This window comes from Medicago sativa, chromosome 6 (genome assembly GCF_051527215.1).
Source record: "Medicago sativa cultivar Bolivia chromosome 6, Bolivia_mono, whole genome shotgun sequence".
Lineage (NCBI taxonomy): Eukaryota > Viridiplantae > Streptophyta > Magnoliopsida > Fabales > Fabaceae > Medicago > Medicago sativa.
The window spans coordinates 65807562-65874483 of NC_140754.1; the positions used below are offsets into that span (position 1 = coordinate 65807562).

General features: G+C 33.8%; 6 protein-coding genes across 7 annotated transcripts; 5 read left to right on the forward strand and 1 right to left on the reverse strand.

Moving 5' to 3' along the window:
* The first annotated feature begins 19640 nt into the window (after nt 1–19640).
* On the forward strand, nt 19641–20675 carry LOC146916403 (uncharacterized). The gene has a single exon (XM_085721618.1). It carries the CDS (start codon nt 19641–19643, stop codon nt 20673–20675), a length of 1035 nt encoding a protein of 344 aa, XP_085577744.1.
* Nucleotides 20676–30807: 10132 nt separating this feature from the next.
* Nucleotides 30808–34009, forward strand: LOC146916404 (BAG family molecular chaperone regulator 3-like). Its single transcript, XM_085718531.1, has 4 exons — nt 30808–31723; nt 32131–32387; nt 32814–32960; nt 33314–34009. Exons 1-4 carry the CDS (start codon nt 31474–31476, stop codon nt 33728–33730), a joined length of 1071 nt encoding a protein of 356 aa, XP_085574657.1. The 5' UTR covers nt 30808–31473; the 3' UTR covers nt 33731–34009.
* Nucleotides 34010–35702: 1693 nt separating this feature from the next.
* Nucleotides 35703–36701, reverse strand: LOC146916405 (uncharacterized). Its single transcript, XM_085721619.1, has 2 exons — nt 36337–36701; nt 35703–36249 (listed from the first exon to the last, which is right to left on the reverse strand). The coding sequence occupies exons 1-2, from the start codon at nt 36510–36512 to the stop codon at nt 35703–35705; spliced, it is 723 nt and encodes a 240-aa protein (XP_085577745.1). The 5' UTR covers nt 36513–36701.
* Nucleotides 36702–41146: 4445 nt separating this feature from the next.
* LOC146916406 (uncharacterized) lies at nt 41147–46402 on the forward strand. Of its 2 annotated transcripts, XM_085718533.1 has the most exons (9): nt 41147–41360; nt 43403–43538; nt 44277–44286; nt 44518–44545; nt 44624–44728; nt 44823–44886; nt 45682–45777; nt 45878–45980; nt 46128–46402. In XM_085718533.1, exons 5-8 carry the CDS (start codon nt 44685–44687, stop codon nt 45968–45970), a joined length of 297 nt encoding a protein of 98 aa, XP_085574659.1. In that variant the 5' UTR covers nt 41147–41360; nt 43403–43538; nt 44277–44286; nt 44518–44545; nt 44624–44684; the 3' UTR covers nt 45971–45980; nt 46128–46402. The 2 variants fall into 2 exon arrangements, with proteins under 2 accessions (XP_085574659.1, XP_085574658.1); XM_085718532.1 differs by lacking the exons at nt 41147–41360; nt 43403–43538; nt 44277–44286 and having other exon boundaries at nt 44387–44545.
* An 819-nt stretch (nt 46403–47221) lies between these two features.
* Nucleotides 47222–48293, forward strand: LOC146916407 (uncharacterized). The gene is made up of 4 exons (XM_085721621.1): nt 47222–47273; nt 47375–47472; nt 47554–47973; nt 48066–48293. Exons 1-4 carry the CDS (start codon nt 47222–47224, stop codon nt 48150–48152), a joined length of 657 nt encoding a protein of 218 aa, XP_085577747.1. The 3' UTR covers nt 48153–48293.
* Nucleotides 48294–50358: 2065 nt separating this feature from the next.
* Nucleotides 50359–52097, forward strand: LOC146916408 (replication protein A 70 kDa DNA-binding subunit A-like). Its single transcript, XM_085721622.1, has 7 exons — nt 50359–50508; nt 50608–50872; nt 50981–51077; nt 51160–51372; nt 51473–51602; nt 51677–51831; nt 51947–52097. Exons 1-7 carry the CDS (start codon nt 50359–50361, stop codon nt 52095–52097), a joined length of 1161 nt encoding a protein of 386 aa, XP_085577748.1.
* The last annotated feature ends 14825 nt before the right edge of the window (nt 52098–66922 follow it).

Sequence of the window (66922 nt, forward strand, 5' to 3'; positions counted from 1 at the left end):
GATTTTTGGATCATTCTGATCTTGATCGGTTGATGATAGAATGGTTGGTGGATTTGTTGTGGTGTGTCGTCGGTGCACCTCCATAGGCCTGTAACCTCTATGATGCGGTGCATTTGTGGAGTCGACTTGAGCCTAGTCCATATGGATTTTTCGGGAGATCAGGCTCATATTATATCTGAAACAATCATTAATCATACTTTAGTTATTTTTCAAACAAACTTCAGACTATTAAAGCCACTTTCATCCGAGAATCAAAAGATTAAGATTAAAAAAAAGGCTTAATTAAGTTTTTAGTCCCTATAAATATTCACAATTTTGTTTTTAGTCCGTACAAAATAAAATAACACTTTTTAGTCCCTGTGACATTTTCCTTAAGCATTTTAGGGATCAAAATGTTGATGGAAATTTTTGACAGGGACTGAAAATTCTGATGGAAACATTTTGTAAGGACTAAAAATGCTGATGGGAAATTTTATAGGGACTAAAAAGTGTGATTTTATTTTATAGGGACTAAAAACAAAATTTTGAATATTTACAGGGACCACTTACTTAATTAATCCTTAAAAAAATATTATATCTTAAATATAAAACCTCATTTGCTAGCAAAATGAGAAGAAAAATAGCTATAATCCCTTTATTTAAGCTCTAAAATACGTGTGCCTAATATTTGAAGAAAATGATATACATATTATACATTAGTTCGATATAAATTAAGAAGCAAGTAGAATTTTTTTTTTAAAAAATTTAAAGAAAAAGTAGGAATTCTTTTTTTTCGAGGAATATTAAATTACAAATTTGTGATCCTAACTTTTTCCTGCTCTGTATATATATAAGACCATTTTAGCCTTATATCATTAGAATTAAGAAAGTTGGTAGTAGTATTAAATTTGTTTGTAATCACTATTGTGTTTACAATTTTATGTTTGAAAATAGTTAGTTATGGTTAATTTCATCAATTTTTTATCCCTTAAAACTTTCTACCACCGCTTATGGTCCCTATTTTTAAATCAAATCATGTGTATACTTCACATTTTTTAATGAACTTTTATAGAGATGTTTATAATACTATAAATATCTCTTCTACAAAAAAAAATAAACTTTTGAGAGAGATATTTCTATAAGTACTAAACACGACTGCAAAAAATAATACAAAATTTCGAAGGATACATATGATTTTACTTAAATGCAGGGACCAAAAGTTGCGACGGAAAATTTTTGAAGGACCAAAAATTGATGAAAATTTTTATAGGGACTAAAATATTTAACCTTAATATTTATTGTTGATTGAAGAAAAATATGTTAAATTAATAGAGGTATGTTGATAAAGAAATAATTAATATATTATTTCCGATATTATATATAAGAGAAAGTTAGATTAATAAAAATTGATGTATTTGATCCAAATTTTGAACTAAATACATTAACATTTCTTTACCACACTTTTTTATATATTTTTTTTGGATAAGCCAAGAGAGAGGACATACATCAAGAGGAAGCACCGACATCCCAGTTAGGTTGGCACCCCGGAGAACCTCAATCTAATGCCGCCAGACTCAATATTATTAAATGGGGGGGGGGGGGGGATATGTACAAGAGGGGGAACTAGGCCAAGACCCTCGGAACAAGAAAGAAAGCAAAAACAGATAAAAATAAAAATAACAGCAGACTAAGGAAATATGTAATTAGGCAGACCAACTCTGTCCCTAAAGAAATCAGCACTCAAAGTTGGGGGTAAAGTAGTTAACCAAACAGAGCCTTGTACAGCATGACCCCTGGCAGCCAATTTGTCAGCACCACAATTGCCTCTAATATTCCAGTAGAAAAAATTCATTGGGGAGTTGGAGAAGGTCCCCTAGAGAGGGTACTATACGACGGCTTTCCATCGAGAAGTTTATTTCTCGTAATTTAATTTGTTTTTACTTCTTCGTCAAAACCGCAGTGAATGGTTCTTCTGCTGCTTTTTTATCATAATCTTTAATTCGTTTCCGAAGATCCAAATCACACTTTTTTATATATAGAACCAAGGAGAGTAATTATAAATACCAAAGAAGTTTTATAATAAAAGTATTTTTTTTAAAGGATCTTATAATAAAAAAAAATGTAATATTTGTTTATAGGTATGGTAGCTGAAAGAGCTTGTCCAATGTGTCAATTTCAAGCCAAAAGTATGTCTATTTAAGCAAAATGGAAGTGAGTATCAAATCCGAATGGATGTTTGACATGGGTATACAAAACGACACCTATTGCCAATTGCGTACTCATAATGGTATTGGCATGCCTATTTTGACCCTTGCCTTTATGTGAAGCATTGTGTCTTCCAATTGCATGCATTCATATGGTGTTATATCATTTTCATAGCAGCTGGGGTTATGGTTTTACATACCAAATATATAACTACCAATTTTAAATCTAAAATGAAATTTTTCCATGCTTCATATAGATCATAGAAACGTCCTAGTAACTCATGGCTGTTGTTGATTTTGAGGTATATGACAAGTACCTACCCATTTAGAGACATTGTTTTTCGATGTTTGCAAATTTTATTTAAATAAGTAATATTGTTCCTTAAATACTCTCTCCTGTCTCGTATATAAGAAAATATTATTTTTTTTAGTTTCATTAAATAATTAATTTACATATTTTACAATGTAGATCAAATACATTAATTCTCCAATAAACTTAGAAATAGGGGTGATCATGGTTCGGTTTGGGATGAAAACTGAACCGAACCGAACTGAATTGTTTGCTAAATTTAAAATAATTGAACTAAACCGAATTGTTTTCATTTCAAACTGAAATGTTTCAAACCGAATTGAACTATACAATTTCTAATTGAACCAGACTGTTTTGAACTAAACCAACATATTTTAGTTCAGTTTCAGAATTGTTGGTAATAGTTCAGTTTATTTTTGTTTGGTTCAGTTCAATTCAGCAATTCAGTTTAGTTTTTTGATTTTATTGCTCACCCTACTTTGAAATAAAATCTTTTCTTATATATGAAACCGGGGAGAGTATGTGAGACATTGTTACAATAATCATCGTATATATTAAAATTATAAAACACACTTAAATGAATTTTTCCTTAGTTAGTTTAATTCTTGATTTTTCAAAATATAATATTCTCGAATATGTCGTTTTTTTTTAGCAAAACAGAATTAAAGCATTTCATTAATAATTATAGAGTACACATCATGTGGTACAATATAAAAGATATGGGGGCTAGGATGAGATAAAGATGCTCTATCTATGCTATGTGCAACCTTATTTGCTTGCCTCCGAATGAACGACACTACAAAGTCGAAAGTAGCCAAGAGACCCCTACACTGAACTAGCAGGTCCCCAAGCTCGTTGTGGAAGGGTGAAGAAGAGTTTATGGCATCTGCAAGTGACTTGCTGTCTGTTTCAAACATAACATTGTGGTAACCAAGTGAAATAGCCGTGTTGATTGCTGCAAGCAATGCAATAGCTTATGCTTCTAGGACTAGCTGGTGGTGTTGTCCAAGAGGTAGGGTACTCCACATTCGGGACATGGGGTTTTATTCTTTGCAGACAACTCCATTTGTGAAGGGTGTTTTTCGCTTGCGAGACGGTGAAGGACGAAGTTGTGTCTGAAGCCTCCCAAAGTTTTGTGTTTCGTCTCTTCCACAAACTCCAACATAACATGGCGGCTGTTTGTTGTTGGTATAGAGATGACCTCTTAAGAAAATCAAACAACATAGAAGTGAAATCATTAGCGTGTTATTCTCGAATATGTCTTTCTTTAAATAGTTTGGTTCTTGAATGTAGTTTTTATTAATCAATTTGGTCCATAATATTGTTTTTCTTAGAATAATTTTTTATTAAATCTCAAAATCCAAAGTATAAGGCATACTTTGGATCAAATTACAACGTCTCATATTTTGTTGGTATATAATATTGTTAATACAAAACACACTTTGGAATGTTTTTCTAATTTCAATATATTCGAAGAATATAGTGACGGTGTCTCATATATAGTGACGGTGTCTCATATATCCTTATTTATTAATTATGTCTGCAGCAATTTAACTTAACTTTTTCCCGCTCATTTGCTTTATTAGGTTTGCAATTATTTAACCTAACAAATTCCATCTAAAAAAATGCATCACACCAATTTCATTCTATCCTCTTGCCTTTTTTTTCTACACTTATCCTTATTTATTAATTTTGTTACGTCTGCAGCAATTTAAACTAATTTTCCTTATTTATTAATTTTGTTAGGTCTGCAGCAATTTAACCTAATTTTTTCCCGCTCATTTGCTTTATTAGGTTTGCAATTGTTTAACCTAACAAATTCCATCTAAAAAAATTCATCGCACAAATTTCATTCATATCCTCTTGCCTTTTTTTTAATTTTATTAGGTCTGCAGCAACTTAACCTAATAATTTCCCTCTAAAATGTTGTATTAGGTTAGCAGCAATTTAACCTGACAAATTCCATCTAAAATGCAGCGGATCAATTTAACCTAACAGATTCCCTCTAAAATGTAGTAATCCCTAATATTTCTGCTCGCTTTTCATTCCTATCATGTTTTGTTATCGTTTGTATATATCTATTGTTTCCGTAGACTTTTTTTTTTTTACAATAATCGATGTTAATATTCCTGAAGTCCAATAATTTTAAACCAAATATTCTCATACTTCTTTGTTTTCATACATCTTTAAAATTTTATTTTATGGCAAAGTATTATACCTTTTAACATATTATTTTATTTATGATGCAGACTATGAATATTATTTTCAACCACTATAAGCCAAGTATTGATAGCTTATTTAGGTGCGAAACTAAAGTCAATATTTGTTGGTTAAAGGATTTTAACCATTAATATGTTATGTTGTTTAATGAATTTTATTTATGAATTTAAATTATTTCAACCTAATATATTTATGTTTGCCCGAACACAAAATTGCTTATAATTCCTTCAAAAAAAAATTTTCTTATAATAATTAACCCGGGCAACGCCGGGTATTTAGACTAGTTTTAAGTAATAAACATAACTGTTCACTCAATTTCTATTTTTTTTGGCTTTCGCACCGGTTTCCGACCCACCAAAGGTGGACGACTAATCCTTTTTTGGCTTTCGCACCGGTTTCCGACCCACCAGTTTTAAGTAATAAACATAACTGTTCACTCAATTTCTTTTTTTTTTTGGCTTTCGCACCGGTTTCCGACCCACCAAAGGTGGACGACTAATCCTTTTTTGGCTTTCGCACCGGTTTCCGACCCACCAAAGGTGAAAGGTGGACGACAAATCCGGCTCGTACGTAGAGGCATGCGTACTGGCCAAGTGTTGTTCCCCCTGGGAATCGAACCCGGTATTCCTCGGATACGTCCTTGGAAGGAGCTCCTTGCCACTGGAGCCCAAGCAACTTGGTTAACTGTTCACTCAATTTCATTTACACATATATTCATCAAGTCAATTTATGTATCACAAAGGAAGGAATTTGTCTACTTGAACGAAACATCTCTCTTTAATTACGAAAGTGAGGATCATATATCTCTCTACCGACAGTTTATTTAGGTACGGCAGAAAGGTTTAAATACATTTTTTCTTTAAAAAATAAAACAATGAAAATAAATATGTTGTTATTAATCTTCATTTTTTTCGTTCTCTATGGCTTTATTTTTATTATTAAAGTTGTTAGATTCTTCTTTTGAACTTTGATAGTACTACTTGCAAGTACAAAGACACCCTACCATATGATTAGCTTTAGAATGCTTTAAATAAACTTTTTAAATTTTTTTGATAATATTGATTTAGTCAAGTTTAATTTTGCACAAATAGTGAGATAAAGAAAGAAAAAAAGAAAAAAAAGTGTTATTTTCTCTCTTAGTTGTGTGCATAATGCATATGCAATGTCAAATGAAAAATGTTTTTCATTTGTTTTTTATTGAAATATTTTCAAATTAAATAATAGCATGTGTTATAGGGTTATTTTCTCACAATTTTTCTAGTGTCCATAAAATATTAGGAACAAGTCTATTGCGTCTATTGATTGATACTCTAGTGTACTCAAGTCTTATATTCCTACAAAGCTTGGAATGAATGTGCTTAATTTTCACTTTCAATGAATCTTAATATTAATGGCCAAAACAACATCACGGACATGTCTGGATTTTACATCAGTTTTGTCCATTCTGCCACCTTAACTATGTGATTAAGGGTGCGAATAATAGTCTATTGGTTGTCTATATTGTTACATATCACATGCAACCATTTGTTTTCTATATTAATATTCCTTTCTTGCAAATTTAAAATAATATGAATTCTATTTTGAGAATTAGTATTGTTAAATAATAACATACTCCCTATAGTAACCAAGCAATTACAAGTGGTTAATAAGTTCAACCAAAGAATAAATTGTTCAGGAAAACTTGAGTTTTATTTTTCGTAAACAATTCTTGATCAAGCTTTTCTTAGCTTTCGGCCGACCTCTGAATTACCAGAGATTCTTCCCTTGAAAACTGGAGGGTCGTCCCTAAGTAACATTCGGTAATTAAAAATTAGGTCAGCTGTTCAAAATTTGCCGCAATCATGCATTCAAGACAATCATGGTCATTAAATCGAGATTGTACAATCTAGATTTCAACTTCAATATTACTTATTTTAAAAAACATAAAAAAAAAATCTTTATCAAAATCTAAACCGTCTTATATTGATCCAACAATCACGGTTGTTCTGAGTGTCTGACTACGTCAAAAATTTGGTTGTAAGTAGTCCAATAAGTGGGGGGGCCCGGGGTTTGAACCTCAACCCCTACGTATATTATGCATTATCTCTTACCAAATGAGCTAGCTCACATGATAATTTAAACTATCATTTAAAACTTAAATTTTTACAACCATGTTGACATCTCATAAACAATTTAAATTTTAAATGATATTTCAATTTTTCTAATAACATAGAAAAACAAATCACCCACACTACATGAACATTTTTATGAAGTCAAAGAAAAACATTACGTGAACACATTCCAAAGGGTATACACTGACCCTAACATCGTGCTGAGTTATTATATTTGTATATTGCCTTTAATTATAAGACTTGTTTGTTGGTTTTCCCTTTGACCACACTCCACAGTCCATATGCATACACATGGCTTGAACACAAACCAATACCAATATACCATATCACACAATAGTTATACAAACATTCTACCTAACTTTGTTATCATTTTTTCTAACATTTCTTCACTGCCCTTTCTGAAGTAGTCCCTCTTTACTCATTAGTTTTCTTTAGTTATCTCTTTTGTTTTGGAGCTTTTGCTTTTGGTCACAAAAGTGTGTGACAACTCTTTTATTATACTAATAATTAAGATATACAGTATATTTTACTTACTAGATATTAATCACCTGCTAGATTAAAAACACGTCCACTCCAAAAAAAAGTGTGTGTCCAAATTGTGAAGCCAACAATTAAAAAAAAGAGCAAATTCTAGACGAAAAAAAAAGAGTAAATTATCAATTTTAATAAAATAATTGCTTTTTCTTTTTTACAGAAGTCAAACAAACCCATCAAAATTAACATCGGTAATAATCAAATTTGCGATCTTAAAAGTACACTCCAAAGTCTCAGTATCAGGTTAACGACAACCAAACCTAAATGGGATAATTGCTTCATCCTTAAAACATGAACACTTTTTGTTTCTATCTAAACATTTTTTTTTTTTGACAAATGTTTCTATCTAAACATGCCTATTAGTATAATATAATACAAATATATTATTTATCATTATTCATTAAACAAAGAAAACTGTCATTTAAACTAATCAAACATTCTTTTTATTTTACTAGATATTTAAACATTCCTTGTGCTCCAAGTGTTTTTTTAATATTATCGATCTCAAGAAAATCAAAAAGCATATATAGACCTATTTGTCTGATTGGTAGTCTCTATACAAAATCAACGAGTATGTTAATATAATATTGTTAAATTACTAACATCAAGGATAGAATTGTTGTTAGGGTAAGTCAATAGAGTTGATCTATCAAACTTTCTGATATCGGAAAACTCAACAGATATTTGGTTCTTTTTTTTAAAATTTTCAAATTGTTATATTTAGATTTCTAATTTCTGTTTTGAAAAAATAATTTCCTTTCATCAAAGTTATTATTGGATTGAGTCATGATCATATCGCTTTCTTTAAGACGTTTCACAATATTATCCAAAATTGTGTAGGATAGACTTTGAATCACGCCGCTTCCCAAGTAAAACAAAATTAGTTACAATTGTGCGATTAACTATCGCACTATAGTTAATCGTTTGAGAATTACACATCCAAATGATACTAAGACCACTCTTAATTTAATATTAAAACCAATCAATTATGATCCATTCATGGTGATTGTTAGAAAGGTGAAAGAGATTGAAATTTTTTGCTCGATTAGATATTAATCACCTCCTACATAAAAAATTAAAACACGTTCACTCCAAAAAAGGAAAAGTGTTTGTTCAAATTATGAAGCCAACAATTAATAATATGAGTAAATTATCCATTTTAATAAAATAATTGTTTTTTTTTTACAGAAGTCAAACAAACTTATCAAAATTAACATCGGTAATAATCAAATTTGAGATCTTAAAATTACGCTTCAAAGTCTCAGAGGTTAACAACAACTAAACCTAAATGGGATAATTGCTTCATCCTTAAAACATAAACACTTTTTGTTTCTATCTAAACATGCCTATTAGTATAATATAATACAAATATATAATTTATCATTATTCATTAAACAAAGAAAACGGTCATTTAAACTAATCAAACATTCTTTTTATTTTACTAGATATTTAAACATTCCTTGTGCTCCAAGTGTTTTTTTTTTAATATTATCGATCTAAAGAAAATCAAAAAGTATATATAGACCTATTTGTCTGATTGGTAGTCTCTACTCTATACAAAATCAACGAGTATGTTAATATTGTTAAGTTACTAGCATCAAGGCTAGAATTGGTTGTTAGGGAAAGTCAGTAGAGTTGATCTAACAAACTTTCTGATATCGGAAAAACTCAATAGATATTCGGTTCGTTTTTTTTTTTTAAATTTTAAAATTGTTATATTTGGATTTCTAATTTCTGTTTTAAAAAAAAATAAAAAATTTCATCGAAGTTATTATTGGGTTGAGTTACAATCAGATCTCGTTTTAAGATGCTTTACAACTTTACTCAAAATTATGCATGACAGCATTGAATCACGCTGCATCCCAAATAAAACAAGATTAACTATAAATGTGAGATTAATTATTGCACTATAACTAATTGTTTAAGAATTACATATCTAAAATAGTACTAAGACAACTCTTAATTTAACGTTAAAACCAATCAATTATGATCCACTCATGGTTATTATTAGAAAGGCAAAAGAGATTTAGATTTTTTAGCATACTCTCTTGATTGGAAAGTGTAGACAAAAGGAGTCCGTTTACATTGGTTGGAAGCATATCAAGCTCAATTGTTATAGAGCTTACAAGGATTTAATGAACATTGTAGGATATGACAATCATTTTTCGGAATTCAGATGGTCGATGGCTTAAAATGGATATACAAAGGATTGAAATTTGTGATACCCTTCAAGCTGAAATATGGAGAATGTATACAAATGATAAGAAGATAAAGATATACGCATTATCTCATAGTAGAAAAGTGACTCTAAATTTTTGGTTGACATGATAACATGAAGTTGTAAGCCTAACGAAAATACTTATATTTTGGTTCGTCATATTCAAGACCTCTCAAAATTATAGTGATATGTTGTTTTTAAGCACACCCGACGTGAGGGAAACAAATGCATTGATCGAGTAGCTAGTTTTAGTGTATTTTGCCACCCTTCTACTAGATCTAACTCATTAGTGTGAAATCAGAGGTAATGCATTGTAGTCTAATACTGATTTATTTATTTTTTAGAGTTAAATATGCTTTTGATCCCTATAAATATACCAACTTTTCGTTTTAGTCCCTCTAAACTTGTCAGTAAACTCTTATAGAAAGTAAAGAGTAAGACCGTGCATGTAAAGTCTTATTTTAATTTCAATTGGTCGGTACCTTGTCTGTAATCAAATATTAAGATTGACAACCGCCAAATCTCGAAAACAATTTTATATTTCAAACAAACTCCTATGGAAGATTAAAAAAAAAGCATGTATCTATCTAATCACCATTGCTTTTTAGAGTCACAATAATATATATACCATATGATATAAAACATTAAACTAAAATACAAAATGCAACAGCCACAGTAGGTAGTTCAGTCTCCATCATAATACGTGTGCACAGGATCATAACTCCTTTAGCAGTCTCTCACGTGCGGTGTGTTTCGTGCGTGCCAAACTGTCGGTGATGATAGTAGTAGTAAGTAAATTGAAACATCCTTTGACTTCGAGACACAGTCACAATAGTTTGAAAAGAAATGCAGTTTGCTTAAAATTTAATACCCTACTACTACTACTACACATGGCTTCGATATCAGCTTGAGAATCTTGGTTTATTTTCTTTGTCTGAAATTCAGCTTGGTTCATTGAATCAATGAATATAGATGTAAATGTAATTCTCTTACTCCGGCTCATTATGTGAATTTTACTCTTCTCCTTTTTAGTTTTCTTAATTTCCAACTCGATTTTTTAAAAATATGTTCAACGTAAGTTAATTTTCACTCGGTACGTGAGTTAACTTGCATTGAAACTCAGCGTGAGTTAACTTGTATTACGATCATTTTCTGTATTTAGGCCAATACTAGCAGCTCGCACTTAAACACACACTTCTTTCTCTCTTCACCCACAAAAAGTGCGAAAATTTGGTGGAAAAGTTTGGTCTCAAATCATTGAAAAATGTTAGGAAGCAAATTTTTACGCTCATCAAACGTCAAAAAAAGGTAATGCATCACCTAACCTATTTACAATTTGCTGGTTTCTCTACTAAGTACGTCAGTTTGTAGCCCTAGACGTAGCGTGAGTTAACTCCTGATGAAGTGTTAGCGTGAGTTAACTTCCGCTGATGGGCAGCGTGACTGAACTTGCGTAGGGGTTGCAACTTTGAATTTTGGCGCCTTTTTTCCTTAGGCTTATAAAACATAAGTTATTATAATCTTTTTTATTTGTTCTTCATAGTGATGGTTGAAAATATGATGAATGATGGTTTTGAGCCCTAACCGTCCATCATTGAAGCTTTCGTTGATGTTAAGCATTCCATTGAAGCTTCTATTGATGTCAAACCTTCCATTGAAACGAAACCTTCCCTTGTTTTCAAGCTTCGTGACAATGAAGTAAACATCGCGTCATTTTTTTTCATCAAAGATAGATGACGAGTGCGAGATGATTTGCTTGATTAGGTTAATCGACAAGCGGCAAAAGCGGAATTTACTATATCTATAGATATATTCGATCTAAAAAATCCAATATTAACATTGTATTGTGAAATGAGTGGTGAATACAAACCACCAAAGACGAAGAAGAAATTGAAGCTTGAAGGAACGGGCTCAAGGAAATGTGGATGTCCGTTTAGGATGCGTAGTTTGTAACAGTCCGTTTTTCGCTAGAATTATTTTAATTATTTATTTTATGTGTGTGTGTGTGTGTGTGTGTGTGTGTGTGTGGGGGGGGGGGGGGGGGGGGGGGGGGGGGGGGGGTTGGGAGTTGTGTGTGATCATTGATCTTTGTGTGCATTTAATTCGGGATTAGTGGATTTTTTTTTTGCCTAGAACGATATGCATTTAATTTGGGATTAGTGGATTTTTTTTTGCCTAGAACGATATTTTAGTCATTTTTAGACTAAGGAGTATTTTTGTCAATTGGCGAGTGAGGGTAAATTAGTCATTTTATTGAAAAGGTTATTTTTGGTATTTTGGTGAGAGTGGTTATTTTTACTAAGTTACTAAGTTGGAGTAAATATTTGGTGTTTTAATGATTTAAGTGAGTAGTAACTTTTGTGAATTAGTTGGTAAGAATGTTAAGCTCATTATAACAATTACAAACCTAGCCCAATTAGAAGGTGATATATAAGCATAACTCTCATGAGAAATTAGGTTAAGTCATTCGTTATTTCATTTCATTTCACAAAAACAAGAGGTAGAGAGAAAAAGTAGATCAAGAGGAAATAAGAGGAAGCTAGAGAAAGAGCTTGGGGTTTGAAGAGCTAGGAGGAGAATTGAAGCTTAAGCTAGTGATTCAAGACCTAGAGGTAAGGGGATGAATTTATTTTCATAATTAAGCTATACTATTCATCTTTTCAATTATGGGCCATAAGTGATTATTGTGAATTGTGACTTTTTGTGATTTTGATGATGAATTTCGTGCTCCTAATTCATGTGAATTTGTAGGTATGATAAACTTCATGAAATTGATATGTTAATGTGCTTAAAATTCCTAGTTGTTGTTGGTGATAAGTTGTTTTGATAATTTTTGGTTATTTGAGTGTAAATCATGAATTGATGAGTGATTATTGTTGAAACATGTATGTTGATGGGCATTGAATTGGTGTGGTTGTTTGTGAAGTTTGAATGAAAAATGAAAAAAAGTGAGTTTTGGTGAAAAATGAACATAATGATAATTTTGAGGTGAATTGATGATAAGATTCCATGTTTATTGTTGTTTTGAATGTCTTTTTATGTATGTTAACTAATAAACAAGTTTGGGGACGAATTTGGGTCAAAGGGGGTCAAAAACGAGATTTTGGGGTGAAAAAATGATGGGTTCCGAGAGGGAAAACCCAAGAATAGGGTTTATGTCCTAGTGTAACTCGTTGGGCGAGTTACAGCTCGCCGTGGTGAGTTGTACAGTGTAGAACCCCATGTATTTAATTGTGGATATGCTTTCTAAACCTTTGGAAACATCAAATGAATTGGATTGGAGTTGGTTTTGTGAATCGAATCAAACTTTTTGAAAAATGTTCAAGAACACGAATTTTTCCGAAAACTCCTTTTTCTCAGAGAAAAATGTTAGGGTTAAGGTTGTTTACTCCAATGATGATTTTCAAAAATGGTTATGGATGGTTTACATGAGCTTTAACTTGGTCTTACTTTGAAATGGAATTCTTTGGAAAAGTGATAAAATGAGACGAACTTAGGTGAATTTTGGAATCAGTCAGAATTGGCCTATGATGCGTATATGCATATGTTATTGTGATCATATGTGAGCATTGTATATGCTTTGTTGAGGTGTTTGAACATGTATGACTTGTCTTTGGTAAATTACTTAGGAAATGTTGAAAGTTGTGAAAATAGACGAACTTTGTTAAAATGTGGTTTCATGATTGGATAAGTTGCAATTAGCTTCATGCTTAAGATGATATGATAGAATAAGAATGAATCAATGTTGGCTTGGTGTTTAATATGATGAATGTCTTGACGTGGATAGTTGTCCGTCTTTTATGTGAAATGTGAATTTGAAACCTTGTTGTTTCTTTGAGGTGATTGTTGTTGATGACAATTCTTTTGTGATTTTAATTTGATGATTTGATGACGACTCTTGTTGAATTATGACTTGTGAATTGTGGAGTGAATGTGTTTCTTTTGGCGATGACTATTTGATGAGTGTTTGGTGATAATTATGATAGGTTTGATGTTGATTATGATGATGATTTTAATGATGGTGAATTCTTACATGCAAAATGACGGTGATTTGATGGTGACCACATTTATTAAAAATGAAGGTGTTTATGTTGGTGATTTGTTGGTGAATGTATGCATTATTGAGTCATATGTTCATGCATCATAAGTATCAAGTAGGATATTTATATCCAACGAAGGTGATTAGGATATTATGTATCAAACGACGGTGATTAGAATACTTTGTATTAATCGACGATGATTATGATACAGTTGTATCTTGAGGTGACGACCTTAACGGTGACTGATACCACATGCATATAGAGTCATGTTTAGGCGCATTGCATACATTTGATAATTGGTGATTCATGTCATATTTGACTATATGCTTGGTGTATATGTGCATTTGTGAAACTTGGTAATTTATGCAATCGGGGAAATATGTGAATTGTGTGAGAATGTGTACATCTTGTTGTTTGTTATCTTTGATGATACTTGTATACTTGGTGACTTAATTGATAATAGATATTTTGATGGTAGTAGTGAAGTGTGAATTATATGTATATGATTTGGTAACAATGAAATGATGAATTGTATTTATTGAATCGATTAAGCTAAATAAGGAATGAGGTGATAAATTCTTATATTGATTGATGTTGTTAATTGATGAACTTTTGATGATGAGTTAATTAAAGAGTGAATATGTTTGATATGATATGATAGGGGAATGATAATATCCATGTGATGTTAGTATTCTAGAAATGTTGAGTATGTATATGTGTCATGCATGAAATCCTTGAATACTTATGTTGGATTATAATTTAATTGTGGAATATTATCTAACCCCAGTGGTCATTTGGTTGACCGCCTACCTTATTCGTATGGTTGTATAGACGGCGTGCATGCATAGTTGTTGCTTTGCTTGGTGAGTATGCTGGAAGCTAGCTTTGGAGCTACCTCGTTTTTGTTTTCTGATTCTTAGTGTGTTGGGCACTGATTATGGGTGTCTATATGTTATTTACATTTTATAACTTTTCGAGATTTTATTTACTCAGTATGTTGAGATTGAAGATTATTTATAGTGATGTATTATGATGATGTGACATGGCCATTTTGGAGATTTTTATTATTTGTTGATGAGTTGTATGATATTATTCCGCTGCGATGTTTTGAGATGCATGGTTTGAACTTATAGAAGAAGTAACATCTAAATCATTTGCATGATTTGTATTATTTGTGTGATTTATCGCTTTAAGGGTTTATGGTGTTACATGGTTACTTTGAGAAGAATACAAATGAATGATGGTTGGCCATTCTTAATGGGGTTCACAACCATGAGTTGGAGCCAAAGTTAGGCAGTCACCTTCTTGCGGGTATGCTAAGAGAGGAGGAGAAGAAAAAGGTTTTTGACATGGTCAAATATGTTTATTTCACCAGGGAAAATTGTGATGACACCACTCTTGAAGACACATGTTTTGCTCATCCTGAATCTATTAATTTGTTTAACACTCTTCCGACCGTTTTGGTCATGGACTCCAATTATAAAACCAACTTGTACAGAATGTCATTGTTTGATATAGTTAGTGTTACCTTTACGAATAAGACATAATCTGTTGCTTTTGTTTTTCTTGCCTATGAAAAAGAGGGTAACTTTACCTGGATTCCAAAGATGTTATTTCGTCTTTGGTCCTCAAAACTCAATATGTCTAAGGTCATTGTCACTGACAAGGACACTGCTTTGATGAATGTTGTTACCAAAGTTCTTCCTGAAAATGCCGCTTTACTTTGTCATTTCCATACTGAGGAAAATGTAAGAACCAAATGCATCACAGACTGTAGAGTCAAACCGAAGCCGGAGAATGTAAAAGTTGATGGGAAATATATAGAAGTGAATGAGGTGAAGGCAAGTGACATAGTTAACAACATCATGAGAGCTTAGAATGATGTGGTTTAATCTCTTATAAAGGATTCATATGAAAAGTGCGGTAATATGATTTTGAGATGTATGCAAAAAAATTCTAAAGTTCCTTAACTATGTTGAAACTACAATATTGAACACTATAAAGGAAAAATTTGTGAGGGCATAGACAAACGGCGTCTTGCATCAGGATTGCAGAACCACCAAGGTTGAATCGACTCATGGAAAGTTGAAAAAATATTTGAGTAACAGTGTGGGAGATTTGGCAACATGTTGAGGTGTAACAGACAAAATGTTGACAATCCAATTGAGTGAGATAAAAGCAACCTTTGGGAAAACTCGTTCCATTTTGGAACACAGATACAAAGGAAAGGGCTTAGGGTTCTTCAATCTCTGAGTTTCAAATGCAAATGGAGAGGAGGTGTGACCGTCTCTTTGATTGACACAGTGGACTTCACTTTTGATGGTGTTTTTCTTACTTGTAGCCATTCTAAAGATTGAAAGTTTTTTGGCAGTTTTGATCTTTAGTAAAGAAAAAGGATTGGGAAAACTAATTTCCCATAGATACTGCCACTAATCTTGAGTGATCATAAGAACAATGTTTGATGATCAAGCATATCGTTGAAACGGAAAGGGAGGGGGGGTACCTGCAAAAGGCACTTTGATGCTTAAGGTAGTATGAGAGCAATAAGATGAGAATTTTTGGGTGAATAAAATCGTACCTTGGAGAATTGTTTGATTGCACATTTATAAGGTTGAAGATTGTGATATGCCATTGATGGTGGATAGCCATTGTCGATGGTTATAGGAGGTGGCATTATGTGCATGTCGACTGATGAAGTGTAAAAAGGGGATGACATGTTACGAATCCAGGGGAATCTTATCCTTTTGTCTATTGCAAGCACACCTCACATGCCGAAGGAGGGTTCTAACAGTATTATCTGGGTCTTAATGGATTGATTCTAATTTTAGTAAGGGTGTTCAAATCCGAACTGACCCAATAAAAAAGCTGCAAATTGGACCAACATATATTGAAACCGTAAAAAAATGCATTTTATTTGGATGTATTCATGCCATTTTTTAAGTTAACAATATGTTTTGATTCAGTTTGCGGTTTTTAATCTACAAACAAACTAAACCACACCAAACCGCAACATAAGAGAAACATCAATTAAATTTATGTCTCCCAACCCAATATAAAAGCCGCAAATCGAACCAACACAAACATGAAACCGCAAAAAAAATCGCATTTGGTTTGGATGTATTCAAGTCATTTTTTATGTCAACAATGCGGTTTGGTTCAGTTTGTGGTTTTTATTTTTCCAACCAAAGTAAACCAACATAAGAGAAACAACAATTAAATTTATGTCTCCTGATCCAATACTCATATTAACTAAATGTATACTTTTATAGAATGACTACATTTTTTTTCTATTATTATGTTTATTATTTGTTTCTTATTTCAAAAATATATTTATTTGCTTTAATCTTCTTTTACTTGACTTTTGTAGATCTCTTTATGTTAGATATATGTTAAATTATAGAAACTCAATTATCACTTAGTCTTTTGCATTTTTTAATTGAGAGTGTTATATCTTGGTTTATGTTTTTAATATAGTCTATATTGATGACAACATTGTTGGATGAAAGTGAAAGTACAATGTCGGATGAAATTTCAAACACTATAGAAAATAAGTTGTTTTTAACTTGATTTGAATGTTGGAAACAAAAATTTGTGTTGTCTCGAAAAAAAACTGTAATAACTACATCAATCCAAACCGCATTGTGTTGATTTAATTTAGTTTTTATTCTAAAAGTCAATAAAACAAAATTAAACTGTATACTTTTTTATCTTATAGTTCGGATGCCTTTTAATGTCAAAACATAACCAATTCACTGCAAACACTACTACATTTTAGACTCTGGACGGATGAACAAGATCTTTTAGACATTACATAACAAAGTCATATACATGTATAAAAGCATCCATGATGGTAGTACACTAATAGAGACTCTTTAAATGGACCCCACACATACACATCATTTATTTATAATTTTTTAATAAAAGTATCTGTTAAGAACTCAATGACTCCAACGACAATATACTAATAGAGACTCCAATGAAAAATACTTAAATATGTCTCACTAACTTGACATAATTATACAAATGTAATTTATTTATTAAATTATCAATTACCTCATAAAATATTAATTCTTTTGAAAGTGAGACCAACTTATACATATTTTACTACTTCTTTTAAACGTGAGACTATTAGTTGCACAGAAAAGAAAAAGTCTTTTTTTTTTCTAAATATAGAAAGAGTCTGAACCGTCAATATATTCCTGAAGACCTCGAAGACCTCCAAAAGGGCTTTTAGACCCTCCCAGAGGCCTCAGCGTCCTCCAGACGGGCTTTAAGGCTCATAGCGCGTCTCTCCCAGGACACGGCCTCTATCCGCTTCTAGAAGCCTATATAACGCGCTTAAATACTCGAAACACCTCTATTACTTGCTGCCTAAGTAACCACAAAACATGCACATAGAAGGCTATAAATACCACCCTTGGGAGCAATCTCAAGGCATCCAATTAATAGTATAAACCCTAGATTCTACCAGCGTACTTTTGCAATTACAATTGACGCCGTCTGTGGGAAAAGGTAAAACTAACCTAGACCACTCCTCTTAATCACAAATTGCGATTTAGAAACCTTAAAACCAGAAAAACCATGAATCGTACCCGCTACAGCTGCGATCCAGAAAACCCTTTCACTTCCAAACCCTAAATCGCCCTGATTTAGGAACCCACTCTTACCATCCTCATGGCAACCGCTGAAGAAGTCGAGACGTTGAGAACCCAAATCACTCAACTTGTGGAGCAGAACGAAGCTCTGCACGCCTCCATGGAAACTATCCAACAGAAGCAACAAGAAGAGAAAGACAAGTCTCATCATGGTGAGATGGGCGATCCCGAGCCTCAACCTCTCTCAGCTGAAGTTTGGAACAAACCCATTCCGGAGAACTTCAAACCGCCTCATATGTCACCTTTCGATGGAAAGAGCGATCCCGTAGAGCACATCATAACTTTCAACACTCGTATGGCCGTTGTAGGAGCCATTGACATCCTCAAATGAAAACTTTTAGCAGGAACCTTCACTGATGCTGCTCTACACTGGTACATGAACCTCCCTCATTTTTCAATCATGGGCTATCAAGACATGACCAGGAAACTCATCCAGCAAATGATCAATCCAAATCAAGAGATATTCGTACGAGTTTTCTAGAACGGCCTAAGGGCCGGAATATTCAACGAATCTTTAGCTCACAAGTCCGCTGACTACATGGACGAAATTATAGCCAGAGCCGAATGTTACATCAAAGGAGAAGAAAGCAATGCAGAGAAAAATTCCAGAGACGTGAAGGAGCGCAACACCAATAACTCAGAGCGAAAGACCTACCACCCGCCAGCAAGCAGAGATTGGGCATCGTACAGAAAGCAGGAAAGGCGACCTTATGCACCTTATAGAACAAGGCCACGCCTAGATGACTTCACTCCCCTGAATACTCGCCCAGAATGCACCCTCAGAGAAGTTTATCATACAAAGATGATTCCAGACGCCCCAACATCGTGAGGTCCCACCATGGGAACAAATAGAGATGGATGGTGCAAGTATCACAGGATCCGAGGCCACGACACTGATTCCTGTATCCACCTCAGGCAAAAAATTGAGAAACTCATACAAAGTGGCAAGCTTCGGGGATACACTAAGGAAGACAAGGGCGAGGATAAGAGAAAGTCAGAAAGAGAACATGAAGCGAAGAAGGAAAGCCAAAATGAAGAGTAAAGACATATTCTTCACACTATCTCAAGAGGATTCGCCGAAGGACGAGAATCAAGTTCTTCCCGCAAAAGATATGCACAAAACGTAATGCTATGCTAAGAGGATAACAGTCGAGCATCGGAACGCGAGCCTGACATCACTTTTTTACCCAAGGTTTATCAAGATATTATTCCACACGACGACGACCACATGGTCATCACTTTTCAAATTTTCAAATGGGATGTTAAAAGGGTATTGATCGATCCAGGAAGTTCAGCTGATATCCTTTATTATGATACGTTCGAACGAATGGGCCTAGATTCTGAACAGTTATAGCCTTTCAAAGAAACGATGGCTGGATTCACGGCAGAGCAAGTAGATATGCGCGAATACATCACCCTGAAGACAACCTTTGGTGTCGGCTCTCAAGCAAAAACAATTCGAGTCTGGTATCTCGTAGTGAACTCGCCCAACTCATATAATATAATTATTGGGCGTCCTGCTTTTAATCTTTTGGGAGCATTCCTTTCTACCAAGGTTTTAGGAATGAAATATCCTCTAGACAACGGAAAAGTAGGAACCATAAGAGGCGACCAGAAAGTCGCCAGGGAATGTTACGACAACAGTTTACGCCTCCAGAAGGGAAAAAAGAAAGCAAGCAGTGGGGAAGGTCTTGTGGTGAGTATGATTGATTTAGATCCCAGGGAAGATTTCCAACATGAACGCCTTGAACCTACTGAAGATCTGAAGGAAATCTCCATAGGTCCTGAAATCTACCAAAATACGAAGATTGGGACATCCTTAGATCCAATAGAAGAAGCAACCCTTATAGCCTTGTTAAGAAAAAACCTTAATTTATTTGCCTGGCAACCTTCTGGTATGCCTGGGATTGATCCAGACGTTGTATGCCATCATCTATCTGTCAACCTGGGTGTCAAACTGGTTGTGCAGCGTAAAAGAAAGTTAGGCGAGGAAAGAAGCAAAGTTGTTGACGAAGAAGTGAAGAAGTTAGTTGACGGTCGTTTCATCAATGAAATCAAATATTCAACCTGGCTAGCCAATATTGTCTTGGTCAAAAAAGCATCAGGAAAATGGTGTATGTGCATAGATTACACATATCTGAACATGGTGTGCCCCAAAGACCCATACCTTTTGCCTAACATTGATCATCTCATCGACAACGCATTAAGATTCAAAGCCCTCAGCTTCATGGACGCTTACTCTAGTTACAATCAAATAAGGATGGACCCTTTAGATGCACCAAAAACAACATTCATGACTAACAACAAGAACTACCACTATGAAGTCATACCTTTTGGTCTCAGAAATGCATGCGCTACTTTCCAAAGATGCATGGACACAACTTTTTCTCAACAAATAGGGTGAAACCTTGAAGTATATATATATTACTTAGTGGCGAAAACTAAAGAAGGATCCAGCCACACAGAAGATTTGGAAGAAATATTGGGACAGGTGAGGAAATACAACATGCGTTTGAACCCAGCAAAGTGCTCATTTGGCGTGCAAGTAGGAAATTTCTTAGGTTTCCTCTTAACCAGGCGAGGCATTGAAGCAAACCCAGATAAATTCCAGGAGATCATTAACATGAGAAGCCTGTCAAACTTCAAAGAAGTCCAACAGCTGACTGAAAGATTAACAGCTTTGTCACGATTCCTATCCTGCGCAGGCGACAAAGCCTTCTCCTTTTTTGCCTTCATTAAGAAGAAAGAGAGCTTTGAATGGACAACAGAATGTGAAGACGGCTTTCCAAAAATAAAAACCTTATTGTCTAGCCCGTCTATCCTGCATCGTCCTAGTAAGAACACCATCCTCTTTCTTTATTTAGCAATTTCTGATAATGCCATGAGTTGAGTATTGGTAGAAGACTCGGATATGGGAGAAAACCAGTTTATTTCGTGATTAGAGTCTTTAAAGGAGTAGAATTAAGGTGTCATAAAATAGAGCACCTAGCACTAGCTGTAGTTATTAGCAGACTTCATCGTAGAGTTCACTTCGCAAGTCCAGGAAGAAATACCACACATTTGGCTCCTATCAGTGGATGGATCTTCAAACCTAAAGGGAAGCGTAGCAGGTGTCGTACTCGAAGGACCAAATGATCTTCTAATCAAACAATCCCTCAAATTCGAGTTCAAGGTGAGTAACAACCAGGCTGAGTACAAAGCTCTCATCGCCAAAATGATTTTAGCACGAGAAATGGGCGCGGAGAACTTAAGAGCAAAGAGTGATTCTCAATTGGTAACAAGTCAGATCACAGGAGAATACCAGACTAAAAATACTCAACTAAGTCCAAGATTTAGCGAAAGGATTCAGCTTCTTCGAAGCCATCTATGTTCCACGAGAACAAAACTCAAGGGCGGACTTACTAGCCAAGCTCGCCACCACAAACAGGCCGGGTAACAACAAAATTGTGATTCAGGAGGTAATAGCATCGCCTAGCACGGAGATCGTTGAGGTAAATTCTATTACCGAAGAAAAGGAAGGATGGATGACCCGCAATTTGAAATACCTAACGGGGTCTTTCTCTTCAAAAAACGACGAAGAGGAGCAGCTGATTCGAAGAAGAACATTCAAATTCACTATTGTGTCAGGTAAACTATACAAGATGGGAAGAGCCACTCCAATGCTGAGATGTTTAGGTGAAGATGAAACAAGTTTGGTTTTATTAGAGGTACACGAAGGCGTATACGTAAGCCACATTGGAAGGTGAGCTTTAGCAGCAAAACTTCTCCGAGCGGGATATTACTGGCCCACAATGCTCCAAGAAAGCGTCGAGTTTGTGAAGAAATGTGATAACTGCCAGAAGTTCTCAGATAAAAAGCACGCCCCAACACATGAATTGACTTCAATTTACTCTCCATGGCCTTTCCACAAATGGGCAGTAGACATCGTCGGTCCTTTTCCTTTGGCTCCAAGACAATTAAAGTTTCTTATAGTAGGCGTGGATTACATCACCAAATGGGTTGAAGCTGAAGCAGTCGCCAAAATCACAGCTGAAAGGGTCAAGAAATTCTATTGTAAGAAAATAATATGCCGTTTTGGTCTACCACCATGCATCGTATCTGACAACAGAACCGGATTCGTTAGCTCTACTGTTTTTGACTTCTGCAAACTTCTAGGAATCCAGACTAAATTTATATCAGTCATACATCCATAAGAAAACGGGCTAGCAGAAGCAGCTAACAAGGTAATCCTAAATGGTACCAAGAAGAAATTAGAAGCCGCCAAAGGACTTTGGGCAGAGCAACTCCACGAGGTAAACGCCAAAAAAGCTTTCTTTATTTTTTGAATTTCAAGTTCTCGCCACAACCTGTTATAAATATTGATGTCCAAATTATGAAAACAACAAAATAAGTATCGGTGTTATGGTCTTACCACACAACTCCTCACTCTACAACTAAAGAGACTCCATTTACTATGGTTTATGGCACCGACGCCATGCTTCCGGTCGAAATCGACAGCCCTACTTGGCGAAGAGATAACTTATCTGAAGAAGGTAGTTTGTTTATTTTTACGATCGCAAACAAAATTTTAGCAGGGTACTCGCCTTACGAATTTAACTACACAGAATTACTAACAAACATGACTTTTTCATTGAAAAACTAATGAAATGGGAGTCAGGTGCAGCATGGACATGATCGACGAAATAAGGGAACAAGCTCATATAAAAGAGTTCGCAACCAAACAACGCGCAACTCGCCACTACAATTCCAAAGTAATTCCTAGAGAGATGAAAGAGGGCGATCTCGTATTGAGACAAGTGGTCGCCCCAACCAGAATTGGAAAACTACTTCCAAATTGAGAGGGTCCATATAGAATCAGGGAAAAATTTCCCCACAAAGCATATAAGCTAGAGGAGCTGAATGGAGATACAGTACCACATACATGGAATGTGGTTAATTTACGTCATTATTACAGTTAGGAATATTTTATCTTGAATAAGGCGAACCTTTAGCCTCCAGAAGACTAATCTTTGTATTTCATTTATTTCATTCATCAATAAAAGGGGTTGGGTAGCACTCTTTTCCGTTGCAAGGGCGGGGATTTTTAACGAGGCACCCAACTTTCTTAATATTGTCTTGAATTATCCTCTTTATAATTTTGCATTTCAACATACTAAAATCCTACTGCAGAATAGCTTCAGGAAAAATAAAACAAGAGAATGAACAAAGGAAATTTCTGAAATCAAGGAACAAATGAAGATCAACCGAGCCAACAAAAGTCGTCGGGAAATTCGAGCCGACAAAAGTTGCCGAACTAATTTTGCAATATTCCGAGCCGACAAAAGTCGCCGGGGCGTTTTCACAATATTTTGAGCCGACAAAAGTCGTCGGGGAGTTTCCTAATCCTCTCGCATACATCCGAACCGACAAAAGTCGCCGGAGCGTTTGAAATTTTGTCACAATATTCCGAGCCGACAAAAGTCGCCGGGGCATTTCCTAATCCTCTCGCATACATCCGAGCCGACAAAAGCCGCTGGAGCGTTTGGAATTTTTTCGCAATATTCCGAGCCGACAAAAGTCGCCGAGGAGTTTTCTAATCCTCTCGGATACATCCGAGTCGACAAAAGTTGCCGGAGTGTTTGGACTTAACAAAAGAAAGAAAACGAAAGAGAGAAACGAGTAGACCATCAGAATAACTTCACAAAGACTTAGACATTCTCAAAAAGGATCACAAGAAACCTCGTATAAAACACCTATCTAAAACCGAGCAGACAAAAGTCGCCGGTACATTACACCAAAAATGGATAACACAGGCTCGCAAATTAACGAAAATCGCCAAAACAGAAAATCTCTGCAACATCATAATGGCAAAAAAAACGCTTATGTGATCAAAACCGAAACAAATATCCGAAAAATAATCAACAAACACAGTCCTCAAAGAAAATCAATTAAATCGCCAAAGAAAAAGAAAAATCTCTCATGAAGCGACTTTAACAAAATTGAGATTCTTCAAAAAAAACGCCACAAGCAACAGTTCCCAACAAAGAGTACAAGTATAAAAACAAAAAAGGCACTACAAGCTTAAAATCAACTACCAAGGAAAATTACGTTTTAAGGCATAAATAAAATGCAGTCATAAGATAGCCAGAGTATTTTTAAAATGACCTTAAAATCACCTTAAAGATGTCAGAGAAAGCGCCACATATGGTCGCCATATTAAATTAAAGTTACAACAACAAAGAAAAAGCAGGAAATCATTCCTCATCCACCAACTTGCCATCCACAACAATCTTAAAGGAGTCCAAGCTACTCAAATATGCTTCAGGATAGAAATGCAGAGCCTGTTCACGGGCACGCTCAAATCCGTCTTCAAAATACTCCGCAAGTGCGCCTTTACATTTCTCAACCTCTCCTTCCAACTCAACTTTCCTCTCCTTCAAAGAATCTCTTCCAGCTACACAACATCTTTTTCGGCAGTGACACTTGTCAGATTCCTCTCTAGATCTTTGGCAGACGTCTCGGCCACCTTCTTAGACTCTAACGCCTCGGTTAATCTAACCTCCAAGTCAGTAGCTTTGTGCTTCCATTTCTCAACATCCTCAGCCGATCTCTATACTTCTTCTTCAAGTCAACATGCTTTCTCTCCATCACATGGTTCACCAAAAGAATGTGGAGAGCTGACATCCCAACATCCATAACCAGGTCGCCGTATTTACTCTTCATGCCTACAACAACATCCACATCCACCAAAGGAACTTTTTCATCCATATATCTGCAATACGATAACAATCTATAAAATATAGACCACGAACAAAAGGTTTGTTTAAACAAAAAAGCAACTACTTATACCTCCGAAAGTCGAAGTCCTTATGCCAAAAAGACTCTGCCACTTTCTCATTCAAAGAAGATGTCGCCACAGCTTTGGCGGCCTTGTCAGCAGTATCCCCGTCCGCAAGATGGGTATGTCTCGAATCCGCCTTGCCAGTCTTCCCTTTCGTTTTCTTTGGAATCTCTGCAATTTCAATCACGGTTCCTTCTCCAGCCATATCCACTTGGTCAGTGTCCATTTCTACCTGACCAGAAACATCCTCCGCCTTCGAAGCAAGATCTTTCCTCTTCGTCTTGCGGTGCAGCACACCTGCTGGGTCACTGGATGCATACCCATCAACAATTTTATTCGCCTTCAGCTCAGCCAGATATTTCTTCCTCTCTGAAGGAGTAAGGGGAATCATCGGTTCTGCAAAATAACAAATTCGACATGTAAAGAAAAACTAAATTTATAATAAAAATATAGAAACAAACTAATGAAACACGACACTCACGCAAGTAGGCATCCAGATCCTTTGGATCCCTTTCTTTATCCAAGAGCTTATGGATATCAGAAAGTAACATCTTTTCAAGAAAACATACCACACCCTACTCATATGGCGTCATCTTATCAAATTCATAACCCATTACAGCAGCAGAAGCATAAGTCCAACTTAGGGGGAATTTTGGCTCTCTCTCGACCAACACAGAAGCAATCACACAGTTAGGCGGCCCCTTTATCTTGACAAATGTGTTTTTCCAATCCTTCATAAAATTGGAAGCATAGGGTGGAAAAAGTTTCTTGCCAGGGTGGGCACTAATGGATACCCACGTCCCCTTATTCACATCCTTAGTCCCATAAAAATAAAAAAAAAGGACCACCGAAAGGCTCCAATTCCAACGCCTTACAAAGAATATCGAAGCCACAAACGAATTCCCGACTGTTAGGGCGAATCTGCGAAGGCGCCACGTTCAAGAACTTTAAAACGTCCATTTCTAAGGCGTTGAAAGGGATTTGTACCCCAAATTCTTCTAAAACCGCGGCATACATATAATACACCTCCTCATCCACGGGGTGTTGAATGCACACATTCACGCCTTCACCACAAGGCGCCACCTCACGTCCTTCTCATGACCAGTCGACGAAATATCTCTCTCACTCCTAAAGAAATTTACGAGACTAGGCTCCACGTACAAGGAAGTGATGTTAACAACTTCTTTTGAAAATGATTCCATTTCTGACTCAACAGCAAAACATAAAAATAAAGTTTCCGTTTTTCGTTTCAGTGGTGGAGGCGTAAACGGACAGGTCTCCTTCCCCTAAATCGACCCTGAAGTGGCATAGAGGAAAACAAAATCACTATCAGAACCATCACTACTATCGCTATCCCTATCAGTTGAAAGCTCACCAAAAAGCCTATCACCATTAAGATCTAGTTCGTAAACTTCCCAATAAATCACTCCATTAGGATGTGTTGCATGTCTCAAACAATCTCTACTTATATGATTCCTCTCTTCAGAGTTTGTGGGGGAAAGCACCCTACCCGTATCGTCACACTCTCGAATAAGAACCATCCCTAAATCGAAAGCCAAATATTTTCGAAAAAGAGAAAAGAGTGAAATGAGTAAATACCTGATTAGTTTGAAGAGTTGGAAGCTGAAAAATCCAGAAAGCAACAAGCTGAAAGGAGTATAAAGCTGTAAGGTCAAAAAGAAGGAAATGAAACAGAAGAAATGAAGGAATGACACTCTTTTATGGGAAAAGCAATTAAAGCCGCCCCGAGAAAAGCGTCACCTTCACAATGAGTGGAAACACGTGGACGAAATTCTTCATGATTCAAACACGTCGACACCAGCGAAAGGTCACGAAATCTGAACCGTCAAGATCCCCGACTAGTTAAACAGAGCTCGCCCTCAAGGAAGTCGCCCTGATATGTTGTTCACGCCACGACAAACCACTTCGCCTTCTCCCAAGACTCGTGCTTCGGGTACTATGAGCAGTCAACCTATAAAAACAAGTCATATATACACTCCCTTGGGAGCTCTAAGGAAAAGGTAACACCTCCCTAGAGGGGCTCTCCAAAACCGGACGATAAACACCCAAGGAAACATACGAACCATAAACGAAGCATAAGCTAAAATTTTCAATAGATCAATCACTTCGCCTTGTCCCAAGAGTCATGCTTGGGGGGCTGCGAACCTTCAATATATTCCCGAAGACCTCGAAGACCTCCAAAAGGGCTTTTAGACCTCCCAGAGGCCTCAGCGCCCTCCAGATGGGCTTTAAGGCTCAAAGGCGCGTCTCTGCCAGGACACCGCCTCTATCCGCTTCTAGAAGCCTCTAGAACACGCCTAAATACCTGAAACACCTCTATTACTTGCTGCCTAAGTAACCACAAAACAAGCCCATAGAAGGCTATAAATACCACCCTTGGGAGCAATCTCAAGACATCCAATTAACCGTCTAAACCTTATATTCTATCACCGTACTTTTGCAAGTACAGAGTTCTTATATAGTTGCATGTTATTTCTATTATTTCTTCCTCTAAAAGAACCCTCGTTCAAGATGCTCTAACACTCAATAACGAGAGTCCTAATTTTTTCACCAAAAAGTGGGGGATAGTGGTTATAAAATCTATTTCCCATAACTTTGTTGATCTCACACGTGTATGCTTGTTTTCTCCAATTTGGATAAAGTTTCATTGTTCACGAAAAAATTGACCATTAATTAGGATCAAGTATTGTCTTTAACGACAAATCCAGTTAGTCCAAAACTCAATTATACATCAATGGACGGTAAATACAAACAGTTACGATTTGCAGATTAGTTAACTGAAAATCTTATTACACGACTAAATTGTAAAAAAGGACTTGTATCGTAAATTTACAACTGCTTGTTATAAAGAAGAATAGACAAGCTAACAAAATGATTTCATTAAATGAAGTTATTGGAATGTAATGTCATAAAAATGAAATTTTACCTCAATTGAAAGGGACCAAAATACCATCATTTATTTATTTTTAATTATTCATTTTTTAGGGGTTTAATTATTCCTTTTTGTTCAGTTTATTATTACAATTAAAATTAACACATGGGAAAAAAAACATGAGTAATCACATGGTATTTAAAAATAGGATCAAAAATATAATCTCTAATACAAATCTCAAATTGGTCTCCATGTTGCTTCAAATTATGCATATTGGTTCATATTATATGTTTAAAAAATTTACACATTAATCCATATTTATTTTTTAGTTTTGCAAATTGGTTCCTAAATTTTTCAAATTTTACAAATTGGTTTCATTTTTTTATATTTGAAATCGATCCCTATGTCTACATATATTTCAAAAAATTTAAAAAGTAAAGAGAGTGATTTTTTTATTTGTTATCCAAAACAAATTAAAAATTGAAAATAATTCAATAGAACTAAAACAGTAGCAAGGGTTTCTATTTGATTGGATCAAAAGCAAAGTTTTGATTCTTAAATTACACATACTTATTACTAAAAGGCACAAAAGAGGAGAAACATCACGTGTAAACAAATTAACTAATAAGAAAAGATTAGAAAAATAAGTAATCAGATTCTCTAGGTTTTATTATTTGATTGTTGCTTTCACCTAAAGAAAATTACCAGACTTGGTTCTTTTACAATTAGAGGAAGTACACGTGTGACCAATCATAAGTTATGGCTTGTAAAACTTTCACTGTTTTGAATTACTGCGTCACCAAAATTGACTGCCAAAGACAGCCAATAGTTGTATGACTCCCACTAACGAGAGACAATGATTTGAATGTGTGAATTACCTTATTTGCCCTCAAATTGACACGTGGCTTCTAGAAAAGCAACTTTTTTTGTACATCATAATGCACAGGAACACTTTTTTTGTATAAAGAAAAGCAACTTAACAGTACTATAACCACATTGTTCTCTCTGTCGGTTTGTGTTCAACAAAGTCTTAGATAATATAATGTGTAGTTTTAAAGTAATTAATTGAGAAGCACTTTTAATTGACAAGTTCTCTTATATGTGTGATTGCGTCTAAATGCATTTAGTTGTGACTGTGATCATATAAATATTTCTCAATTAACAAGGGTGTATCTTGAAATGATTTCTCAAACATGTGTAATATTGTATGTTAAAACAACTAAAAGTATTAAGTTTTTATTGAAAAACGAAATTATTTATTAAAAAGTCGTATGTTAAATATAAAATGTACAAGTTTCAATATAAAGTTACTATTTTAAACTTTTGAACATGTGGACATTTAAACATGATAGAAAAACCCAATTTAAAATACTTTTGAACATGTGGACATTTAAACATGATAGAAAAACCCAATTTAAAATAGACAATACAACTTTTTTTTTTTGTCAAGTAGCCTAACGGCTAGAGAAATTCACCTTAAAGTGAATAAGTGGGGTGTCCGGGGTTCGAACCTCGACCCCTGCATAAATTATGCATTATCCCTTACCAAGTGAGCTAAGCTCATGTGGACACAACTTATTTTTTCTTTTCTGAATAGTAATCGAACTCAATACTCTCAAATTTATGATATTCATACGCATTATGCATTATCTACTTGCGCTAGATCTATGACAAATAAAAATATTTCTTATAAAAATTTGAAATGATACATATACTTAGAATAATAAATATCTTTTTTGTTCCTTCAAAAAAAATATCTTTTTTGTCAAATTTTTTCTCTCAACCCTTTAATTCTCATGAAAATCAAACCCTCATAATTTAGAGAGTTCAATCAAGAGGTAAAAATTATATTTGATCAAAGATTGTTTCAGTTAGAATTCAAATTCAAGTCTGGAACAATTTATACTTAACTAAAGCTTGTTAATCACATGTGCCCATGAAAATGTTGATAGCAATAAAAATTATATTTGATCAAAGATTGTTTCAGTTAGAATTCAAACTCATGTCTGGAACAATTTATACTTAACTAAAGCTTTTTAATCGCATGTGCCCATGAAAATTTTGTAGCAATATGAATGTTATGCGGGACACTTTCATTGAGTTTAAACTTGATACTTCACAATTGTATATATGAATTTTAGGTGATGCTTGTCACTAGATTAATTATCAACTATTTTTTTTATTAACTTTCTAACAAAAAAAAAACTATTTCAATACCTAAATGTAAATAGCAAAGAGAGCTTTATTTTTACCACTCATATAATTTTACCTTATTGATGAATTAATTGATACAATTACAGTGAGATATCCAAAATTATAACATAAGAGAAATATTTTTATAATTTTACTATTTAAATTGTTTTGAATGTTTTATTTTTTTCCTAAATTTTTTTATACTTTTTCTTGATTTGTATTTGAAGGAGACCGGTCAATATTTTTTTAATATTCTAAAATAAAACAAAACGCAACATATTTGTTCAATTTTCTATGGAAAATTAATTACTAAACTTGTTTAAGAAAAAGTTTCAATTCTATGTAAATTTATTCAAGCTATTGTTTTATTTGAGAGATTATTCAAGCTTTTACCATGATAAAATTTTGACTTTTATACTAAGCCAAAACTATCAAAATTTATTGAAAATTAATGGAAAAGAAATTCCGATCCTACTTATTGCTTATGTAATGCTTCCTTTAATTAACTACATGATCAGAAAAAACAAAATAATAATTGATCCCCTCATGACAACTACTAAAAAAAAGTTAATTCTTAAATTAATTAATATAATGTAGTATATATGAATATCACAGGGTGTCACCTAAGTTAGCTGGCCACTCATTTTTATATTCATTCATATATATTATTTTATTTTCTCTTCTCATTTTCATCCCCCTTCCATTTTCTCAAGAACTTCAAGAGAGAATCAATTCCTCATCATTGGAATTGTTTACTCTCTCAATTCCTAGCTTCTCATTGATCATCAAACACAAATTTTTTCTCTTTATTTTTTTTCTTACTTATTGGTTAAGGTTATGCTGAAAAATTGTTATAGACCCATCAATATTTTCAGCCACATTTTGCTGTAAAGATCTTTGCTTTGAGGTTTTGCAAATTAAATTTTTGTTGGGTTGGATTTGTTTTTCCTACTAAAGTTATTGATTCTTCTGATAAAAAAAAAAAGTGTTCAGTTTTTTCTCTCTCTCTCTCTCTCTCTCTCTCTTTGAACCTCAAATCTTTTGTTTTTTTTCTCTCTCTCGTAATTGTGGACTTGTGGAATGCTGGGGTCAGAGGTTTCTGTAACATGTTCTAGCAGCCTTTTGGTGAATTGGGTCGGTGAATTTTCTGTCAAGTTTTGTATAGAATCAGTTTCCTCAGAGATCTAACCCTCTCTCTCTCTCTCTCTCTCTCTCTCTCTCTCTCTGACTCTTTCTCTCTCTAAATAGTTCATAGTTCATACCACTTTTGTTGCATAGTTGTGAAAGTGAAAGAAGATGTTGAGGATGAGGAATAATCATAATCATGGTAATAATAAGACAAATGGTGTTTCTTCACCTATAAGCTCAGGTGGTTGCAGAGCTGAACCGGGTTCAATGGAATGGGAGATGAGGCCAGGTGGAATGTTGGTTCAAACAAGAACCACTGATTCAAATCGTAACCCTGCTTTGGTTCCTACAATTAGAGTTAGGGTCAAGTTTGGTTCAATTTATCATGAAGTCAATATTAGTTCACAAGCCACATTTGGTAAATCTTTTCACATTTCTTTTTATCTATTTTCTGTTTGTTTTAATCTTCCGCTATAAAGCACGGACACTCTTCGGATTAGGCGTGTTCCGGTGTCGAACACGTGTCAAATTATTAGCTGTGTCGGCGTGTCAGTGTCCGTGTCCGTATCCATGCTTCATTATGATTTTTGAGAAAAAGACTCATGTAATTCGAAGTTCGGTTGAAAGTTGAAAGTTGAGTAAACCTGAGTTAAGATTTAAACTCGAATTCTTATGATTTAGCTCAATTATTTGAGTTTTGTTTCTATTTATAGTTAATTTGTTTACCAAGTAATTTCTCTTCTTTTGATGTTGTTTTTAATTTTCTTTTCTTTATTCTTTGTATTTTTTAAAGTTGTGATTTGGTGACATTGGTTGGTGTTGCAGGGGATTTGAAGAAAATGTTGTCAGGACCAACTGGTTTACATCATCAAGATCAAAAGTTGTTTTACAAAGACAAAGAGAGGGATTCTAAGGCTTTTCTTGATGTAGTTGGTGTAAAGGACAAATCTAAACTAGTTCTTGTGGAAGATCCTATTAGTCAAGAGAAAAGGATTTTGGAATTGAGGAAGAATGCTAAGATGGAGAAAGCTGCAAAATCTATCTCACAGATTAGCTTGGAAGTAGATAGGCTTGCCGGACGGGTACGTGTTTACGTCTGAGTGAATCATCAATTTAGTCCTGAGATTGTATGAGTCATACGATTTGTTCTTTTGCATTAGTTTCTTACGAAATTTATGTGTTTTCGTCTGAGTGAATCATCAATTTAGTCTTTAAACTTTATGAGTCATACAATTTGGTCTATTGCATTACTCCCTAATGGACAAATAATTAGATAGGTGATTTTTTTTAATTTTAGAATTTTTGAAAATTTAAATATTTTTGAGCTAAATTATATGACTTCTACAATTTGATGAATAAATTAAATTGGTGATTGACTTGTTTTGGAGTTCTAGTACTTTTTTTTTTCATTTACATTTTCAAACAATTATATGAGTGAGGTTGGTTTGTATTAAATGCTTGAGTAGTAGTTGAGAATTGAGTACTAATTAGTTACTGGAATTGATTAGGTATCTGCTTTTGAATCAATAATTAGCAAAGGTGGGAAAGTTGTAGAATCAGATGTGCTTGGTCTTATTGAGCTATTGATGAATCAATTGCTTAAATTGGATGGTATAATTACTGATGGCGATGTCAAATTGCAAAGAAAAATGCAGGTAACATTTTATGCATTTTGTACTTGCCTTGTTTTTATTTTGATATTTTAGTAAATATTCACTTTTATCATTGAATGTATATGATGCTTGTATTATAGTCTATGAATGTATCAAAATTATTTTTATATTTTTCCATGCGGTCCTTTGACGTGTATTCCGTTAGTCAAATTGGTCAATGAAATTACTAACAAAACACACACTTGAGTATATTTTTGTAATTCCGACATATTTAGAGACCAAGTGGTATTACCTCATATTTAGCGACCAAAATAACTGTTTATTTTGTTTTTTGCTATTTTGTTGTTTACTTGTTCATTAATTTTATGGGTTTTCCAATTTGAAACATTTTGAAGGTAAGGAGAGTTCAAAAGTATGTTGAAACATTGGATATGCTAAAAGCTAAGAATTCTATACAAAATGGCAATGATGTTCATGCTCAAGTGCAACCTCAACAAAAGCATTCAAATGGGAAACGATTGGAAACAATTCAAGAGCAACCACAACAAATTCATTCAAATGGTTATCATGGGTCAATAGTACCAATTCAAGAACAACAAGAAGAACAACCTAGAAAAAACTCAAATGAGCTTTCACTTGTTTTTCAGGAACAACAACACCAACCCTCAGGAGTTGTTGTTACTACAAAATGGGAGACATTTGATTCTACCCCACCATTAATCACATTTCCATCTACATCTACATCCACAACTACTCCTTCAATGACCAATAATTCAGGTCCTCCTAAGTTCAGTTGGGAATTCTTTGAGTGATAAATTACCATGCCACATGTTTGAACTTGTGTGGATATGATTTGGATTTGTATTCCACTTGGAGTGTTATATGTTTTACATTCTTTTGTGTATTTAGATTTGTTTAGTAAACCCTATAATATGTCATTTACATGAAAAATAAATGGGGTTGCTATGATAGTGAGTATCATAAAAAAGTTACTTTTATGTGATTATTATGGTGTCTTCCGAATTCATTTACCAAATGTTTGGGCCTATTTTTGATAGATATATAAAATTGTGTGTATTTGTAGCTTTGAATTTTGAGTTCTATGTACACCCCAACCAACCGAAATCGATCAAGAATGGGATGGTGAGTTGTTGGATACAATATAGGCTTAATTACACTTTTGGTCCTCGTGTTTTGGCCTACTCGCGAAATTGGTCCTGCCCTTTTAAAACAGGACAAAACTGTCCTTCAGTTATCATTTTTGTTGCACTTTTGGTCCTACCCCCCATTTTTTCCTCCAAAAACGCAGATGTGGTAGATTTTGGCCTATGTGGCATTGCCAATTTGGAAAATACTATTTACATGTCATTAAAACAAGGATTTTTAATTTCACAAAAAAAAAAAGAAAGAGGATTTTTAATTTCAAAAAACAATTTTATCATTTCAAATATTAAAAAAAAACAAAAATTAAAAGAAAGATGAAATCGATTTCACCTCCTTCATAAAATTCAAAAACTCTAATTCCCAATTTGGGTTTCAATCTTTTCAGAAATCATCTCCTTCATCCTCATCGTTTTCTCCTTCCTCTTTTTCACAACTTTCTCTCATCTTCCTCCTCGTTTTCTTCTTCAAATTTTCGCAAGTTTCTGACCTGTTTTAGAAATTCGAAAATGTCACAATATACTGTGTCCAGTAACAGTTGTGCTTCACGTAGGAGAGATGTGCGTTGCTGGTGTGATCTTGATTCACCTCTTACTACTGCTTGGACAACTGAGAATCCTGGGCGCAAGTTTAATGGATGTGGGTTATACAAGGTAAATCTCAGATTATGTCAAATGATTTTGTGAGCATAAGTTGAAACCCAGAATTAACAATTTGTTTTGTCTGGGCAATCAGTTGCAGTGACGAAAGGGATGCAGTTTCTTCAATTGGTAGGATGAAGAAATGTCTGGGCGTGCAAAGGAGGTGATTTTGTCATTAATGAAGAGAGTTGATGAACTTAAGAAGAAGGATAACATGAAGCTGAAAGAAGATGAGGATTTGAAAAAGAAGCTAAAATTTTGTCAAGGGTTGCTTATTCTAGCTGTTGTGGTCATTATGGGATTGGTCTGTGTTGTTATGTTGAAGGCTTGAAGAGGAAGGAAATTAGGAACTAGTGGTCTGTGTTGTTATGTTAAGCCATTAAGTTTTGTTGTTTATGTTGTCTTGTTCAAGTTAAATCTTGAGTTGTTTGTTGTAATTTGAGTTGTTTGTTGTAATTTGAGTTGTTTGAACTGGTTATGAATGAAATGAAGTGATTGGCCTATCATTTGATGTTAAACTTGATTTTGATTCACTGAAAAACAGCATAACAGAGCACTAATAAGGCATTGCATAAGTCTGCTATGCAAAAAATGCATAACAGGACATATAAGGTTGTGTTTGCGCCTTTAGTCCTTATATTTTAGCGAGGATGCAAAAATATTCCTCTTATTTTTATAAACAACTTTTCAGTATTTGCTTACAGAAATGGAATCATCATACACAATTAAGTAAAATTTGAATTTGATTTTCATCACGCAAATAAGTAGATAATTTTGCAACAATTAGAAATTAGATAAATATCAAACCATAATTGTCATTACATCATGAAATTAGTACCATACTGCTAGCAAAAAAAAACCATCTGTTTGTGGAGCATACATTGACATGATAGCACAATAAGCCAAAAAATTACATCCACCTTAACCAAAAAACTAACATAAGCTTAATCTAATCTTGGGATGGTTGTGTTTGTGGAGCTTGTTATCCCTGAGACACAACAACCTCAACATCCTTAGCCTTTGTCTTCTGTTTCTTCGTTTTCTGCCTAACGCCAGCAACCTTCACAGATGGGCCTGCATCATTCACTTGTGGTCCAGTTGGGCCTGCAGGATGCACAGATGGTCCAGTTGGGCCTGCAGCTTGCACAGATGGTCCGGTTAGGCCTGCAGCTTGCACAGTTGGTCCACTTGATCTACCCTTCCCTTTTGTCTTTTTCTGCATGTTTGCACCTTTTGGAAGTTGCCTGTCAGCAGCACTCTTGCCGTTACATGCCCTACTGTTGTGACCATACTTGTTGCATTTCATGCATTTGACTGTTTTAAGCTGTCTTGGAAGCACACCACCATTGCCTGCAGCATCTCCACTGCGTACAGATTCATCATTGGCCTTCTTCCTTAGCTTTTTGGGCCTTCCTGCTGACCTTCTCATGCCTGGTGGATTGATGTGTTCAGTGTTTGTGACTGGCCAAAGTTTAGGTCTATTTGAAGGTAGCACAATGTGAGAGTAAGTAGCTAAACATTGTGATTTCCTGCAACAAGATATTAACACCATATTAACATGTGATTAAAGGAATAAATATTAGAGACATATAAATATAGTAGAGACAGAACAATACCTATAGTAAGATGACACAAAATTTTCAACAACCAAACCATTGTGCCAAATGCAGGGAATAGGATGTGCACATGGTATACCAGTTAGGTCCCACTTACGACAAGCACAAGTCTTTTGAGCCAGATTCACAATATATGTATCAGCCTCATTTGATACACTAAAGTGAATCATTTCCATATCACCATGCCAAGTTGCCTTCCACCCCCTACAACTCTTTTGTTTTTTTCAACCAGAACTTGAATCTTTGGACATATCTCACCATTGCACCTTTCAAGCATCTGCCTTTGCTTGACAATCCTCACAGTTATATAATGCTTGATACCCTCAAGTAAGGTGATGACTGGTTTCTCCCTTAGACCAATAATAGATCTATTAAAAGCTTCACACATGTTGTTTACCTGCAAATCAATCTGAGTTCTTGTGCTAAATGCAGATCTTGACCATTGTGCAGGTGGAATCTTAGCCATCTCATTGTAAGCCTCTGGATTTATTTCCTTAATTTTCTACATTACTTGGTTAAATTCTGGAACAGTTGTAGCTCTAACAGCTTTCCACAATAACTCTTTCATATGTGCTCCTGGGAATCTCTTCTTCCAATTCCCATAAAGATGCTTAACACAGAACTTGTGTTCCACATTCTGACCTAGTCCCTTAATAACCTCCACAAGTCCCTGTATTATCACATACATACCAGCATTTAAATATAGGCAGTTATGAGTATATGTAGATATGATTATAGCATATGCAGTAAATAATAGAAATAGTGAGTAAGATACCTTTTGCTGGTCAGAAATAAAAGCATATTGTTTAGGCAGTATTTGATTCAGATCCTCCAACAATAAGTCAACAAACCACTTCCAAGAATCTTTTGTTTCAGATTCAACCACAGCGTATGCAATAGGTATCATCTGGTTGTTTCCATCCCTGCCTACAGCTGCTATTAGCTGTCCACCATGCTCACCTTTCAAGAAACATGCATCCAAACCAATTAATGGTCTACATGTGGTAGCAAATACAGCCTTACAAGCTTCCAAGCAAATATAAATCCTCTCAAAAACAGGTCCTCTATCTGATTCACTACATTTGATTATCACTGTGCTATTAGGATTTAACCTTATAATCTCTTCAGCATAATTCCTTAAATGTGCATATTGTTCACTTCCAGCACCATCAAGTAACTCCATTGCTCTCCTCTTTACCCTATATGCTTGCAAATGGCTGAGGGTAACTCCCCACTTGATAAATGCCTCATCAGCCACACCACTTGGTTTGATATTAGGAGTGTGCCTTATCAATGGAATCAACTTCTTTGCCAGCCATTCAGTTTTTGCTTACGTATTCCCAGGAGTCAAAACACAGTTATGAACTAGTTTCAAGCTTGTTACTTGCCAATACTGACTTCCATCCCTCTTAACAATTAACATGTGATATGGGCATGTAGGAAAACACTTGACAACCAACTGAGTGAGATCATTTCTTTTGAACTTAATATTTGTCCTTGTTTCCATAACATGTTCCTTCACAGCCTCCTTAGCAAGCTCCTTTGAAGCAAACTGCATCCCCAACTCAAACCTAACAGGATCACCCCTATCAGAAAATTTGAATGTAGGGAATTTTCTTTGGTGAACCAGTTCATCATCACTTTCAACTGGAATGTGTAAATCACTATCATCTTGGGAAGACTCTTCATATCCAGGTTGTGTCTCATTCCCTTCATTGTTCACACCTCCTTGATTGCTGCCAGCAAATGTCTCCTCAGGTAACTCATGTGTCCAATCCCATTGTTCTTCTCCATCATCAACAATGTCAAAGTCAGTGTCAAATTCACTTTCACCCCCACTTGCAACATAGTCTTCATCTTCTTCACTAACATAACCATCTTCTTCAGCATCAGGTTCCTCCATAACTTCTTCATTGTTCATACCTTCATTGTTCACACCTTCATTGTTCACTTCATTGAAGGTCTCACCATCTTTAAGGCCTTCACCAATACCTCCTCCTTTCCCAGCACTTTCATCTCTGACCTCAGTAGTCCCTGCATTTCTAACCTCCTCCACAAGAACTTCTTCAACATCAGAACAACCTCCATCTTCAGCACATTCACTAATACCTCCTCCTTTCCCATCACTTTCATCTCTGACCTCAGTAGTAGTCCCTGCATTTCTAACCTCCTCCATAACAACTTCTTCAACATCAGAAGAACCATCATCTTCATCCCTAAGCTCTTCAACCAAAGGACCTTCATCACAAAAATCCACAACTTCAGGAATATCCACTTCATGTTCAACAAATACATCAACCACATTAAACCCTCTAGCATCAGCAACAAGCTCCAACAAGTCACCATCATTGTTTAAAGGCTTAAGGCCACGCTGAAATGAGAATTTTGGATGTTGGTACCACAAATACTTGAACTTCAAATATCCAAAACTGAGGACCAGCTTTTTAATGTCTTCAAAGCACAACTTATCAGTATCAAAAGTGCCTTCCACCTCATCTACACAACCATCCACATAAAGCCTTACAAGGAAAGTTACAAATCTACCCCTATGGTTAAACCGTAACTTCAAGAGTTGGTCCTCAATTGGCCTATGCAAACAGCAGCAACCACATATAATCAGCAATAAAATAACATCCAGCACATGTGGACCACTTTGAATAAACAACTCTAAACATGGACAGCAACACAACACAACAAAACAAAACACAGCATTTCACACATGGTGCAAGTGGGTCAAGGAATCTCATAAAGAACCTCATAAATATTGTCAACCATGACACAAGCAAACATTAAAGTATGTGGGTACATCATTAATATGGTCAAACAAGAAATAAACAATGGCTAAAGCATGTATGTACAAGGAATATTCTTTATTGAACACAACAACCGAAAATGAACATAATTTCTGAGATTTCTTTCATACCTGAAACAATACTTTGGGTCGATTTCTGGGTCCCACCATGATGGTCCATCTTCAACTTTTGCTTTACCCTTATCTGCCATGGTCGAATCGAGCTGAAGGAAGCAAGGAAGAAGAAGACGAAATTTTTGTTTCTAGGAAGCAAGGAGAAGAGAAATCGATTTGGGGATTTTGAGAAACTAGGGTCGCTATTTTCGTTTCCCCCCTTATATATCTTTATTTTTTAATTTGTTTTTATTTATGAAAGTGTTAAAAAAAATTCATAATAATATAATTACTTTCTTCAATTTTAAAAATGATATTATCCACACCAGCAGTGCCACATAGGTGTTTTATTTGCCACATCAGTTAAAAATCTGCCACATCTGCGGTTTTGGAGGAAAAAATGGGGGGTAGGACCAAAAGTGCAACAAAAATGATAACTAAAGGACAATTTTGTCCTGTTTTAAAAGGGCAGGACCAATTTCGCGAGTAGGCCAAAACACGAGGACCAAAAGTGTAATTAAGCCTACAATATATTTTAGCAAAGCTGTTTTTTTTACAAGAACAAGAATATAGTTTACTAAGTTAGTTCTTCATATTGAATTTCTTAGTTTGTTAGTTGGAAGTAAGTTCCTAGCTTTTTAAGTAAAACTTCAATTCGAAAAAATGATATTTGTATAATTATTGTTGCATAACTATTAGGACAATTTTTCTTTCATATTTACATTGTGTACTTATTCTCTCTCTTTCTCCATCTCTCTCTCTCTTATTGTTATGTCCCAAAAGAAGAGGAAAAAAGTTGCCTAAAAGATGGTTGAACAAATGTAATTTCTCAATTCATTTGATAGCTCCGCAACATCAAACAAAATTCTCTTATGGAATCCAACTATGTTATGCCACAACTAAAAATTAATTAATATAAAATAAAATAGTAAATACAACCATGGAGTGATGACTCCTCATCATAACATGTATTTAAGTGTTTTATAGTTGTTTTGTCTTTTATTTTAGGATTTTCTAGAGGATTAGAGTGAGTTACTGATAGTTTGGATAAATAGTATAATGTTTTGAATTGAGTCCTTGTGAGTCATGTAATTCTCTAACGAGACAACATTATTGGGTGTTGTTAAGTATTTGTATTGGCCGCATTGTTGCTAAAACAAATATCCATTTAGTGTGTTGTTGGATACTATGTTCCAACATGCAACATGGTTTAGGCATCCATATGAGATGTTGGACAGAATGTTCCAACATCCTGGCACGGTTCAGTGTGCATGAGTTCATGCCTATCTGTACGCGCGCCTTATCTTTAAAAGGAAACAACTTTCCCTTAACTTGATGACCAAGCAACGTACATATCTGTACAAAATCAGTTTTGGTTTATTCCCAAAAGAGCAAGAATATTTTAGGGAATATTTGAAGATGTTTTGGACGTTCCTAAAGATGTTCCTACATTTTAGGACTTTCCATAATTGTCTCTGATTCTGTTGTGTAGATCAGACCGATCTGCAATTTGTTCTGAAGCCCAACAAGGTTTGTTAGCCCATCACTACTACAAAATATATATTTTACATCATGGGGGTTTTAGTTTTCACATCAGTCGCAAAATAACTGAAGGGAAACATACACACTGTGAGTTTTTACATCAGTTGATATATGCACATGAGGGGAATTCTTAGTAGCATGTACCATTTACATCAGTGGATATTTGGAATGAAGGGAAAAAAACGCGGTGGCATTTTCTCAATTTGAGCGAAAGCTTTGTATATTTTTTTTCACATCAGTGGTTTGAACGGACTGAAGGAAAAAAACAAACTTTTACTTTGACCAATCCATTCATCTATCTAATTCACTTTCCCTTCCTCATTTTTCACTATCGTAATCTCGTTTCAATCTCACCGTCCAAGCTCACCAATATCGTTTCAATCTCAGTTCCAATTGGAATCCCAGTTCCCAATCTATCGTCCAAGCTCACCATCTATCGTTTCAATCTCAATTCCAATCATCAGCGCCACAACTTCAGATTCAGACTCAGCAACCAACACCTTCTCCTCAAGATGAAGCCTTGAAAAGGAACACCGATTGTGTCTACTTTCTTGCTTCTCCCCTCACATGCAAAAATGTTCTTTTCTTCTTCTACCTTTTTCTAAAAAGCCCTTTTTTATCTTTATCAATTATATCTTTTAGGGTTTCAGTTTCGTGTTTTCTCGAATTTGTTTTGGTTATTTTATCTTTTAATTATTGATTTGAAATAAAAATTCAATTTTGATTAATGGGGTTTGGTTTTCTTTGATTAAAGTTTGTGTTTTTAATTCCCTAAAATTTTTGAATTGTAGATATCCATCAATGAAGATTTTTTTGTTAGACTGTGAATTTTTTTATGGATTGCGTTTGTTGGTATCTTGATTAATTGATCATCTTGTTATTGATTGGATCTCTCTGACTGTTTTTTTGCCTCTCTTTTTGATCCCTACTTTTGTATTTAACTGATATTTGTACATGGCTGATCTAAGTAATTTGTATGCGAAATCAATTTAGTGATTTTCAAACCATAGACATATTCACTCTTAATTAGGTTATGTGTGCTCGGATTGGGAATAACACCATGATATGAGTTCCTGCTTGTACTTACGTGTATCACGGCTATGCATTTTAGTTTAGTTGTAAGGTTATAGATCAAAGATAGGGATTTTAATGAAGTTTCATGAATAGAGCATCTGACTATTAATATGATTTGGCTCCTTGTTCTAATCCAATTTCTCCATATTATATAATTATATTAATTAATTCTGGAATTACAGAATACAGTTATTACTCTTGTGGTATTATAATTGGCTATGCAGATAGTTACATATATAACTTATGTTTGGTTTGAATCATCATATATGTGTACATATACGATAGCTATATATATATATGAACTATGAGTTGGGTTTTCAACCATTATAGCCTACTGCCATGTATATTACTACTTATAAAACTATCAAAGGATGCTAGTTCCTAGTTTATGTAACTAAGTAAATTAAGGGTGATAATTAAAAGACACAAACTGTGAGGCAGAAGGGTATTCCCAAAACACATGGGGTACCCTAAGTAAGTTCGGTAAGGACATGTAAATGGGGCGCCATTTACGACTTATTAGTCTACCTTACCGGTTGGCAACCACCTAAGTATACTCACGCTCGGGTGGACTTTTGCAATACGCACAAATAAGTAAATGATGAGAATACCTTAACATAAAGGGTTGTGTTGATGATCAAGTTCTCTAGTAGAGATAAACCTTGTTATTCATACTCTTATGGATACATATGTATGATGATGAGATTATAATATCTAGATATAATCAAATAGTTGGTAAGAATTTTATATGCAAAAGCTTAATAATTATTGCCGATGAGGCGTGGCAGCCTTTCTCTTAGTTTCGTTTACTTTTATTCGTTAATAATTTGAAGTACGTGACTTGGTACTCCTTTGGATACTTCATGTAATAAGTACTATGTTTATTTGAGTTATAAACCTTAAGTTTCAACCAATTGCTAGTACCTTAGCGAACATTTCTATATTATATTCTTGTGTGTTAATCAATCACACTCATTATCATTATTTTTTATTATATTATTAAATATACTATATATTATTATTATATTATATGCTACAAAAAGCTTAGGAATTCAATGTGTATGTATGTAAATCCATGTGCTTACATACATTCTTCTCCACTACTACCATTCACACCACTGATTTCACTCCCAATCTTAGCCGTTAAGTTTATTTACACACTCCACATACCTTTTTCTTAACTACTTTCCTTTTTCAAGCTGAAAGTTTTTTTTTTATGACTCTAGTTTTCTTAAAGTTATTATTTTCAGCATTATCTCTCAAACAACTTATTCACTTTCTAAAGTAAGTTCACTGTACAAGATTAAAGAGTAAAAGGTTTTGCCGGTGATTGTGATAATTGTATCTGATAATTGGTTTATAGTCTCACTGTTGTCAATCACACTCTCCAATTAAGCATTCTGACATTTGTGCTCTTTAATTCACCATGATGTGCATATACTGTGAAGATCATGATGTTTAAGTTTCATTATTTGACCACTGCCAATTATCATTATTATGGCTTAAAACACTTTCCCTTCCTCACTTTTGATTTCATTTTTGTAGATTTCGTTTAATTTGACCGTCCTTCTCAATTTACAAAAAATTCTTCTCGATCGAGCACTACCTGTACGAGAAAGGAGTATCAGTGATCTTCATCGTCCTTATATTCTCACATCAAGCAAGTATCAACTCAGATAAGGTTTGTGTTTTTTCTTCTTCTCACTTCACCATGTATGTTGGAGCAGTTACCCATGTTCAAGGAAATCGACTACCTTGTGTGTTTCAAGTATTGCTTACAAACTGTTCGACGTAATGTCTCTGTTACTAATTTAATTACTAAGAACAATCAATGCTCCATTTCTTTGAGTCCCACCACTGTTGTGCTTACAAAGTGTTCGACGTAATGTCATTGTAAACTTTGAATGTGAGCTATAACTGTTCTGTGCTTTCACGGGTAATTAAAATTCTTAGCACAACAGACAATGAACTTATGTGCTTGCTATGTTAAAATGTGGGAGATGATGTCAAAGTTTAGTTGAAATTAGCAAATATGCCATGTCAAAGTTTATTTTGCATATTTTCAGTTTGGACAACATTCACTCATTCAAGATACGTATCCACCAGTCAAGGTTCACGACTTCGATGAAAGAGAATTTTTTTTTATTGGATTAGTTTGAAATTTGAAAAGAAAACTAGTAAAGATGTATCAATTTAGATTAGGAGCTCCATTGTGGTAGAAATTTGTTTCTTTACTTATTGGATTTTTGTACTGTGATCCTTACTCTTTGTTTTTGATTGTCACATTGTGAATCTCGGATGCTCCTTGACTGCTGATATTGTTTATTATTACGTGATTTGTCCAGCTCAATTCTCTCTTTTGGTTGATGCTGATGTTAGGGGATTTACTTCCCGACGTTTAGTTTGTCTTCTTTTTCAGGCTTCGACCCTATGTAATTAAAAAAAAACTTAGCCACCATACTCAGTGACAGTTTTTGCGTGTCATCTAAGAGATTTCTAGCTAGTAGTAATCTCGTACCTCCGTCTCTGTATCTCGACAAATAGATCGAAAGTGTTTGGGATTTTGGACCCAGTATGCTTGGATTTTAGTCCAAAAGATCATAATACTAAAACTAAAGTTCAGGGACACATACAAACTAGGTTGCGTGATTTGAACAAAGTGTGTTACTTAGCACCATATCTATATAAGTAAGTATATATTTAAATTATTTTTCTTATTTATCTTTGATAGCTTAAACCTTAATAATTGTTCTTCTACGTGTGCAGAAGACACTGGCAGTTAATAATTATTTGTCCCAAGGACAATAGTTTAGTTGTCCTTTGTTCAATGCACCAAGATCTTAATGAAGCAATGATTAAGATTGTTTCAAAGTAAATGTATATGTTACGTTGCATTTGATATATTACTTCCTACAACACTAAAATGTATAACTTTGATGATTTTTTTAATTTGGTTAACATATAGAGCTTTAGAGGTTCATCAACTTGCTCAGGGCAATAGAAAGAAGGTTAAATGGTTTCGTCCCAAAGTAAGTATGGTTCTTGTTTATCCTTAATTGTTCCCTGTATATTTTCCGTATGATTGTTTCTTGTATTAAAAGTGGAATGTGTTTGTCTGTTGAACTCTGTTGAACATGATTAAGATATGAATTCTTGTTTATCCTTTTACTGTACATTCACATGGTAGTGAAACAATATAATCTTGGAACTCTGTTGAACATGATTAAGATATGAATTCTTGTTTATCCTTTTATTCTTGTTTATCCTCCATAAAAAATTTACAATCTTCTCTCTCACTCAGTAGCTTAACATAGTTAGAAATAGTAGCCAATTGAAAACATATAGGTTTAGGGAAAAGCAAATTGTTGTCACCAAGGGTGTGTTCGTTTCTTAGCTGCTCCACTACTAAATCAATTAAGCTAGCATGTCTAATGCTAATTATAATGTGATGATATTATATGCTTATATAACAACATCTAAACTTTGAAAACAAGACTAAACTCAAATTATTTAGAAAGGGTAGTCTGGTAAAGTAAAAAAATTCACTGAGGTACGGTAGCTAGACTTAGCTTGATTACATTGGAACAGTTGTCCCATACAGAACAGAGTTAGATCTAGGATTCCATTACATGGACTCACATGCTTCTGCTTATAAAAAGCTGGAGAATATGTGCCTTTTTTACACTACTTAACCAATAATTCTTTTGTATAATACCTTCATGAATAGATACTGTTGTAAACTCAAGTCATTATAGAATGATAGATAATAAACTATTTTTTTTATATGAACTAATCACTTTATAAAAATGGCCATTCATTTGTAGCCAAGAAAGCAACCTAATGGCAATGATTGTGGATACTATGTGATGAAGAATATGCTAGATATCGTCTCTGCTAATATTACTAAGTCTTGGATGGAGGTATTTTAATTTTATGATAACATGTTTATACTATATGTATTGTCAAATATAAACATATCCTTATTAATATTAATTACTTATATTAACCTACACATTGTAGGTCTTCAATGATCCAACGCCATTAACTGATGATGACTTATATGATTTGCGAAACCAATGGGCAACTTGTTTTCTTGACTTGTATAAGGCTTAGGATTTACATGGTATGTTTTAAAGCCAATCTCATAATTTGACATTTGTAGAGAGTAGAATTTTGAACGGACTTGTATCTGTCTTAATGTGTGGTGGTTTTGGTGTGTCAAGTGCGTCTGCAGTTGAGATAACTTTTTCAATTGATTTTTTTTTTGTAGCTGAAAATTGATTATGATGTGGCTGAGATGAGACATTGCCGATGCTTACGACTTAGATGAGATGAGATGCTTTTTGTAGCTGAAGTTTAGCGTATTTACGATGATGATTCTGCTGTGGATTATTTTTTGTTTGAAATTTCTACTTAAGTTGTTGGATTATTTCTACCTATATTGTATTCAAATGCCTCTTTTCTAGCTTGGAATATTGACGTGGAAAATTGAGGATTGATTATGTAATATCCAATTAGATAATATAACTCTTTTTTGCATTAAAATTATCCATAATTTGTTTTCATTTTATTACTAAAAAAAAAAGCAGGGTCAAGCTTATTTGATAAGCCATTTAAAAAAAATTAAAAAAAATTATTTCACTACAGTGGATTTGAAAAAACCGATGTGAAATATACGTATTTAACATCAGTGTCGAACGTACAACTGATGTGAAAACTGTTGGGTTAATTTTCAAAGTGCGTCTATTACATCAGTGCAAGCGGAACTGATGTAGAAATTCAATATTTCACATCAGTTGCAACCTGATTTGAAAGGATACTGACTTACCACATCATATCAGTTTACATCGGTTACAAACTGATGTAAAAAGTCAATTCCAACTGATGTAAAAACTAATTTCTGTAGTAGTGCATATCTTAATATATAATACTAAGGTTCACAATGCATGCTCATTGTGAAGCCCTAAACCTAAACCTAATCCTGCCATTTTTGAGTTAAAAAAAATTTCTGAAAATAATCTCTGCAGGGAGTTGAACTCGCAACCCATAGCTTCCATCCAATCACTTTAACCACTTGACCAATAGCTGTTTTAGTGTTATAATTTTGCTTCCACTACTACATATGTCCTGTTGCCCTAACCCTAATTTAATTTCGGTTCCACTTTAATCCATTTAATTTAATTCTAATTTTTGAACTTCATTCTGCAGTTGCGGTTACAAAGGCTATGATTGAAATGTACACAGCCACAGTCTTTTGGTTTTCTCCATTCTGCAATGAATGCCTTGCGGTTACAATCATTTGAGGAGTTTTGCTCTCCTTTATAAACAGCATATCAGGATTTGTCTTTCCACCATTGCACAGGCATGACTTTCCACCATAACGACGTGGCGATGCTCTCTTACAACATGTTGATTGGTATGTATGCGCAAACTTTTCTTAAAAATATGATGCTTTCCCTATACAGTTTCCTTATTTTTGCGGTTTGAAGATGATGTTTGGTGTGTCGTTTTTTGCAGCACCGCTTGATCCCAACCCAGTGACCGAAATCGATATGATGATCAACGAGCTACGCCTTAAGTATAGGACATACATGGTTGAAGTTGACGTTGAATATGTGTGTGGTTTTGTTGTGGTCTGTTCTCCTTCCATCTGTTATTCTTTTTTAAAACACTGACAATGTTATTTGTTTCAACAGGGTACTGTTCTGTTGCCGATGATGTTTTCCCATGATTTTGGAGACCAGATCCAACAATATGCTACTCTGGTGGATCCAAAACACAATCAGTTTGAAGTGCTGGTTGAAAGGAATAACCAGGGGATTTATTTAACAAAGGGCTGGCACGCTATCCGTGATTTCTACAAAGTGCAGTTTGGTGCTTGGGTTACAATTGTGTTTATGGGAAATGGAAGGTTTGGTATTAGAATCAAGAACATGTTTGGTAAGAGAATTCGTTGCCCAACCTTTAACCCACCGATGAATTTTAGGGTTCATCGCAATGCTGTTCCGGTCACCCTTGATTGGTTTGTTCCAAGGCCATTCATGCATGACGAGGTGAACTTTCAACTCACGTATGAGAAGAAGCTTGCTGTTGCTGATGTTGAAAGTGGATTTTTGGTACATGTTAGCTGTCATCGTGTTAAAACAATTACAAGTATTTGTTGTGTGTTTTGTGAATAAGGCTGAGACATTTTTTTATGTTTTTTCAGGAACTTGCTGATATTGGTTTTGCTCAAATGGCTTTGGATAGAGAAACTTCGATAATAGATGTGGTGGACGAAAATGGCAACATATGAAACTGCACCCTTAGTTTTTCGATGGATCCTGCTCCAAACTTCAAGATTGGAGGTGGTTGGGAGCTTATGGTCAAGGCTAGAAGGTTCACAGAGGGTGCACGTGTGGTGATTGGTGCTCCTGCAATTGGCCTGAATTTAACCCTCTACTTCTGTGTGATTTGTCGTTGAGTCTAAGACATTTTGTACTAAACTTTGATGTAATTTTCCATTGTGATGTTTCTGTTCTTTCCATTTTCTGTTTTCATGAATAAGATAATGCAATCCTTATATGGATGAGTTTTTTGCATTGCAGCAAGAGTTTTTATTATATTTTTTTTCTGTTTTCTTTGTGCCAATGAAGCTATGTATTAATATACCTATTATGACAATTGTGAGAACAATTTATTGACGGAGCTGCATTGCTGCATAACTCTATTTGATTTGTCAAATTGTTGCTCAACCAGTATGTATATACACATAAACAAAATATGCTCCTATAGTGTCCATTAGGTTAAACACGGTTCGTAATGGTCCAGAACTCTATCATTTTATTGTATACATAACATAATTGTATTTGATCATCATTCCATTGTAAGCTTGAAAGTATTTGATCATCATATACCGATGCATGTTCTGCACGTAATGTAAGAGCTATTTGTAAAGATAAAGTACAAGAAATTGAAAGATATATAGTAAATCCTACTATCATTATACAAAAATCATGCCTTCTCCAAAAAAAAAAAAAATTAAAGAAGGGTAACATTGCAATCTAACACTAATAATATAAATCCTGTTACGTGTGGTCTGTATAACCCTTAAATGAATTGGCTTTAACTTTTTTTTTTCTTTTGGTTCAATAATTGGCTTAAACTTACCATGAAATACATGGTATGATGATTGTGACCGTTTCCTTTCTATTGCAGATGCTATATAAGATAATGCAATCCTTATATGGATGAGTTTTTTGCATTTCTCCAAGAGTTTTTGTTATATTCTTTTCTGTTTTCTTTGTGCCAATGAAGCTATGAATTAATATGCCTCTTATGAGAATTGTGAGAACAATTTAGTGATCTATTGTCTGCTTAATTTATTTGTTAACAGAGCTGCATTCTTGCATTACAGAATAAAGGTTGTGTTACTAAAATTAACCCATAGCATAGGCGCTTTTGTTTATAGTGGCATGCATATAATAAAAGCTGGTATTTTTAACCTTATGGATTCTTGAATTCATGGAACATAGACTATTACTACCAGGGCCTATGAATTTTAATTATAGTCGATATCTAGGAAATATTTGACACATTATTGCTATAGAGTGTACACCAAAAAAATTATTGCTACTTTAAAGCATATAGTTATTTAAGCACTAGACAGATTTTTCAGCATTGCATTGACACACAAATTTTAATAAAATCAAGCAGAAGAGTCTTCTTCCCCTTAAAAAATGATTGTTTTTAGTTAAAAAAATTATTTCTTCTATGTGATGTAAAAGTGGATTTTGAAAGTTTGATAAAAGTGGATTTTAGTTGATGAAAGTTTGTTTTTGGTGTTTAACAAAAAAATTAGTATAGACAAAATGATAGTGCATGGATGATGGATAGGGCTGGAAAAATTTGCCCTAGCATTATATATTGTCTTCCGTTAAAAAAATGTTGGTTTTTAATTAAAAAAATTATTTCTTCCATTTGATATAAAAGTGGATTTTGAAAGTTTAGTAAAAGTGGATTTTTGTTGATGAAAGTTTATTTTTGGTGTTTAACAAGTTTTTTTTTTAATATTGTTTATAAAATTTGGGTGATCATTCATATATTGGTTTCAAGAAAGAAAAAAAACTCCTTATTGTATGTATTGATTGAAGACCGTTATTTTGTGTGAGTTGGAATATGATTGATTGAGACTTTGGCAGTTATTTTGATGGAATATCAATTGCTATAACTATTGTTAATTCTAATTATTGGGACTTTTCACTCTCAATTTTCATGGAATATCTAATTATGGAGACTTTTATGCTTGATTGAGGAAAACTGTTTTTCATTCATGCCAAAGCTGCGCCCAACAGTTAAAAAAAACTGATATTGCAAGTGACTCTTAGGTTGAGTAGTGAGATTTTAATGAGATACCACAAATTCTGGTGTATATATAGATCATGGATCATCACTCTATTATTCACTAAACATTGAAATCAAAGTTCTAGGTGAAACTCTTCCTTCGTGTGCTTGCTACTACCATGGCTCCACTCATCACTCCTGTTGCCGCCATTGTTGCTGGAAAGATCAACATCAAACTTCGAGTTCGTGTTGTTCATGTTTGGACCGTGTCTGAGTTCAACAATCCAAATGAGGATAACTCTATTCACATGCTATTGCTTGATGACAAGGTTGGTTTTTTGAAATTATATAATGTGGTCTTATATTTTGAAAATTATATTTGGCTCAGGTTGTTTTATATTTCACCTTTGTTTAACTTATAAAAACAGCTTGGAAAGATACAAGTATCTGCTAAAAAACATTTGGTGCCAAAGATAAGGTCAAATGTGGAAGAGGGATTTGCATATGACATTGAGAATGTTTTGGTGACTAAAAACGATCCTAAGTATCAGGTTACCCAACATAGGTTCAAGCTAACCCTTATAGACAGGACAAAGTTCTTTAAAATTGATGCAAGTACCATTCCTTTAAATCATTTTGATTTTATGCCTTTCAATGAAATATTGGAAGCAGAGAGGGAGGAAAAAACTGTCGGTGAGTGTCTAGATTTGGAGTAATATATTGAGCATAATGTTATTTTCGTTTGTGTTTGCGTATGTTTTTTATATCGTAAGCATTTTACTGTAAATCCATTATGCGTAGATGTGATTGGACAAGTCATTGAGAGAGATGAATTGAAAGAGAAGGATGTTAATGGCCGTAGGAGTAAGCTATTGGATCTTACCTTGCAGGATTCTGAGTATGTGGTTTAAAAAATTCTCCAAGTTTTATGTTTTCAAATTTTGTTCAGTTATATTAACCAAGTGATATGTGTGTTTCAGAAGTAGGAGAGTTCATTGCACTCTATGGGCTGACTATGCTGAGAGGATGAATTCATTCCTGGCAGCTCATGATCCATCATCGCCTGTTGTGGTTTTGATCCAACAAGGCAAGCTAAAAAAATACCAAGGGGTCATGGGCGTTTCCAATGCTTTTTTTGGAACTAAACTACTGCTGGATGGTGACTTGCATGAAGCTATTGAATTCAAATCTAAGTAATATAATTTTAATTTGTCGAATTTTGTTTTTTCAGTTTTTGAAGTTATTACTGGGCTTTTGACTTCTAACTGATTTCTGCCCTTGGTTGCTAATCAGAATTGATGGTGGAGATGTGCAAGTGTCCCAATGCATAAGTCAGAATACAGCTTCAACAGTTGTCTCTTTGGTTGATGATATGCTTCAGACTAAGCGAATGACAATTGAGGACTTAATAGAGGCAACTGAGGTGTGCTATGTGACATTGTATGAATTGAAGTTAGATTTGTTAAATGCACCATTTCATCTTTTTTATTGTTTCAGCAATGCCAAGGGATTGTTCTCGCTACAATTTGTGAGATCGAATCAGAATACAGTTGGTATTACCAGGCATGTACAAAGTGCGCAGGGAGGGTGAGGACTGTTGCAGGTCGTTTATATTGTGGAAAGTGTAACACTGGAAGGAACGCAGTGCCAAGGTAATTGAAATCACGAAAGAACCAATTGTCTATAAATATGATTATCAGTTCGTGCTCAATTGTTTGTGATGTGGTTTGTCAATTAATTTGTCAAATGTTGCATATTCTGAAATAGGTTCAAATTGCATGTTCAAGTCATGGATAACACTGGATCAACAAGCTTTATACTGTTTGATTTTCATATTTTATCCATAACAACAGAGAGAGGTGTGATCACTAAGATGTACTTTCAAGGTTTGATACTTACTATTAAAATTTGCTTTTAGGATTGACACATATGCAATTTGTATGACCCGTGCGGCAGCACGGGTGCAAGGACTAGTTGCTTCAGTATAAAAGGAAGACTTCAAGACCTAATTAGGTATTCAAGCCGTCATATACTAAAAATTTAGCTTTTAGGGTTTTGAGTCTATGTGTTCTACTCTTGTATCGTTTGATGCAAGTTTAGTCATGTTTTATTTGTGAGCCTTTCTTGTATCATCTTGGTACATGCTAAGAACTGTGTGTTGAGTTGTAAACTCAGCTTTGAAGCAAGGTTATAGTTGTTTGTGTTTGAAGGTAACTTCACCGTTTGTTTGTTTTTAGTCTGATAGGTCACAGGGGCTGTGACTGACTATAGGATAGTGAGATGAGATCTCAGATCTAGGAGTTCCTAGGTTGAAGTCTAGACGGGTGGGTCCTAGGTCATAAAGTGTAATTTGCTGAGAGCTTTTGAATAAGGACTACACTAGTGGATTTCCTTCCTGGCTTGGTAGCCCCCAGAGTAGGTGTGTTTGTCACCGAACTTGGTCAACAAACTCACTGCGTCTTTTACTTTCCTGTCATTTATTTTCTTGTTTTTATTTCTGTTTACTTCGTGATGTTGAAACATTGAACGGAACATTATAAACGTTGAAACATCGCACAAAACATATTAAAACAAGTACGCTAGAATTTCAAGTGTCATAATATTTTCAGTATAAATAGTTGGTTGATTAGAAGAGGACACCTAATGGATGCTACGGAAGCATGAAGATCGCTCACAATGAAGATATGAAGCACAACCTGAGAGAATTCTGTCACAAGTCCCACACACATGTTGAAGGTAAAATCTACATGAAAACTAGAGAAAACATGTGACAAGTGCTTTAGGCGCACGTGCTCTGCGCGTGGGAATAGTGCGTCAAATGGATGTGTATAGCATGATGCGGGGTGCATGCCCAGAAGATAAGAAGTTTCCGTGTAGATTAAAAACAACATACGCAACGTGCATAAGGTCATACAAGGTGCACATGCACAATTGGGTTTTTTTTCTTCCTATATATATATATATATATATATATATATATATATATATATATATATATATATATATATATATATATATGATTTTCCAACCAGAAACAAGGGTTTCGAATTTTAATGCTCGAAGAATAGAAGGGAAATCCCATTAACTAGATGTTGTGTTTTTTAAGCCATGACAAGAAGATTGATATTGTTATCATCACTTTTTGAATGTAAGGTTTCTATGCAATTTAAACTATGTTTATTCATTATATCTCATTGCTTAATGTTTCTCACTTTCTAATCAACTTTGAATCAATTCTAGATTATAGCTTATTAACCCTAGGTTTTATAACTTGCTCTAGGTAGTGTTCTCTAGTTAATTCATTTAGTCATAGGAAATTAATTAGTGTGGCTATAGTTAAACAATCTTGAAAGCGTTTAATAATGTGAGTTTGATTTTAGACATTAGGGTTCTATATTATATAAACGGGACCTAGAGCCCAAAAATAGGTCCTGGTCTATTCTGTTAATTGCCATAGACCGGAAAACGTTGTTGATTTAGGAACTAGTATTACCAAACAAGAACATATAGGGGATTCAGTAAATCCTAGTTACTTTTAACTTCATTTGCAACCAACGATCTTGAAGCCCATCGCCCCCAATTTAAGTAGAACGAAAAACCCATGTGAATACAATTTTACTTTAATAATTGTGTGATTTGATACACTCGTCAAAATTGTCGATTTATTTTAACATGACGATTACACTTGAGTCACGTGCAGACACACACACAAACAAAAAAAGATTATTTCTACTTGTTTATTCTATTTTTCGTATTGTGCTATTTGATGTATTTTTGTTTGTCGTTTATGCCAGGTCAATTATATTTTTATGTTTTGCAACGCGAAAACATAATCTTTATTTTAACACCTACAATCCAGGGTGGATGGATCATCCTAACTCATACTAAGGGAAGATTGAGGTGTAAATTTGTAATACCTAATCATGACATTTTTTTAAAGAGAAATGATAACTCTCTATGATACTCTCATTGTACCTTTACTCTCTCTCTCTCTCTCTCTCTCTCCCCCTCTCCCTCTCTCTCTCTCTCTCTCTCTCTCTCTCTCTCTCTCTCTCGTATTGTCCAATAAAAAGAGAGAAAAAAGGTTGTCAAGTGAAAGTTGTTTAAAACTGGTTGTCAAAATAACATTCCTCTTTTTCAAAATCAACAAGTGGAGTCCAACTTGAAAGAATTTCTCGCGCAGATCATAAAGGTGTGTCAAGAAAACATCGAGGCCTTGTCAAAATTCAAGATGACAGGAAAAATAAAGAGGAGTGATATTTGAACAACCAAAATCAACAAGTGGAGTCCAACTTGAAAGAATTTCTCGCGCAGATCATAAAGGTGTCTCAAGAAAACATCGAGGCCTTGTCAAAATTCAAGATGACAGGAAAAATAAAGAGGAGTGATATTTGAACAACCAAAATCAAACAACTTTAGTGACAACTTTTTTTTCCTCTCTTCTTATTGGACAATAACAATAGAGAGAAAAAGAAAGAGAGAGAATAAAAGTATAATGAGTGTATGAGAAATAAAGTTGTCACAAAAGTTGTTTAAAAATGGTTGTTCAAATATCATTTCTCAAAAATAAATAAGCATATATGAAAAACTTGGTGATGCAGATTGCATATCTCGCAACATAAATGGCTACTCTGACCACCAGAGGTGTATTTTTAGGTAATACTCATGTCACTATATACTTTAATTAGCTTATGGTGGGTGGGCTACATGTTAACAAAAAGGATTCACATCCATAGAGTGCTTTATTATAGGTTGATGGAGGTAGGAACCGTCCAATGATAGAAAGCCAAGTCAAAAAAGTGTTTCAAAGTAAACAACATGATGAAATGATAATAATAAATTAGAAACTACTATTTATAAGCAAGTAAGTTTTGTAATGATAATGTAACCGTACATGATTTTCCATATTTAGAAAAGTAGACAAAACTTCCCTTCTTTGGTCTCAAGCAAAGGCTATGAGAATAGATGAGTGAAGAATAAGCCTTGTTTATCTTCAATGCAAACCAGCAGTAATGATTCATGCCATAATTATGTTGTAGCATATGGTTTCTTAGCTCTACCGAATCATCAAACTATATGGTTTCTAGGTGATGATTGTAATGTTGAAATGCTGAAGAAAGCAATGGTCCAGGGGATTGACATATGCACAAATAAGAACGCAAAGAGTTGTAATAAATAGTCTCATAATGCTCGTAATAACTTCTTTAAAGCATCAATTTGCTTTACCAATGGGTTGTTATTTTATTCTCACATTTTCATTAGATGCAAATATTAGAGAAAATAAAAATCAATAAAATATGGATTCTTCTAAGTGATTGAAGATTTGAGTCTTTTAAGTAAGTGATAAGAAGTTCATTGTCTGAATTTTGTGTATAGAGAAAATTTGATTGAAAGAGGAGAATGCACTTTATGTGTGCAACAAAATTCATATAAATATTAATCATCGCTCAACAACGATAATAACTCTGTGTCTATAACATGAGAAAAAAATCAGGCTAATTAAGAATTGTAATTGCTTTCTTGAAAAAAGTAATTAATTTTTTTAGGCGAAGTAATTAATTTTGATTATTGAATGTAATATAAAATAAATTATAATACATGAGAGAGAGAGAGAGAGAGAGAGAGAGAGAGAGAGAGAGAGAGAGAGAGAGAGAGAGAGAGAGAGGCGGCCATGGGTCTAACCTAGGGCAACCACGTCGGTAATCATCGTTGAGAGTGAGGAATCACAGGAGGGGCAGGGTTCCAGTCAGGGAGACAAATGAGGTGATATGATAGAATGGTCTAGGTTGAGTTCAAGACGTTGAAAAGCGATCCGATTGAGTGATCGATGACATAATAGACCAACAAGTTCTTCTCGGCAAGGAGGTTTAGGTTTTGATAGGATTTTTAGATGCGTCCTTGTTTCAAGCCCTTTTCTCGTAAAAACTATTATATCGTAGGTTCTTGTCAGAATAATCATTGTAATTAAATTTTACATACTATTTAATATAAAAAGAAACACAACCCTTAGTTTGATAGATTTTCAGATCCATCCATGCTTCAAGCCCCCCATTTCTTAGGATAATAAGGACCTTCACTTGTGAAAACTATTATACTGTATGTTCTTGTGAAAACAATTATTGTAATTTAATTTTATATATTATTTATTATTAAAAAATTTAACGCTCAATTTGATAGAAATTTAGATGCGTCTGTTTCGAGCCCTCCATTTGTCAGGGTAATAAGGCCCCTCAAAAGTGAAACAGTAGAATACATGAGAGGGATTTGACCACTTTGAAAAATATTTACAAATACATAGAACATTACTTATTCCACCCTATGCCCTTCTCACGCGTCTGCAAAAATTACAAAATAGCCCTTCGGAATACAAAATCCGTAAATTCAAAATCGTTTCCGGATTACATAATCCGGACAGCTTCGTAGATCTCCCGAGACATAATCAGACCATCCCGAGACATCCCACTGAGAGTGCACCTCCTGTGATTAATTTGGCGGAGATCACAAACCACTTTCAGCATTCTCTTGATCATGCGCTGACACCTGAGCAGTTGGGGCATCATGCAGTTCATGGTGTGGAGGCAGTAGAGGGATACATCGAGTGGTTTTATCACCAGTCTCATCCACGCATGATTCTTCCTGACATGTCGTACCGGTGCCGAGGCCACCGGAGCGTGAGGTCATTGATGTCCGTGCTGCTGAAGAGGATCGATAGCATGGGTACTTACAGCTTAGCGGAAGGTTGAGCCGCATCAAAGACCATGTGTATGTTGTGATGTCCCGTTGTGTCGTGCCACGAGGGTCTGAGGAATGACAACATTTGGAGGAGGTATTGAAAGATGTGCATGATGGGAAGATTTACCGTTGTCGGGGAGCAACTGAGGATGGCAGGGGTGCCAAAGGTGGCAGGGGTGGTACCGGTGTAGTTGTAAGGGGTTGATTGTATTTTATTTAATGTTAATGTTTGAATATTTTTGAAAATTATGTTATGTAACATTTGGATAATTATGATTGATTAATGTTCAATGTTTGAATAATTATGTTGTGTTGTTGTTTGATTAATGTGATAAATTGATTTTTTTTTGTTTGAAAAACTGGTCAAAATCATAAACAGTTGAGTGTTGTTGCTCTAAAATAGAGGCTCAACTAAAACAGATGGATTTTGCCTCTGTGTTGATGCAGTTCAGATTCCATAATCCGGACAGTTTTAACACTTTTTGGATTCCATAATCCGGAAACATCATTTCCCACCGCATTTGTTGACTTTCAACGGGTCAATTTACACATTTCAGATTACATAATCTGGAAAGTGTTAAAACTGTCCGGATTATGGAATCCGAATCCATCCATTGATCATTGGCATCAACATCCATCAGGGTGGTTTAAGTGCAAAATCCATGAATTTGTCTGGAACTTATTTTCCGAAGGGCGTCCAGATTATATAATAAGGACTAGGAGTATTTTTGGAAAAAAATAGGGCGCGCGAGAATTCTACAGGGTGGGAAAAGTAATACTCAAATACATATACAAATGGGCCTCGACAAAAGCTTTATTCATCATAAAGTGGAGATTTCGTTTTAGGACTCCACAATTTCTTTTAGGACCCCAAAAATTCTATTTTTACCTCTATTATATACTTCCGGTGGATACATCTCGTAGAGTTTGGAAGTTATCTCCTGAAATATTGTTTTACCCGAGAGTTATCTTCGAAAGGACCAACATATTTAAACATCCTAACACTAAGTTATTCAAGTTTACTTCCTATAAATCATATTTATTACTAACATGTGGTGTGCCTGCCTGTAATGCAGAAACAGTAGTTCCACTAATTACATATGATCATTCCACACAAAAACATCCATTAGTAACCATCTCTCTTGAATACTTCAATTTTGTGATAAAATAAGACCAACCGATAGATCAGAATACAAATCTATGCTTACAATTACCATTGGTTGTATTTGATTCACTTGGATCTACTGGGTCAGGTTTTATGTTCCATAGTTTCATGTTTCCTTTTTTGAATGATATATCTGAGCAGTTGACATTAGATTAGAGTAGCGTTCCAATTCAGTTGGGACGTCCTTTAGTCTTGTCATTTTGCTCTTGATTTAGCAAAAAGAAAAGTAAAGGTCTGTATGTTTCTTACTTTCAAAATGTAGAAAACTATGTATATCTTTTTACCAATAATATAAAAATTACGATGTAAGTTTTTATCTTTTTCAACAATACCAAACAATCTACGTTATTATATGCAAATTTGTTTAAAAGTATAATTGAAATATTGAAAAGTCTTGCTCAAAATTCCTTATTTCATTTATATATTGTATAAATAATATTGTTTTTTTTTACAAGAATATTGTTTTTATTATAATAGAGTAGTTCCTATTTTAATGAGATTTAACTGTTTTTATTTAACAATTTAAAAGTGAATATATAATATAGAATAATATATTAATGTGATAAATTTTTAATTACAACAATTCACAAGTGAAACTCTCATTAACTCTCATTATTTAGAAAAAAAGAAAGTGGAACTCATTTTTTAATAACAAATAATGCATAAGTGATAGTCTCTTATGCATCCAACATTCTTCTAATTGTTTGTTTCTTTATTATTTTATAATTATTCCGTTTTATAGTTTCAACATATCTATTTTAGTCTATATATACTAACGTATAGACGGACATTTCGTGCCCATTTGTCCGCTATTTTTATTGTGCTAATGCGTATAAATTTTGAACGGTATTTGTTATGAAATTTTGATTAAAATTATAGGTATAGATAATAGATATTTTGTACTTTCATATTGTAACAAACTATAATTATCTTTTTCAATGACATCAAAAATATATCGAATATAATACAAATTCTTATCTTTTTGAATTACATCAATAAAAAATAACATTCTTATAGTCAAATAAGCTCAAGGCTATATAATTGGGAGGAGTAAAAGTTGTCCAAAACGGTATACTTTCTTTATATATATACAAGGCTGACCCTAGATATAGGACAAGGGTGCGATGGCCTATCCCTGTAGGGGGACCATAAATTTTTTTGTAGAGAGGGGATGTTCATAAAATTTTTTTGTAGAGAGGGGATGTTTATAGTAAAGCTTCATTTTATGGGGATGTATTTAGTAAAATGTATAAAAAGGCTCGAACACACTTAAGCCCAACAACTCTTCTCTATTTTTTTTTTTACAAAATTACTTCAAAAGGTCCCAAACTCGAACAGACTTAAGCCCACTTAGCCTTCAATTTTTTTTTTTTTGGAATTTCTTTTCTAACACTACTCACTTCTCAAGCGCCTTCAAATTGATTATTTTTTCTGTTCGGATTTTATAATTCGAAACTTATTTGTTGTATATCAGATTTTAAAATCTGAATGGTGATTAACTAGTTTGTTCAAAATGGTGACATAAACTATTAAAATGACGTTAATGAAAATGACAATTTAAAGAGACATAATACATATCGACAAGAATTGAACACTTTTTTATTATTAGATCAAGAATTCATAATAAATTTAAATTAACATAATATTTATTATAGCAAATTATTTGATCAAGAATTCATAAGAATCAACTATTTTTTTATGGTTGTTTATATGACAATTACTCTTGTGAAAACTATATTTGAGGAATCGAAAACATTTGAAATGATTTTGCATCTCAAAATGGTCAAAGAAATTACCGCAATCTTATGACTTCCTGATAAAAGTGTTGCTTTTTTTTTTGTTGATATTTTGTAAAACAATTGTAGATTCTCAATGATGATCTATATATCCTAGTTTTATTAGGGCCGTTTTTTTAGATACGTTTGATATGCCTATATATCGTTTTACTTAGCTTTATTGGGTTTGGCTTGGCCCCCCAATATTTTTTGTTCTGTTATTCTTTTTATTAATAATAATACATATGATGAGGTGCATTTGTCACACAATGTTTTGGGATATCAGCATAGTTGAAATTTCAAAACATCGTATTATTGTAACTTGAGGTGCCAACATAGTGGAGAAGTAAACCACCAATATTAATGCGTGTCGCATTAATCGTTCATTAAAAAAATTATTAAATATTATTTAAGGGTCTTTTTCTCAAACTACACACACTACCTAATATTTATATCTACTTATTCTTATCACAAAAATTGACAAGTGGGATCCTCTTACGCCCCCAATTTCCCTCCAATCTAAAAAAAACTTTTTTCATAAAAAATATTTTTTTTGAACAAGTTTTTCATAAAAAATATTAACTATTAAATATTAATTAATGATTCATATAAGGTTTTTTTTCCTCTCAATAGCCACAATCATTCCTAACAAGATTCACTTTTATTTAGTGGTATAATGTGATTCAAAATAATAACAAGATTCACTTTTATCTAGTGGTATAATGTGATTCAAAATAATTCTCTCCATTATATCTTCTTATATATAAAACTTAACCCGGGTGATTATTTTAGCCCTAATTTTAACCTAAACCCTAATGCTTGGATTTACTGTTTTAACCCTGATCCTTATTTTCAAATATAACCTTATCTGCTTCTTACTCTTTCTCCTTGATCTTAAACAACTTCTCTTCTTATCTTCTTATATATAAAAGTTATCTTCTTATATATTAAAGTTAAAACGGGTGATTATTTTAGCCCTAATTTTAACCTAAACCCTAATGTTTGGATTTACTGTTTTAACCCTAATGCTTATTTTCAAATATAACCTTATCTGCTTCTTACTCTTTCTCCTTGATCTTAAACAACTTCTCTTCTTATATATCTTCTTATATATAAAAGTTAACCTGGGTGATTATTTTAGCCCTAATTTTAACCTAAACCCTAATGCTTGGATTTACTATTTTAACCCTAATGCTTATTTTCTTATATAACCTTATCTGCTTCTTACTCTTTCTCCTTGATCTTAAACAACTTCTTTTCTTATATATCTTCTTATATATAAAAGTTAACCTAGGTGATTATTTTAGCCCTAATTTTAACCTAAACCCTAATGCTTGGATTTACTGTTTTAACCCTAATGCTTATTTTCAAATATAACCTTATCTGTTTCTTACTCTTTCTCCTTGATCTTAAACAACTTCTCTTCTTATATATCTTCTTATATATAAAAGTTAACCCGGATGATTATTTTAGCCCTAATTTTAACCTAAACCCTAATGCCTGGATTTACTGTTTTAACCTTAATGCTTATTTTCAAATATAACCTTATCTGCTTCTTACTCTTTCTCTTTGATTTTAAACAACTTCTCTTCTTATCTTCTTATATATAAAAGTTATCTTCTTATATATAAAAGTTAACACGGGTGATTATTTTAGCCCTAATTTTAACCTAAACCCAAATGCTTGGATTTACTGTTTTAACCTTAATGCTTATTTTCAAATATAACCTTATCTGCTTCTTACTCTTTCTCCTTGATCTTAAACAACTTCTCTTCTTATATATCTTCTTATGTATAAAAGTTAACCCAGGTGATTATTTTAGCCCTAATTTTAACCTAAACCCTAATGTTTGGATTTACTGTTTTAACCCTAATGCTTATTTTCTTATATAACCTTATCTGCTTCTTACTCTTTCTCCTTGATCTTAAACAAATTCTCTGTTGGAACAAAATGTGTTTAACAATGAACCTTAAAGAGTTTTGATGATAACAAGGTATTAAAAATTGTAAATTGGACTAGCTAATATTTGTTCAAGTGTACATGACCATAATTAAAAAGTTACATCATTGGTTGGTTCTGAATGAGCAAATAAAGAGCAAAAGAAAATGAAGCTTAGATGATTCTGAAGGCAAAGCGCTCCTGAAGTCAAGCTGCTCCTGAAGAAATACCGCTCCTGAAGTAAAGCTGCTCCTGAAGAATAATGCTTCTGAAGACAAGAGGTCCAGAAGCCACATCATCAGAAGCTGCGTCATCAGAAGCTGCAGAAGTCATATCATCAGAAGCTGCATCATCAGAAGCTGCCTCATCAGAAGCTATTTCACCAGAAGCTGAATCTCAACTGGATTTGCAAAAGATTCAAGAATTGAAGAATTATCAATGCAAAAGCTGTCCATTGGATTCGAAAACACAAACAAAGGATTAGTGGAATTTTGCAACGGTCATTTCAAAGGTGTTTGAAGGCTTGTGCTTGCATTTTGGACGAAAGCGTTGACATTGTACTTTGTACGAATTGTACAACCACGTTCTCCACTACTCTGTTTTGTGTCCACGCTTCAAGACAAGAAAACAGCTCCAGAATACGGTCTCGCCTGCATATATGTTCCTTTGGATAAGGAATGGATTTCAAATTGGTTCTTTATAGGACAACAACCAAATCAGGCAAAAGATCATTGGTGAAAGATCAAGCTTCAACTAACGACTCTTTGGTGCGCTGGCAATTTCACAACGTCTCTTTCACACCTCTATATAAAGGAGTGAAGACCTAGAGAATTGGTAATGCAAGAACGCTGAACGAAAGACTCATAAGATTTTCACAAGTACCAAACCTCTGCTGAAATTGTTCTGCATTCACTTAGAATTTCTGTGTCTCAAAGTCATATCTTAGAAATTCTTAAGTCCATTGAGTCTGTATCTGATTTGTATTGTGAGCACCTCTGATTGTATATCAAGTGTTCAACCTTAAACAATTTTCTGTGTAATTTTGTTTAGTTAGGAAGTCTCTTGCAGTTGTGCTTGAGCAGGAAGTCTCTTGATTGTGTTCTTGAGCAAAGGAAGTCTCTTGCTTGTGTGCTTGAGCATTGGAAGTCTCTTGCTTGTGTGCTTGAGCATTTGTAATCAGATATTACTCATAGTGAAATCTCCTTGGAAGTGCAAGGGGGACTGGACTACTTCCGGATTGTGGAAGGAACCAGTATAATTGCTTTGTGTCGTTCTTCTTCTCTCTCTCTCTCTCTCTGTTTTATTCCGCTGCATTTAGATTCTGATTATCACTTCAGAAGCTGTCTCACCTAGCTTCTGATCAGTGTGTTCAGTTTTTAGGAGAAACGAAGAATTTTTCAAAACACAATTCAACCCCCTTTCTTGTGTTTTTTCTCACCTTCATTCTCTTCTTATATATCTTCTTATATATAAAAGTTAACCGATGTGATTATTTTAGCCCTAATTTTAACCTAAACCCTAATGCTTGGATTTACTGTTTTAACACTAATGCTTATTTTAAAATATAACCTTATCTGCTTCTTACTCTTTCTCCTTGATCTTAAACAACTTCTCTTCTTATCTTCTTATATATAAAAGTTATCTTCTTATATATTAAAGTTAAAACGGGTGATTATTTTAGCCCTATTTTTAACCTAAACCCTAATGTTTGGATTTACTGTTTTAACCCTAATGCTTATTTTCCAATATAACCTTATCTGCTTCTTACTCTTTCTCCTTGATCTTAAACAAATTCTCTTCTTATATATCTTCTTATATATAAAAGTTAACCGATGTGATTATTTTAGCCCTAATTTTAACCTAAACCCTAATGCTTGGATTTACTGTTTTAACACTAATGCTTACTTTCAAATATAACCTTATCTACCTCTTACTCTTTCTCCTTGATCTTAAACAACTTCTCTTCTTATCTTCTTATATATAAAAGTTATCTTCTTATATATTAAAGTTAAAACGAGTGATTATTTTAGCCCTATTTTTAACATAAACCCTAATGTTTGGATTTACTGTTTTAACCCTAATGCTTATTTTCAAATATAACATTATCTGCTTCTTACTCTTTCTCCTTGATCTTAAACAACTTCTCTTCTTATATATCTTCTTATATATAAAATTTAACCTGGGTGATTATTTTAGCCCTAATTTTAACCTAAACCCTAATGCTTGGATTTACTATTTTAACCCTAATGCTTATTTTCTTATATAACCTTATCTGCTTCTTACTCTTTCTCCTTGATCTTAAACAACTTCTCTTCTTATATATCTTCTTATATATAAAAGTTAACCCAGGTGATTATTTTAGCCCTAATTTTAACCTAAACCCTAATGCTTGGATTTACTATCTTAACCCTAATGCTTATTTTCAAATATAACCTTATCTATTTCTTACTCTTTCTGCTTGATCTTAAACAACTTCTCTTCTTATATATCTTCTTATAAATAAAAGTTAACCCGGATGATTATTTTATCCCTAATTTTAACCTAAACCCTAATGCCTGGATTTACTGTTTTAACCTTAATGCTTATTTTCAAATATAACCTTATCTGCTTCTTACTCTTTCTCCTTGATTTTAAACAACTTCTCTTCTTATCTTCTTATATATAAAAGTTATCTTCTTATATATAAAAGTTAACACGGGTGATTATTTTAGCCCTAATTTTAACCTAAACCCAAATGCTTGGATTTACTGTTTTAACCTTAATGCTTATTTTCAAATATAACCTTATCTGCTTCTTACTCTTTCTCCTTGATCTTAAACAACTTCTCTTCTTATATATCTTCTTATGTATAAAAGTTAACCCAGGTGATTATTTTAGCCCTAATTTTAACCTAAACCCTAATGCTTGGATTTACTATTTTAACCCTAATGCTTATTTTCTTATATAACCTTATCTGCTTCTTACTCTTTCTCCTTGATCTTAAACAACTTCTCTTCTTATATATCTTCTTATATATAAAAGTTAACCCAGGTGATTATTTTAGCCTTAATTTTAACCTAAACCCTAATGCTTGGATTTACTATCTTAACCCTAATGCTTATTTTCAAATATAACCTTATCTATTTCTTACTCTTTCTGCTTGATCTTAAACAACTTCTCTTCTTATATATCTTCTTATATATAAAAGTTAACCCGGATGATTATTTTAGCCCTAATTTTAACCTAAACCCTAATGCCTGGATTTACTGTTTTAACCTCAATGCTTATTTTCAAATATAACCTTATCTGCTTCTTACTCTTTCTCCTTGATTTTAAACAACTTCTCTTCTTATCTTCTTATATATAAAAGTTATCTTCTTATATATAAAAGTTAACACGGGTGATTATTTTAGCCCTTATTTTAACCTAAACCCAAATGCTTGGATTTACTGTTTTAACCTTAATGCTTATTTTCAAATATAACCTTATCTGCTTCTTACTCTTTCTCCTTGATCTTAAACAACTTCTCTTCTTATATATCTTCTTATGTATAAAAGTTAACCCAGGTGATTATTTTAGCCCTAATTTTAACCTAAACCCTAATGTTTGAATTTACTGTTTTAACCCTAATGCTTATTTTCTTATATAACCTTATCTGCTTCTTACTCTTTCTCCTTGATCTTAAACAAATTCTCTTCTTATATATCTTCTTATATATAAAAGTTAACCGATGTGATTATTTTAGCCCTAATTTTAACCTAAACCCTAATGCTTGGATTTACTGTTTTAACACTAATGCTTATTTTCAAATATAACCTTATCTGCTTCTTACTCTTTCTCCTTGATCTTAAACAACTTCTCTTCTTATATATCTTCTTATATATAAAAGTTAACCCAGGTGATTATTTTAGCCTTAATTTTAACCTAAACCCTAATGCTTGGATTTACTATCTTAACCCTAATGCTTATTTTCAAATATAACCTTATCTATTTCTTACTCTTTCTGCTTGATCTTAAACAACTTCTCTTCTTATATATCTTCTTATATATAAAAGTTAACCCGGATGATTATTTTAGCCCTAATTTTAACCTAAACCCTAATGCCTGGATTTACTGTTTTAACCTCAATGCTTATTTTCAAATATAACCTTATCTGCTTCTTACTCTTTCTCCTTGATTTTAAACAACTTCTCTTCTTATCTTCTTATATATAAAAGTTATCTTCTTATATATAAAAGTTAACACGGGTGATTATTTTAGCCCTTATTTTAACCTAAACCCAAATGCTTGGATTTACTGTTTTAACCTTAATGCTTATTTTCAAATATAACCTTATCTGCTTCTTACTCTTTCTCCTTGATCTTAAACAACTTCTCTTCTTATATATCTTCTTATGTATAAAAGTTAACCCAGGTGATTATTTTAGCCCTAATTTTAACCTAAACCCTAATGTTTGAATTTACTGTTTTAACCCTAATGCTTATTTTCTTATATAACCTTATCTGCTTCTTACTCTTTCTCCTTGATCTTAAACAAATTCTCTTCTTATATATCTTCTTATATATAAAAGTTAACCGATGTGATTATTTTAGCCCTAATTTTAACCTAAACCCTAATGCTTGGATTTACTGTTTTAACACTAATGCTTATTTTCAAATATAACCTTATCTGCTTCTTACTCTTTCTCCTTGATCTTAAACAACTTCTCTTCTTATCTTCTTATATATAAAAGTTATCTTCTTATATATTAAAGTTAAAACGGGTGATTATTTTAGCCCTATTTTTAACCTAAACCCTAATGTTTGGATTTACTGTTTTAACCCTAATGCTTATTTTCCAATATAACCTTATCTGCTTCTCACTCTTTCTCCTTGATCTTAAACAAATTCTCTTCTTATATATCTTCTTATATATAAAAGTTAACCGATGTGATTATTTTAGCCCTAATTTTAACTGTAATATCCCGCCTGTCAGTATCGGAATATTACCAGTCAATCGTGCCAGAGGATTAAATTTAAGGAAAATAAGTATGGATAATATTTATTACGCTATGTTTGCAAAATATGGATAAAGTATCAGTGTCGAATTTAACACGCTTAAGGCAGGGGCAATTTGGTAATTGCGCGTCCAAAGAAGATATTTATTTTGGATTGG

What these genes read in the sequence shown, in the direction of transcription:
- LOC146916407 (XM_085721621.1), top strand. Translation starts at nt 47,222, where the DNA reads ATGACTTTCCACCATAACGACGTGGCGATGCTCTCTTACAACATGTTG. An exon ending in CTCTTACAACATGTTGATTG is followed by an intron (nt 47,274 to 47,374) that starts GTATGTATGCGC and finishes CGTTTTTTGCAG; the next exon opens with CACCGCTTGATCCCAACCCA. An exon ending in ATGTTGAAAGTGGATTTTTG is followed by an intron (nt 47,974 to 48,065) that starts GTACATGTTAGC and finishes ATGTTTTTTCAG; the next exon opens with GAACTTGCTGATATTGGTTT.
- LOC146916403 (XM_085721618.1), top strand. Translation starts at nt 19,641, where the DNA reads ATGGCTGGATTCACGGCAGAGCAAGTAGATATGCGCGAATACATCACC.
- LOC146916406 (XM_085718533.1), top strand. Translation starts at nt 44,685, where the DNA reads ATGCACCAAGATCTTAATGAAGCAATGATTAAGATTGTTTCAAA. An exon ending in ATGATTAAGATTGTTTCAAA is followed by an intron (nt 44,729 to 44,822) that starts GTAAATGTATAT and finishes GTTAACATATAG; the next exon opens with AGCTTTAGAGGTTCATCAAC. An exon ending in TTAAATGGTTTCGTCCCAAA is followed by an intron (nt 44,887 to 45,681) that starts GTAAGTATGGTT and finishes ATTCATTTGTAG; the next exon opens with CCAAGAAAGCAACCTAATGG.
- LOC146916404 (XM_085718531.1), top strand. Translation starts at nt 31,474, where the DNA reads ATGTTGAGGATGAGGAATAATCATAATCATGGTAATAATAAGACAAAT. An exon ending in TAGTTCACAAGCCACATTTG is followed by an intron (nt 31,724 to 32,130) that starts GTAAATCTTTTC and finishes TTGGTGTTGCAG; the next exon opens with GGGATTTGAAGAAAATGTTG. An exon ending in AATTGCAAAGAAAAATGCAG is followed by an intron (nt 32,961 to 33,313) that starts GTAACATTTTAT and finishes AACATTTTGAAG; the next exon opens with GTAAGGAGAGTTCAAAAGTA.
- LOC146916408 (XM_085721622.1), top strand. Translation starts at nt 50,359, where the DNA reads ATGGCTCCACTCATCACTCCTGTTGCCGCCATTGTTGCTGGAAAGATC. An exon ending in TGCTATTGCTTGATGACAAG is followed by an intron (nt 50,509 to 50,607) that starts GTTGGTTTTTTG and finishes TTATAAAAACAG; the next exon opens with CTTGGAAAGATACAAGTATC. An exon ending in GCTATTGAATTCAAATCTAA is followed by an intron (nt 51,373 to 51,472) that starts GTAATATAATTT and finishes GTTGCTAATCAG; the next exon opens with AATTGATGGTGGAGATGTGC.
- LOC146916405 (XM_085721619.1), bottom strand. Translation starts at nt 36,512, where the DNA reads ATGGAAATGATTCACTTTAGTGTATCAAATGAGGCTGATACATATATT. An exon ending in TTTGTGTCATCTTACTATAG is followed by an intron (nt 36,250 to 36,336) that starts GTATTGTTCTGT and finishes ATCTTGTTGCAG; the next exon opens with GAAATCACAATGTTTAGCTA.